The sequence below is a fragment of the Ochotona curzoniae genome, unplaced genomic scaffold, assembly GCF_017591425.1.
Source record: "Ochotona curzoniae isolate NIBS_2020 unplaced genomic scaffold, NIBS_Ocur_1.0 scaffold_2476, whole genome shotgun sequence".
Classification (NCBI taxonomy): domain Eukaryota; kingdom Metazoa; phylum Chordata; class Mammalia; order Lagomorpha; family Ochotonidae; genus Ochotona; species Ochotona curzoniae.
Genome location: NW_024467095.1, coordinates 20,852,161 through 20,921,021, shown reverse-complemented (window position 1 = coordinate 20,921,021; position 68,861 = coordinate 20,852,161). Strand labels below are relative to the sequence as shown.

Here is a 68,861-nt window from a genome sequence, read left to right as displayed (position 1 = left end):
GTCTCCTGCCAGGAACTAACACACCCCACCCTGTAACAGCAGCAGAGGAAAATGGTTCCATGTGAAGATGTGTCAGTATCTTTCAGGTGTACGGATGTGATGTGTGACTCCTCTCAAGAGGGGTCTTGTAGCTTTTGGCTCAGCTTAACTTCTTACTAACAGTGTGTGTTGTGTGTGTGTCTAGCCACAGCCAGGCTGACTTCTGAGTGGAATGAAAAAGCAGGACAAGTTGCCCCTTACCTAGAGGTTACCCTCGGAGCTCCTCCTGGAGTGGCCCCCCTCCATTTTCACAGCATGGAGTTTTGGAGTTTTGTCCTCAGTATCTCCCTCCAGCCTCACCACACCTCATTTTGCTGTTTGTTTTCCCCTTTTTCTTGAGTGTCGGCCACTTCTCTGTCCTTGGGTCTTTCTGCTCCTCAGGGTCCCCCAAGGCTTCAACATGAGCCCAAGATGCCAGCCAGTCCTCTCCCCTGGCAAGTGCTGTCAGCCAGGCTGCCTCTGGATACAGGTGAGCACCCTGCAGGAAGAAGACATCACGTGATGTCACTCTCTGTCCCTAGGAGCAGAGCCCCTGGTGCCTGCACAGGATGTGTCCTCCCAGGTGAAGCGAGAGGAAGCCATGTGTGTCCGGGGCCAGCGGGGCCTGGAGGAGAGAGCCATCCCCACGGAATCCATCACCGGTGAGTGAGTGTCCCACCCAGGGGGGAGAAGCAGGGCCTGCCAGGCCCCAGGGGTAGCTGATGTGTGTGCCAGGCTAGAAACTGAGCTAGAGATGAGAGCTAGTCCAGGACTAAGCTGAGACAGGGTGTCTCCAGGGTGCGAACATGACACATGGCATTGACAATCTGCCAATATGGCTGGGCTGAGCTTGTTCTCTTTCCTCTCTTTATTGATCTTGTTTTAACTCCCGCTCCCTCCCCCGTTAAAGCCAGCATCATGGCAGCACTAAGTGCTTCCTGGGAAAATGCTTCACAGGACTGTACAGGTGGGGGAATGTGGATAGAAGGCATCCGCTACCTGGCCGGCCAGGGCTGTCGCTGTTGCTGTTGGGAATAAGGGCATACGAGCTGCTGTCTCTGTGCCAGACGCCCTGGTGCCTGCAGGCCTGTGGGGAGCTCCTCTTGAATGGTATTCCCAGCTGTGCAATTGTAGGGGAGAGCTCTGGGGGAGTCCCTGGACAAGCTCTCCAGAGAAACAGAGCCTTGCAAGTGTGCGTGTACACAGGCATGTGCCGGGAAGTTGAAAGAACTGGCTCTTGCAGTCCTGCAGGCTTGCAGGCAGCAGATCTGAGATCTAACACCGTGTGCTGGCAGAGCCCCCTCTTCCCGTGGGGAGGCCTTCTGCATCCTGGAGAGTGGTCCGTGTTATTCAAAGTCTGTTGTTGGTTTAAGTGTTCATCTCAGTTTTAAAGCATAGCCTTCATAGAATCACCTAGCATAATATTTGACCACATATCAGGGTGCTGGACAACCAAGTTGACACATAAAATTAACCAGCCCAAAGTACATTAGCATACCACAGCTTCCATTCATAGGTTAGAGCCCTGTACACCTCATGCCTCACCCCTCATAGTCAAAGCCTCAAATCCAAAGGTAAGTGTCTGGATAGAGGCACTTTCACTTGTCTATCCTCGGGCGTGTTCCTTGCAAACAGCCCAGCAATACAGTCTTGGCAGAGAGGTCTTTAAGAAGTAAGGCAGTAAGAGTAAATTAAGTTCACTGTAGAAAAAGGAAAATACTGGATCTTTTTTGCATGTTACCAAATTCTTGTTTAAATAACCAAGATAAAAGGCTTCCTGGCAGGGCTTGTTTCCCCAGAAAGCCCCGCTCCTAAGGAATCTTGTATCCCATGTTGGTCTCAGCAAGAGAAGGAGAAGCTCGCTGTGGGAGATGGAGGTCCCTAGAGGCACGGAAACTGTCTTAAAGCCACTCTCATGTCACCATGGTGTCCCCAGGAGCATCCACGTATCGGCAGCAAATGATCTGCTAATTGGAGACAAACCAACTTCACCTTTGGCTAATGAGATTTATTAGACCTATGCCTGATTTTTAGGAGAAAGATAATTATGTCAATCAAAAATGCAAACTTGTGGGCAGTTTCACTCCATCTCACATCTTTCCTGCTTTGGTTCCCACGAGTAGACTCCCCGATATCTGCCCAGGAACTCTTATCCCGGATTAAGCAAGAGGAGCACCAGTGCGTATGGGATCAGCAAGATTTGGCCGAGAGAGACATCCCTACAGACCCCAATTCAGGTGAGCAAGACAATGGAAGGAGCGCAGAGGGCTACCTGCAGTTTCCAAAGTGGAACTATTAGATTGCTATCTTACTGTCTCTTTTCATTGATATTAAAATTATCTCTGTGCTGCTTTTTATAACAGTCAAAACAATGGAAAAGCTTCTAAAAGCTGTGTCTTTTGGGTCAGAAAGGAAGCTATGTTTTCTGGGGTTTCTCTTGAGTGAAAACTAGTTCTTTGTCTCTCAATAAGTTCTTAGGCAAGGTTCCAGGCTTTCAGGGAAACATGTAAGATTGGGGAGGGTAGGAGTTCCACTTGCTGGGGCCACGTAGGGCTGTGGGGTTTGCAAAGCTGGGCGAATCCAGCATCCTTCTCCCTGGCAGCTGGGGTGCCAACGTTCCCTGCCAGGAAGAGAAGATGAGAAGTGGTGTGAGTCTAAGCCTGTAGCTTGTGACTTTTACACAGAGGCATCATGGGAGTGCACTGTCAGGAGTTCTCCGTGATGGCTGCTGCCATGGCTGAACTTTTGGGTCAGCAGCGCTAAGCTGTCCTGGGTCGCACGTGGGCTCAGCTGATAGAGTCAGAAGGCCTGCTTCAATCTAACTGCTGCTACAGTCCAGACGTGGGGTAGAACCTTCTCGTCTCTGGCCTACATGGGACACACCAAGCTGCTCATTAGGAAGGGCCTGCTAAGGGTGGGAGGACACCCGTAAATGCAACAGAGGGACCAAAGCCAGCACTGAAGCGTGTGGAACCTTTGCATGCCGTGGTCTTCAAATCTTTGAACAAGGTCTCATACTGACTTCTTTCCATCACGCCAGAGTCTCTCATCTCAGCACATGACATTTTATCCTGGATCAAGCAGGAAGAGCAGCCGTACCCTTGGGGCCCCCGCGACTCCGTGGAAGGCGAGCTTGGATTGGACTCTGGCCCCAGTGAGTAACACACCTGCCAGAACCCTTGGGAGTCTCCTCCCGAGTCGGATAATGGAGTCCCGACACCGGGGCTGGTGGCTGGCTTCAGGCAGGTGTCTTCTCCGCAGTGCAGCTCTCTGTAGCAGTGCCCTCAGGCAGCCCTCTGCTTCATGGGGCTCTCCTAGGGCATCTTTTGAAGCCCTCAGGCAGCTCTCTTTCTGCATTGGTGCTCTCCCAGGGGCACCCTTTGATGCTCTGCTGCAAAGCACTGTCCCTCTGCTTTAGAAGTTATCCCTAGGGTTGTCAGAAGCTCGCCTCACAGACTGGGTTGGGTGGCTTACACAACTATAATGTGTTGCTTTGGGCTTCTGCTAGTGAAAAGTTGTAAGTCAAGGAGGTGGTAGGCTCCCTGCTCTGTGACCTGTGTGTCCCCTCCCTGCCCTCCCCTGACTTGCCATCCATGGCATTTCCTTGGCTTTAGATGCGTCTCTCTGGTTCTCATTTTTATATGGTGGTCTGTTTGCCAGTATGTCTGTTTCCCTTCTTGTTTTTTTTTTTAATATATTTATTTTTTGATGATATTTACATAGTTGAAAAAGATATATACTCATATGGACCACTGATTAGGGAGAGGAGGTTCAAGGAATAGTGGAAAGTGAATGAGACCATTATTTATTTATTTATTCATTTTGTCTTCCTGTAACCGGGGGTAAGGGAGAGGGCCACTTCCAGCAGCCATTTGATGTCGTCCCATGGTCCCGAATGTGGCTGGCTCCCTTCTTGTAACAATACCAGATGTCTTGGTCAGAGGCCTCATCTTAACTGACTGCCTCTGCAGTGACTCTAGCTTCAAATCGGGCCACGTTAGGCAACACGGGGAGCATGGTTCAGCCTGTTACCAGCAGACTCTGTAAAGGTGCTGATCCAGGTTGTCCAAGGCACAGCTGAAAGTGGCAGGCAGCTCACAGCTTGCAGAACAGCAGCCACAGGGCCCGGGCCCCGAGCTGAAACCCTGGCGTAATGGAGAAATGCGCAAAGACTGTCTGAGGGAGAGGGATTTTTTTTCTCCCCCCAAATGAAACTGAGTGTCTTACCAAACCTGAGTGTCTTGGGTGTTTTCAAGAGCCACATAATGACCTAGGCATAGGTTTGTGGATTATTTAACACTCTCAGCATCAGACCCTGTCCCATCACCTGGCCTTCCAGACATTTGGCCTGGTGTCTCTGCTCAATCAGAGTATTTACTACAGGGCTAACCCTTCCATGCCCATGCTTCTGATGTCTTGGAGAAATGTAATATCCGCCTCAGAGCCAAAGACATGCTTGTGCCTAAGTCTGCAGGGCTGTTCCCAAAGCAGCCGAAAAGGTCACACTCTCCCAGGTCAGCTCTGCCAGACCGGGACAGGAGAAGACCAACATATGTGCTTGCTTTATATATGCTGGCAAAGAGTCCTCTTGGGAACCTGTAGGCCTGGCAGGAGACTGGGCCCTGAAGGTAACGACTGCAGCCCCCACGCCTCCAGTTTTAGCTACAGGCTTGAAGGCAGAGGCCACTGTGCCAGGAAATTCTCCCCCAGTCCTTGTCTCTCAGTGTTACCTGGTAATTCTTTAAAGATTTATTTATTTGTATTGGAAAGGCAGATATACAGAGAAGAGGAGATAAACAGAGAAAGATCTTCTGTCTGCTGGTTCACTCCCCACGTGGTCACAATGGCTGGAACTGCACCTTTCCCAAGCCAGGAGGCAGAAACTTCCTCCAGGTCTCCCATGCAGGTGCAGGATCCCAAGGCTTTGGGCTACTTTGACTGCTTTCCCAGGCCACAAGCAGGGAGGTAGATGGGAAGTGGAGCAGCCAGGATTAGAAATGGTGCCCATATGGGATCCCGGTGTATGCCATGCAAGGACTTTAGCCACTAGGCTACCATGTGAGGCCCTACCTGGTAAGTTTTCCCAGCCAATTGGGAGTGCCCAGGCCTGAAGAAACCTCTTGCTGGGACCTGTGTCATCGTGGAAGTAGATCTGGGAAGGCCTCTGGGGGATTTGCTAGCCTTTGCACAGAACCAAACCATTCTGCTACTGCAGTGTGGATGTAGGAACTAGTAGCGTGAGTTGCCTGGAATTGGGGAGACAGGATTAGATGGAAGTATCTTTTCCACTTGCCCAGCCATGGCAGCTTCTAACCGGGGCCTCTGTCTTCCTCCCAGGGTGAGCCCACCTCCCATTTACTGATAGAATTGGAGATCAGTATCTCATATACTTCTCTGATTTAAAACTAACCTAGTGTTCTGGTTGCTGGGGACAAATGGACAGACTTTTGGTAAGACATGGGATCATTTAGAAGAACTTTCAAGAGAGTGGTTGGAGGCAAGAGGGCAGTGACATAGAGGATAACATTCAGAAATATATGATACCCGCGCTTGCCAGCCTCCTCCCTCACCCCTGGGATAGGCAGACCAAGTGGACACTGCATTTTAGTAAGAGATTCCTGGATGTAGATATTAATGTCTGAATTCCTGCCGCCCTCAGATGGGTAGTGTAAAGTGAGGAAAAACCCAGCTCACATGACGGTCTGTGGAAGCAAGAAGCATAGATAAGGCTTTGCAGTCCAGTGGTTACCCCTTGCTTCCAGAGTGAGTGGTGGGGTCAGGAGCCTGGCGCCAGGTCACCCTACCTGGATGGCAACACCTGCGGAGTGTGATTTAGTCTCTATTTAGCTAACAGATATTGGCTTTGTGCCTGTTAGAATTCAAGAGTGGAAAATTCGAGAAGGGGACCAGGGCACTCGGTTGTGTGTAGAGGTCCTTCTGAGACTGTGCCATTCTCTGCGTCCGTGTCCAGTTGCCGCCATGCAGCTGCAGGCCAGGGAGTCCTTAGGGCAGGTGCAGCCCAGCAGAGAGAAGCAGAAGGGGTGAGGGCACTCACCAACCAGTGCTGGGGGAGCCAAGCTGCATCAGGCAGCAAGGACAGAGGCTGGAGCAGGAGACTGGCGGCCTGGCCACCTGGCCGCCTGGCAGGGAAGTGGACAGATGCTCACGAGGCGTTGGAAGAGTTGCCAGAGGAGGACCTCCTCGGGATGGGCTTCCTGGGAAGTATGCCAGGATGTGGATGCGCCTGTGGTCTCTTGGTGCCCAGTCCTCATGGGAATAGCAACAAGCCAGGAGTGAGAGCAGCAACCCTGCACAGAGGGAGACCCACAGGGTAGCTGCCCCAGGGGCTTCAGCCAACCCGACAGAGGCTCTAGAGCTGACCCCTGACATGAGAGGATCGTGTTGGCCTGTGTTCTGTCAAGCTGGTTCTCCACCTGGTTGGTTTTGATGGGGAAAGGGAAAGGAAGGGGCGCCCAGTCCGTTGAAGCTGTTGATTAAGAACAGACCTTGGTCAGGGGGGAGGATGAAGGGTTGAGCAGACGCAAGGGAAGCCGGAGGAGCGGCTTCCCGGGACAGCCGGCCCTGAGCTGAGGGGGCAGGAGGAGGGAACATGAGGTCAGGGAAGGTTGTCAAGAGGTGAAGGCGGAAGCACACAGCAGCTGAGCCTGGGCCTTGGCCCCGGCGCACTCCCACGCAGGGTCGGCCGGCTGGTGGGGGAACGGCAGAGTGTTGAAGGCAGCAGCAGCGTTTCCGGGGGGGCAACAGCAGCATGTAGAGATGCCCTCGGGACCGCATGGCCAACGCCCTGCCACGGCCTACTGCTTCAGGCCTGGGGACACATTTTCTATCAGATGAGAGATTTTTCCCCACGGTAAACTAACACTGTCCGCCAGGCTACAATTCAACCTGTTTATGTCTGGGAAACCATGACTTCCAGGGTAACTTCCTGATAACCGGAGCCCCCGCCCCTTGGCTTCAGCATTCCGGAAGAGTGACCTGTCCCTCTTGTGCTGTCCCCTGCTTTTAGTGCTCCCCTGCCAGACTCTGGCAAGTCCGAGATCGTCTTGTTCAGTCTCCTTAGTTAGAATTGGGGGCCCAACCAGCAAGCGACCTTGGCGCCCAACCCAGGAATGTGTGGGGTCCCAGGTGTGAGCACACTGCCCACACGGTCACCTTGTCTCTGCATCTTCCCTCCAGCTGACAGCCTACTGCTGGTGAAGAACCCGCCCCAGGCCCCGCAGCAGCCACAGCCGCAGCCCCAGGCCCAGGCCCAGGCCCAGCCACAGACCCAGCCGCAGCCCCATCAGCAGAGCCTGCCCCCACTCCCTGTGGCCGAGAACCCCGGGGGCCCTCCGAACCGCGGACTGTTGGACGAAGACTTCCCTGGGCTCCCTGGAGAGCGAGGTGCCAACGAGGCACAGCCTGGTGGGGAGAGTGGCGTGGGTGGCGGTGGCGGTGGTGGCACTGGTGGTGTTGGTGGCGGCGGCGGCAGCAGCGGCGCAGGCACAGGTGCGGGTGGTGGCTGTGGCAGCTGTTGCCCTGGCGGGCTGCGACGAAGCCTCCTGCTGCATGGTGCACGCAGCAAGCCCTACTCGTGCCCGGAGTGCGGCAAGAGCTTTGGTGTGCGGAAGAGCCTCATCATCCACCACCGCAGCCATACCAAGGAGCGGCCCTACGAGTGCGCGGAATGCGAGAAGAGCTTCAACTGCCATTCGGGCCTCATCCGCCACCAAATGACGCACCGCGGCGAGCGGCCCTACAAGTGCTCCGAGTGCGAGAAGACCTACAGCCGCAAGGAGCACCTGCAGAACCACCAGCGGCTGCACACGGGCGAGCGGCCCTTCCAGTGCGCGCTGTGCGGCAAGAGCTTCATCCGCAAGCAGAACCTGCTGAAGCACCAGCGCATCCACACTGGCGAGCGGCCCTACACTTGCGGCGAGTGCGGCAAGAGCTTCCGCTACAAAGAGTCGCTCAAGGACCACCTGCGTGTGCACAGCGGCGGCCCAGGCCTCGGGGCCCCTCGGCCTCAGCAGGCGCCTCCCGAGCGAGACTAGGGCTGGGCTGGGGGGAGAGGGGCGGACTGGAGCCAGGGCATGACCGGCCCTTGGGTATCCTGGGGACCCACCAACCTGCCCCGTGGCTCCTGGTGCACCTTCCTGCCCTCTACCCTCCACCTGCCCGAAATTGGACACAGAAATTACACTCCAGACAGGGTCCCCAAAGGATTGGATGGGGTCACCCCCCGATCTGTCCAGCCTGAGTGGACAGCCCAGCTCATCTCAGAGGGTGGACCAAGCTGCCCGGGGAAGGTGCCAGAAGAATACAGGGGCGGTGGTCCTCGTGCACCCTCCTCGTGCCACCCAGTATGCTCCGTGGCCGCTGGGGCTGCCCGTTGTGGGCAGGGAAATGGCCCAGAGCCTGAGGAAGTAAGCCCTTAGGCCTAGGAGGCACCCTGAGCGAAGGAGCTGTGAGCGAAGGGATGTGCTAAGGGTACCAGCTTAATGGTGACAACACTGCCTCGCGTTGGAGTAGCGCTTTATACTTTTTAAAAAGTGTTTTCTATCCGTTATCTATTTTTGCCCTTAGCCTATCCCCCCGAGATAGGTGGGGTAGGATTTTCCTGATCTCATAACCGAGGAAAGTGAGACATAAGTGAGACGATTTCCCCACAATCACACAGTGGCGGTGGCCAGGCGGGAGCCGCTCCAGGGCTGCTGGCCTGCGCAGTGTCCCCACCGCAAGCACTGCCTACCTCTGTGTCCAAGGGACTGCTCCTCCGGGTGGGTCTCTGTGCTCCCCCTTTCCCGACCCCTCCTCCGAATCAGAAGCCACAGTGAGGAGGGGCGGGGACTACACACAGGGTTACCAGCACTAGGGAACACACTGGCTACCAAATGCCCTGGGGTCGTGCTCCTGGAAAGCCCTTGGCAGGCAGCTCCAGGGTGGCACCCCTGCAGCCTCAGCCAGTCCTGTCCACCTCCCGTCCCTCAATCTGGTGCAGCAGCATCTTCTCACTGCACACTGGTGGCCGAGCCCTCCAAGAGGCTGCTGGCGCCCTGGGTCAGACCTCATGGGTGGCTGCTCCCAGTTTCCCCAGGGCAGAGGGAATCAGGGAGAGGCTTTGGCCTCCAGAGAGGCTGTCCAGGAAGTGAGCCTCTTCCAGGAGGGCCTGGCAAGTGGGTGCTAGAGCCTGAGCCTCAGTAGCCCTCCTGCTCTGGGCCTCCCAATTGGTGCTATCCCTTAACTGACCGTGATCACGGACATGGACGCAGACCCTGCAGGCGCCCAGGGAAGCGCCCAAAGGACTCCCTTTTACGTTGGTGCACCGCTCCGTGGCCCTGGACGCCACGCCACAGGGGCCACGGACCCCATTTCAGCGTCTTGCATGGCCAGGCACCAGGGTGGGGTGGCATGCCCCAGGACCCTTGTTTGTGTCAAAAACAGCTTTCTGCTCTTCCCACAAACCCTGCTTCTCTCGCAGCCAGGGAGCACGGTGGGCAGCCCGCACTTGGCACCACCCCGCTTCCACGAGTGCTCCGCTTTCCTGCCCTTCCCCCACCTGCGCTGCTCCGCTTTCCTCAGCCTCTCCCCCCCCCCTTTTTTTTTGCCGTGCAAAGGGAATTCTTGAAATTAAATAAAAGGTATCCAGATTGCAGACTGCATGTTCCCAAGGCTGGAAGGCTCTCCAGCGTGGCTTCCTACAGTAAAGTCTCAGTGAACTGGAATCCAACTAACTGAGCATTTTTATTTCTTTCTTACTCATTCTGCGATGTTTTAACAAGTTGGGATGTGGAGTCAAAGGTTTAATGATTTGGGAGCAGAAGCCACGGAGGCTGAGGGCAGTGGGAACTTCCCAGGTAGGATTTGTCAACAGTGTGTGACTTTTTGTAAGCATACATAGAAAACATTTATTTTAAAGATTTTATTTTTATTATTTTTTTTTATTGGAAAGGCGGATATACAGAGAGGAGAGACAGAGAGGAAGATCTTCCGTCCGATGATTCACTCCCCAGGTGAGCGCAACGGCCGATGCTATGCCGATCCGAAGCCAGGAGCCTCTTCTGGGTCTCCCACGCGGGTGCAGGGTCCCAAAGCTTTGGGCCGTCCTCGACTGCCTTACCGGGCCACAGGCAGGGAGCTGGAAGGGAAGCAGGGCTGCCGGAATAGAACCGGCGCCCATATGGGATCCCGGGCGTGCAAGGCGAGGACCTTAACCACTGCGCCACTGCGCCGGGCCCAGAAAACATTTATTTTAAAAGATTTTATTTTATTGGAAGTGCAGAATGACAGAGAGAAGGAGAGACAGAAAGAGCTTCTGTCTGCTGATTCCCTCTCCAAGTGGCTGCAACAGTCGGAGCTGGGCTGAGCCAAGAGCCAGGACCCTCCTCTGGGTCTCCCACGCGGGTGCAGGGTCCCAAAGCTTTGGGCCATCCCCCTGCTTTCCTACGCCACGAGCAGGGAGTTGGATGGGGAGTGGAGCTGCCGGAACATGAATTGGCACCCGTGTGAGATCCCAGCACAAAGCAAGGCAAGGATTAAGCCACTGAGCCATGGCACTGACGCCACAATTTTATAAGCCTAATTATGGGGAAGAAGATCCAACAATCTTTTTCTTTTTTTTCCTCCTGGGAGTATAAGGAAGAGGAAGAAATCACTGCTGAGATCCAGATTCAAATATTTGAACACTTGGCTCTCATCTGTCTGCTTTACCCTCAAGCAGCTAATTCTCAGAGGGTTAGTGACTGAGGAGGGAGCACCGATGACGTCTCCATTCTGTAGTCTGTGATACACTGCAGCACGTGCCTCTCCCCCAACCCCGGCCTGTACCCCGAATCTCCCTCATCCTTAGCACAGGCTCTGGAAGAGAGTCGTGTGGTGTTTCCAGAGTGGACCAACTGCCACGGCTCCAGGATGCTGGCCTTCGTGCTGTGCTGCTTACATGGCCTTGGTCGGGTTTAGCACATACCAGAAAGGCACTGCAGGGGCTACAATGTGATGGAAGCTGGAGAAAAACCCACCGGAAGTGGAAGCGCAACCATGGCAACAGCATTGGCTGGGGTGCGGGGCCGGGTTTCATGTAAGGCGTGAGAGCTCACGATCCTCCAAGGATCCAATGGAACTTCACAGAGGAGCCAGGGGCTGAGGAATAAGCTGGATGGAGCAGAGGAAGAGGGCTGTGTGGCCTGGGGATGAGCAAGGGAGGGAGATGACCTGCATATAACGCAGTAGACTCGGGTGGCCCAAGCTGGGTGGATGGGAAGAAGTTGTAGGTGATGCAGCCGGATGGTGAGGCTGAGCCAGGCTATGAGCAGGGAGGAGGGGGGATATTCAATGCAGTGTGGCCCCATGGGACCCCTTAAAAGCTGAGAGCATACACCTCGATTCTGGGGTGAGGAAGGAGGTGGATCAAACTCTAAGAAGGCAGATTGGAGCCAGGCAGCACTGAAAGCAAACCAACAGGTAAACAGTTATGGCCAAAGATCTAGGCACCGAAATAGGCTCTGTGAGATCTGGTTCCTGGGTACTGGGCGTTGGAGATGAATGAGAAAACGGGAGGACACTTAGGACCAGAACCAGTAGTTAAGATGCACTTGGTCCCTGCAGCGGGCATTGTGGCATAGCACGTGAAGCTGCTGCTTGTAGTGAAGTTCCTGTTGGAGTGCTGGCTACTCCTCTTCAAGTGCAGCTCCCTATTGGTGTGCCCAGGAAGGCGGTGAGTGCTGACCCACATGCTTGGCCCCTTGCCACCCACACGGGCGACCAGGATAGAGTTCCTGGCTCCTGTCTTTGACCTGGCCAGATCTCTCATTCTCTGTCATTCTTCCTTTCAGATAATAAATTTTAAGAAGAAAGATACGCATGGGATGCCTGTGTCCCATATGGGAGTGCTTGGCTGCTTGTCTCAGCTCTGTTTCCAATTCTAGCATCCTGGTATTACACGCTGCAGGAGGTGGCCCAAGTACTTAGGTCCATGCTACCCATGTGGGACATCTGGATTGAGTTTTAGGCTTCTGGGTTCGGCCTGGCCTAGCCCTGGATATTACCGGCAGTTGGGGAGAAAGCCCACAGATGGAATCTCTCTCTTTGCTTTTCAGATAATTAAAAAATAGTAAAAAAGTTCATAGAAGATGGGATTAAAACATGTTTACTAACAACAACACACTATTCCTAAGAGGACTTCTGTACTAGTTTTTCAATAATTAGTAAAACTTTGAATAGATTTTACACCAAAACAATCAAAATTCAAAATGTGAGAAAGGGTAATAAGTAAAAACAAACAATAAACCTTGTCACCCACTCATCCAGGGCACTTAGGTGGCGGTATCCAGGTTGTCAATCGCTCAGTATGAAGTCTCTTCAAAACATGAAGTATGTGTTTTACGAAAAAATATGTATGATGTCAAAGATACTTTGCACCACTTATTTTTTGTTATTTTTAAACATATTTATTTTTTGAAAGGTTTTACAGAGAGAGAGAGAGAGAAGGAGAAACAGTGAAAGAAGTATTCCATCCACTGGTTCACTCCCCAAATGAGTGAACAACCTGGAGCTGACCTGAGCTGATCCCAAGCCCAGAGCCAGGAACTTCTTCTGGGTCTCCCACGTGGGTGCAGGATCCCAAAACTTCCGTCATCCTCTGCTGCTTTTCCAGGCCCCAAGTAGAGAATTAGATCAGAAGTGGAATAGTACCCAAATGGGTTGTTAGGTAGAGGCCTAGCTTGCTATGTGATGGTGCTGATTCAAAACTGCTGATAGTGATATTCTCTGCAAGAAATGTCTGGCACGAGCAGTAGGGTTTTGTCGGGTGGAGGGAACTTTGCGCTGTAGACAAGCGGACAGGTAGTATCTCAGCGAAGCAGGGTCTGTGCGGCGACGTGCAGTGATTTTCTGTTGGTGTGAAGAGCTAAGTTCCCAGAAGCAGCACCTGATGTCTACCACTTGAAATGAAGTTCGTGGCCCGTGTTTATGTAGACAGTATGTTATAAATTTACAAGTGCAGGGCTCAGCGTGATGAGTCCTTGCCTTCTCAGTGCTGGGATCCCATATGCACTCCAGTTTGTGTCCCGGCTGTTGTTGCCACTTGGGGAGTGAATCAACAGATGGAAGATTTTTTCTCTCTGTATCTCCTTCTCTCTGTAAATCTGCCTTTCCAATAAAGACAAATACATCCTGAAAAAAAATAAGCAGGTATAGCTGTAGCAGTGTTCCTGGAACTGGATTTTTTTTTTCCAAAAATTTGTTTATTTAAAACACAGAGCCTGAGAGAGAGAGAGAATGAGAGAAAGAATCTTCCATCCACTGGTTTGCTTTCCATATGGCTGCAACAGCTAGGTCTGCTCCAGGCTGAAGCCAGGAGCTCCATCTGCGTTTCCCATACAGGTGTCAGGGCCAGCTTCTGCTGCCCTCCCAGGTGCATTAGAGGAAAGCTGCATTGAAATCTGAGTAGCAAGGACTCAAACTTGCATACTGTCCTGGTGTTGGGTTTAAAGTACATAGTGCTTAATGGTTATGCATTCATGCACGCCAAACCAAAACTCCAAGCACACAACCTAACATGTAGCATGAGGACTAAAGTAAATTTGAAGTAAATATTTGAAATGAGAGTTATCTTGTATTTTGAAAGATGCGTGTTTACAATGATTGACTACAGTGAACTGGTTTGGGTACTTGACCCTACACTGCTGGAAACTGTGTTTCTGGTTTATATAAAGTCACATAGCAGGTGAACTTTCGGGATAGAACCACTTGCCATCTAAGACCGCGTATTTTTTCTCCAAGAAAATTTTTATACTTTTTCAAAAATATACTGAATTTTTATACTTTTTCAAAAATCCACTAAAAATACTTATCAGGATTCTGAGCACACTCAAGCCACAATAAGGGCCCGGAGGTTTGTCCTAATTTCGGACCTTGTTTTTGACTTTGCTGGACTCCAGGCTGGTTTTCTTTTGTTGCACGCTGCTGTTCACCCTCCGGCCGCACGGGGGCGCGATGGTAATCCGGGGGAGGCGCGAACAAGCGGGGGAAACGCGTCTTGGCTCCCAGAATGCACCTTGTATCAACACCGTGGCTGAGGCGGCTTGCCGAAGCGTCCCTGGTTGTCTGCCTGAGCGGCGCGGCGTCTGAGGGCTTTCGGGCGGGACTCGGGGTTCGCGAGGCTGCTGGAGCCATGGCGGAGTCGGCCCCTGCTCGGGTAAGCGGCCCCTGGCCGTGGAGGACGCGTCCGGGATGGCGGAATGCTCTTCCAGGGCGGGCCTTCGTGGTGGGGACTCGGTGTGGGGCTGGGTGTGAGGAGCTTTGGGGGTCCTGCGCCGCGCGCCCTCGGGAGGAGTGTGTGTGTCGGGAGGAGTGTGTGTGTAGGAGTGTGTGTTGGGAGGATTGTGTGTGTGTCGGGAGGATTGTGTGTGTGTCGGGAGGAGTGTGTGTGTGTCGGGAGGAGTGTGTGTGTGTGTTGGGAGGAGTGTGTGTGTTGGGAGGAGTGTGTGTGTGTGTTGGGAGGAGTGTGTGTGCGTGTGTTGGGAGGAGTGTGTGTGTCGGGAGGACTGTGTGTGTGTTGGGAGGAGTGTGTGTGTGTGTCGGGAGGAGTGTGTGTGTGTGTTGGGAGGAGTGTGTGTGTAGGAGTGTGTGTGTCGGGAGGAGTGTGTGTGTGTTGGGAGGAGTGTGTGTGTGTGTTGGGAGGAGAGTGTGTGTCGGGAGGAGTGTGTGTGTGTGTGTTGGGAGGACTGTGTGTGTTGGGAGGAGTGTGTGTGTGCGTCGAGAGGAGTGTGTGTTGGGAGGAGTGTGTGTAAGAGTGTATGTGTCGGGTGGAGTGTGTGTAGGTGTGTCTGGCAGAGTGTGTGTGTTGGAAGGAATGTGTATGTGTAGGTGTGTGTGTAGGAGTGTGTGTGTCAGGAGGAGTGTGTGTGCGTGTGTCGGGAGGTGTGTGTGTGTAGGAGTGTGTGTGTAGGTGTGTCTGGCAGAGTGTGTGTGTTGGAAGGAGTGTGTATGTGTAGGTGTGTGTGTAGGTGTGTGTGTAGGAGTGTGTGTGTAGGTGTGTGTGTGTGGGGTGTGCCCAGGACTCCCTTCCTTCCCGCCTGTGGCTCTGCTGGGTTCACGGTCACAGGTGGCGGTCCCTTTGGGGCCAGGTGCGAAGTGCAGTGTGTGTGGAGCCAGCCGTCTGCGCTCCCCCTGGGCCGGCCTGGTCCCCCTGCTCAGCCGTGCCCCCTCGGGACAGCCCCGGACACTGGCAGCCAGCTCTCAGCCGGCCAGCGGGGGATGCAAGCCCCTGGCTGCGCGTCTGCCCTGCCCGGATGATGCCCCGGGCTTCTCCTGGCTTCTCCTGGCTTCTCCTCGCTTCTCCTCTCATCTGGGAGACTAACAGCGATGCTGGAGAATACAGGGAAGGGCAGATGGAATTGCCTTGTAGCCATGTAGCATTTCTTGCTACAGAGTACTTTGAAATGCATGTGAGGTCTTCGTGGAAATGCTGGGTAGTGAGAACTTGGCCGTGCAGGGCGGGAACTCCAGGGATTGTGCGGAGGGAGTGGGTAAGAAGGGGCACTGGGAAGGCCTAGAGGACACTGTGTTTGCTTCCCAGCAATTTACCAGTTCAGGTGGGAAGACAAGGCATGGAGGTTGGCAGCATCTCCCACACCTGGCTCCTTTAAACTCGGCCAACGAGTTGGGTTTTCCTCAAGACCAAATTAGAGGAGTTTGCGCAGGTACTTCCGCATGTATGTCAGTACTCCCTGCTAAGAGGGCGCCTTAAAGAGTCGCCCCAATCTGCTGTTGTATTCACAGCAAGGAGCGCTCCCCTCCCTCCCCCAGATGCAGGAGAGAAGGAAAAAAACAGAAATATTTTTCCCACGTACCTTCCTCCAGGCCTGCACGTCCCCACCCTAAGCGGAGGCGTACACGGGTGTGCATCCCTCTCAACTAGGAAAACAATGTTTAAAAAGAAAATAAAAAACACAGAACTAAGTGAGCACTGGCAAATTGCTCCCTCCTCCCCTGTCCCCCAAGTTCACCCAACTCTGTGGATAACCTATGCTTTTGTCATGGCAGATTTTTTAAAAAAAGATTTTATTTATTTTTATTGCAAAGTCGGATATAGAGAGAGAGGAGGAGAGCCAGAGAGGATCTTCCATCTGATGATTCACTCCCCAAGTGGCCACAATGGCCGATGTTGAGCTGATCGGAAGTCCGGAGTTTCCTCCGGGTCTCCCTCTCGGATACAGGGTCCCAAGGCTTTGGACCGTCCTCGACTGCTTTCCCAGGCCACGAGCAGGGAGCTGGATGGGAAGTGGAGCAGCCAGGACTCCAACCGCCACCCATATGGAACACTGGAGCCACAGCCAGAGGAATATATCGCTGTGTGACCCTACACTTTGGTCACCTGTGTTCGAACCCTCTCAATTAAATGAATTAACTGAGTGGAATGACTCAAGTGGGTTTGCGTCAAACTTTAAGTGTCATTTCTTTCCATCTTGTTTCATGTTGTCCATGTGTGTCTGAGACTGTCATGCTGTCCCAAACAATTTTTTCTGGGATACTTCCTCTCAGCATCTCCGTCTCAGGTCCTGCTGTAGAGACAGCCTTGAATACAGTGTGTGTCATGCGAAGGAATGTGGCGTGTTGGAGGCTTGGGGACTGAAATGAACATGCGGTGGGGCAATGAGAATTGGAGGATTAGAAGGAAAATGCTTTTAGGTTTAACAAAATCATTGTAGTAAGTGTTTATTAAGGATTGGCTATGGGGGCCCGGCACCATGGCGCAGTGGTTAAGGTCCTCGCCTTGCACGCCCGGGATCCCATATGGGCGCTGGTTCTAGTCCCGGCGGCCCTGCTTCCCATCCAGCTCCCTGCCTGTGGCCTGGGAAAGCAGTCAAGGACAACCCAAAGCTTTGGGACCCTGCACCTGCGCGGGAGACCCGGAAGAGGCTCCTGGCTTCGGATCGGCGTAGTATCGGCCCGTTGTGCTCACTTGGGGCGTGAATCATCGGACGGAAGATCTTCCTCTCTGTCTCTCCTCTCTGTATATCCGCCTTCCCAATAAAAAAAATAAATAAATCTTTAAAAAAAAAAAAAAAGGATTGGCTATGTGCTGTTGCCTGTACTGGTTGCTAGGATGCACAGGAGAATCAGTTAGGTCTTGTGGGTAGGTGTGGTAAGGAAGTTTGTCTTTTTTGTCTGGAGCCTTGGAAAGGTGTTTATTTATTTAAGATTTTATTTAGTTTTATTAGAAAGTCAGATATACAGAGATGAGAGGAGACAGAGAGGAAGATCTTCCATCCGCTGCTTCACTCCCCAAGTGGCCACAATGGCCAGAGCTGAGCCAATCCGAAGCCAGGAGCCAGGAACTTTCTCTACGTCTTCTACGTTGGTGCAGGGTCCCAAGGTTTTGGGCTGTCCTCGACTGCTTTCCCAGACCACAAGCAGGGAGCTGGATGGGAAGTGGTGCCACTGGGACACGAACTGGTGCCTGTATGGGATCCCAGCCATGTGCAAGGCGAGGACTTTAGGCGCTAGGCTATGGTGCCGGGCCTAGAGGAAAGATTTTTAACAGTGGTGACATGATTATCAGTGAAGCCTGACTGCAAAGTACATCATCCTGTTTATCCTGTAGCCCAAAATATCAGACAAACTGGCTTAAAGAAATGAACACTGACACGGGAAAATCTCATAGAATATGCCAAGAGTGAAACACAGGTCATGAAATACGTAAACGTTTCATTACAAAGATATCAATGTCTCAGATGATGAATAATCTGAATGTTCTGAGTTGATCCATTAATCACACCATCCCTTGTAGCTAGACAGTTATTATCTGTGAATTAAATTAGACCTGTGTTAAAATGAGCAATATGAGGGCCTGGTGCAGCTTGATGGCTAAATCTTTGCCTTGCAACCACAGAGATTCCATATGGGCGCTGATTCGTGTCCTGGCTTCTCTACTTCCCATCCAGCTCCCTGTTGTGGCCTGGGAAAGCAGTAGAGGACGGTGCAAAGCCTTGGGACCCTGCACCTGCGCAGGAGACCCCACAGAGGCTCCTGTCTTCAGGGTTTGAACCGGCTCAACTCCAGCTGTTGCAGCCATGTGGGGAGTGAACCAGCAGATGAAAGGTCTTTCTGTATCTCCTTCTCTCTGTAGATCTGACCTTGCAGTAAAAATAATAAAATAGATATTTTTTTCATAAAGATAATAAAATATTTTTATACGTATTTATTTATTTTTATTGGAAAGTCAGATCTGCAGAAGGAAGGAGATAGAGACGATTTTTTCCAGACGCAGTTCTCTCACGTGCTGGTCAGTGCCATGGCCCAGCCTAACATTAGCCATCCCCTGTTCTGAGTAACTGGTAGATAGGGACACTGCTTTGTTTACTGGATGTTTGGAATGACCTTTTCTGACGCCCGTGTCTGATCTTTCAGCACAGGAGAAAACGACGCTCCACTCCTTTAAGTTCTTCCACACCTCCTGCACAAGCCACGGAGAAAAGTTCCTATTTCCAGACCACAGAGGTCTCCCTCTGGACAGTAGTGGCTGCTCTCCAGGCTGTTGAGAAGCAGCTGGAGTCCCAGGCAGCCAGGCTGCAGAGCCTGGAGGGACGTGCGGGGACGGCCGAGAAGAAGCTGGCCGACTGCGAGAAGACGGCCGTGGAGTTCGGCAACCAGCTGGAGAGCAAGTGGGCCGTGCTGGGCACGCTGCTGCAGGAGTACGGGCTGCTGCAGCGGCGCCTGGAGAACGTGGAGAACCTGCTGCGCAACAGGAACTTCTGGGTGCTGCGGCTGCCCCCGGGCAGCAAGGGGGAAGCCCCCAAGGTAGCCTCATTAACTCTGTTTTTTTTTTCAAGATTTGTTTTTGTTGGAAAGTCAGATACACAGAGAGGAGTAGAGACAGTGAGGAAGATCTTCCTTCCAATGATTCACTGCCCAAGTGACCACAACACCTGTAGCTGAGCCAATCCAAAACGAGGAGCCAGGAGCTCCTCCAGGTCTCCCACTCGGGTGCAGGGTCCCAAGGCTTTTGGCCGTCCTTGACTGCTTTCCCAGGCCACAAGCAGGGAGCTGGATGGGAGGTGGGGCTGCTGGGATTAGAACCGGTAGAACCGGCGAGGCGAGGACCTTAACCACTTCACTATCACACCAGGCCCCTTGTTAACTCTTAAAGTCAGGCAAGAATGGGGATGGGACCCCTCTCAGGTTCTTCCCTCCTGGCAGTGAGTCATCATGCTTTTGTGTGCCAATTGTGATTTCAGGTGTCCAGATCGCTTGAGAATGATGGTGTCTGTTTCACTGAGCAGGAGTGGGAGAATCTGGAGGACTGGCAGAAGGAGCTCTACCGAAATGTGATGCAGAGCAACTATGAGACACTGGTGTCCCTGAGTGAGTAACAGCCTTCCCCCAGAGCCCCGTCTTAGATACTCTGGTGGCCTGTGCCTGCTGGGGCCGTGGGCAGCTGCACGTCTGCACTCCTCCCACTTACAGAGAAGTCTGGAAAGTTCTCCGCTTCGCTCTTTTGTGCTTTTCCCTCCGTGTCACAGTCAGTCCTGGAAAGTGTTTACTATGAGATACGACGTCATTGTACATGGTGGTGTCATATTGCTAGGGCTCTTTCTGCTTTTAAGATTGACTTATTTATTGTCGAAGGGCAGATTACAGAAAGGAGAGACAGAGAAATCTTCCATACACTGGTTCATTCCCCATATGTCTGCAACGGCTGGACATCCAAAGCTGGGAGCCAGGAGCCAGGAGCTTCTTCCAGGTCTCCCAGGCAGGTACAGGGGCCCAAGGCCTTGGCTGGATCAGAGTGAGGGGGCAGGCAGTAGCAAATGGGCCAGAGAGGTGAGTGTGACCTTGGTTATTTCTTTGTTAGTCCCAGTAGCTGTTACCTTGTTGTAGTGCCCTTGCAAGCATGAACTTAGATTACTTAAGGAAAGCATTGGCCTCAGCCAATGTGGTGGTGATGTTGAGGGTGACAAGAAGGGCTCTGTAGTCGGGCTAACTTAACCATCAGTGTCCTTAATGATAGAGCAGTGGTGACTTCTTCATTAGGATTCATCAAAATTAACTTTTTTTTTTTTTTTTAAGATTTACTTATTTTTATTGGCAAGCCAGATATACAGAAAGTAGGAGAGATTGAGAGGAAGATCTTTCATCCACTGATCTACTGCATAAGTGGCCACAACAGGCTTTGGGCCATCCTCTGCCCTCCCAGGCCACAAGCAGGGAGCTGAATGGGAAGTGGAGCAGCCAGGATACGAACTGGCACTCATCGGGTGAGGATTTAGCTGCTGTGTTACTGTGCCTGACCCAGGATTTCTTTTCTTTTTTTTTTTTAATAGAATAGTGGCCTTTATTACACGAGAGAAGACTTAACTTGCCTGTTTGGGCCTTGATTTTTCTGTCCTTCCCTCCTAGTTCACAGACATCTGTTGGGCTGTACTGGCCCAGCCTCAATGCAAGGCACACTGGAAGACAGTACACAGTCCTTAGGAGAGTGACCATTTTTTTTTTCAAGATTTATTTTATTTTTATTGGAAAGTCAAATATACAGAGAGGAGGAGAGACAGAGAGGAAGATCTTCCAACCAATGATTCACTCCCTAAGTGGCCGCAACAGCCGGTGCTGTGCCGATCCGAAGCCAGGAGCCAGGAACTTCCTCCAGGTCTCCCATGCGGGTGCAGGGTCCCAAGGCTTTGGGCCATCCTCCACTGCTTTCCCAGGCCACAAGCGGGGAGCTGGATAGGAAGTGGAGCTGCAGGATTAGAAGCAGCGCCCATATGGGATCCTGACGCGTTCAGGGCAAGGAGTTTAGCCACAAGGCCACAGCGCCAGGCCTGAGAGTGGCAAAGTTTACCACAATTTCTTGTTTGTGTGTCTGGGGCGGGGGGAGGGGAGGAAAGTTGTTTGTTTTTTATTTTTTGATGATGTTTACATAATTGACCAGAGTGAGACCATTGTTTATAAATCTTCCCCACCCCCATTCCTCCTGTACCTGGGCAAAGAGGGGAATTTAGGAAAAGTTGTACCCTGCCTCCCCAGTACCCGGGGATAGGGCACAGCTGCCCGATGCCATCCCTGGGTTTTCAATGTAGAGCCTTTTCTAAGGATTCTGCCCAAGTAGTTTCGATAGTTCTAAAATGCTATTGATCTAGCTGATCCAAGGATCAGGAAATTCTTCCAAGGTCCATCTGTTGACATAGTCCATCCCAGAGTCCCCTTTAATCCAGATATTTGCTATCAAATATAAAAAAACTTGGCTGGTGTGGTTGACCAATTTATTCTGCTCTCCTTCCTCTGCTATGGTACCCGATGTCCTTTGTATGCCCCCAGTGGGCTGCCATATCTTCCTTGTGCGTCTGGGTGTGCTGTCAACTGCTCTGTCTTAGCGCGGAGGTCCAGTTATGACACATGCACTGCATGGTCAGACCACAGGTCCTGCGATTCTCTGCATGGTTGCAGTTCTGAGTCCAGCAGTTCAACTGGACCAGCCTGACTCAGTCCACCTCCTGTCCTCACAGAAGCAATGACCTTGCCCAACTGGCCCACATCCATTCTGATTCTTTTTTTTTTTTTTTAAGGATTCATTTTATTTTTTTATTGGAACGTCAGATATACAGAGGAAGATCCTTCATCCAGTGATCACTCCCCAAGCGGCTGCAATAGCTAGAGCTGTGCTGATCTGAAGCCAGGAGCCAGGAGCCTCTTCCGGGTCTCCCACATGGATGCAGGGTCCCAAGGCTTTGGGACACCCTTGACTGTTTCCCAGGCCACAAGTAGGGAGCTGGATGGGAAGTGGTGCCACCGGGATTAGAACTGGCACTCATATGGGATCCTGGCGCGTTCAAGGCGAGGACTTTAGCCGCTAGCCTACTGCGCTACCCCCCCATTCTGGTTCTTACTGCTGCGTGTTACAGCCAGGCACCCCTGGTTCATACTCAGATATAGCTCTTATGTGATTCAGTGGGAGCTGAGACCTAGCCCAGCACATTTCACACCTACTCTGGCTCTCATGAGCACCAGAGTGTGCTAGAGTCTAGCCCCAGTCTGACTTACCCCAGACCCACTCCAAATCCATTCTGAGAAATACTGCAGTCATGTGCAGCCCAGAATGCCACCCCCTATTCTGGCTCTTGCACTCGTCAGGGGGAACCCAGTTGAGGTGTTCGCTTAGGTCCCCAGCCCCAGATCTTGTGTGTGCCAGTGGTTGCTCTGACCCAGTTCAGCATAGCCGATCCCCTGTCTTGGCCTTTGCCAGTGCATGCTGCAGCCTGATCTGTCCCAGCCAGCCCCCCAGTCCCAACTCTTGTTGGTCCTGCCCAGTCTGTTCCCATCCCTGACTCCTGCAAACCAGTAGGTGTGATAGCCTACTCCCGCATGCCCTGCACTTTAGTGTGGCTCCTGCATATGCCAGAGAGCTAAGGTTGGTCTGGCCCTGCTCGGCCCACCCCCTTCCAAAACCAACCCATACACTTGCCAATAGGTAGAGCTACCCTGCCCAGCCTAACACCCAGGCTTGAATCAGATGTTCACCAGTGGGAGCTGTGGCCTACCAGGGAAGTTTCCCAGGTTTCCACCAGGCCCACTCCCAGACTTAGAGCTCACATGTGGCAGCAGGTACTAGGCCCTCACCCAGCATAGTCTGCCCTGTCTGTCCTGGCCTTTGTATGAGCTAGTGAAGTGTTGTGGCCTGGCTCACACTATAGCCCGTTCTTGGGTGCACCTACTTGTGCTGCAGCTTGGACCAACTCAGCCTGTTCCCAACCCCAGTACCCATGAGTGTTGGAGAGTTCTATGATAATGCCTTGTTCAGCTAGTCACTACCCCCAGCTCTTAAGCAAGCCACTGGAGTGAGGCTACACATTGCCCACAGAATCTGCCCCTAGACCTGGTTCTCTTGCATGCTAGTTAGTGCCATGACTTAGCCTCACATTACCCATCCCCTGTTCAACTCTCACTGGCTAGTACTGTGATCTAGTCCTGCCTGGCGGGCCCCCAGCCCTGTCTTTAGTGTTTTCTTGTGGGTGGTGGTTGACTGTAATCCATAAAAGTCCTTCAGCTTCTGCCCTACCCCCATACCGCTTGGTCTCAGCCCTCTCTCTTACCTGCAAGTACACTGGCTTTGACAGAAGTCCCTCAGAAGTCATTCCTCACCTGCAACGTTTTCCCTCCGACATGTCCCTTTACTCACCTCTCTGATCAATCCATGGACCATGCACATGGGGAGATCCCCAGGCTCTCTCCACCTGCCCAGACGTGAAGCCCTAGGTCGCCACACACCCCTGCCGGCATCATCACCCAGGCCCTCAAGGCCGTGGACCCACATGGTGGCTGCTCACTGTGGAGCGTGGGCTCAGAGCCAGGCCTTTTGTGCCCCACAAGCAGCCAGCCCCCCACGGCAGCTCTACCAGGATTTTCTCATTGTGGAAGGGGCAAGAATGATAGCCTTTGGACCTCTGGGAAGTTTTAGTTATCTACTGCTTACCATTGATCGTCTTGTTCATTGGCAGTTGACCAGTGTGGATGAGCTTTTGTTCTCTCCTGGCCTCACCGTGTCTATTTCCAATGCAGAGGTCCTTGGCCAGCCAGAGGAAGAAGCAGAGTTGAGTGGTGAGATGTTGGGTGACTTGGAGAAAGAAGACCCTGGTGGTGCCCATCCAGGTGAGTAGCTGCAGCTCATTCTGTCTTCCTTTCCCGCCCCCACAGCTCCCTGTAGCCTTAGTCAGCTTTCCCACGGCTGACCTGCCAAACACCTACTGTAGACAGGTGCTGGCATCTGCTGGTGTTGCCACTGTTTCTATGTCTGTCTTAACCCTGCCACTCTGGGGTCCTTGAGACTAGTGTTCCCTCGACCCTGCACGTGCTGAAGAGGAGACTGCGTGGTAGACTGTGGTCCAAACTGCTGGAGGAAAGGCAGTTGAGGAAGTGTTTGTAAGCAGTTCCATTGGGGAGCATTACAGGAAAAACAGAGCTCAGTAGGTGAAATTTTAAGCTACAATTTAGCTTGTTTTCTTTTAGTCATTCATGTTTGTTATTTTAGCACTATTTTTTCTTACTCATAAGTTTAACGCATTAGCACTATTTTTAAATGAATGTACTTGTTATGGTATGTTTTGCTATTTTTCTCACAGATTAAATACAAATTTGTAGACAAGTCTGGAGAGAATGATCTACTTAGGCATCCAGTCAACTTGTCTGCTTACACATCATGTAGGTTATTAGTCCTATGCTCTTGCAGATTGTCCTAGTTTGCTTACCCCAGGGTTGCTTCGGTTTGCACTTTTCTGAAATCCACAGATGTTTGCTTGGTAATAAAGGTACTAGCCTATAATCTTTTCGTTGCTCTTGTTTTGCTTTGCAGATGGGGTCATGGTCAGACAGGAGCTGCAGTACCAACCGGAACACTCTGCAGGCCTTCCGGGAGAGTTCTCGGGCATCACTGAAGACCAGGCTTTCCTGAACCCACCCCAGGCTGAATTCTGGGACAGTCAGAGTGCGTCTGTCTTCTTGGAATCAGGCCCTGGAGACTCTAATCTAGAGGAGCCTGTGTGTAGTAGAGACCCCAGCAGTGGCCAAATTCTGGGCTGCCCCCCAAAGCAGAAATCCCATAGGCAGGTGCATCCAGGTCAGGAGTGTGGGCAAGGCCTGAAGCTAAAAAGGGACACTTCTAGCTCCTACCAGTGTTCAGAGTGTGAGATCAGCTTCCGCTACAAGCAGCAGCTGGCTACCCATCTGCGGAGCCACTCGGGGTGGGAGTCTTACACAGCAGCAGAGCCAACCGAGAGTCTTCGGCCCAAGCCACGGCTGAAACCCCCAAGCAAGAAGGCAAAGCTGCATCAATGTGATGTATGTCTGAGGAGCTTCAGCTGTAAGGTGAGCCTGGTGACCCATCAGCGCTACCACCTGCAGGAGGGGCCCAGTGCTGGCCAGTGCATCCAGGAACGGTTCTCGCCCAACAGCCTGGTTGCCCTTCCTGGCCACATTCCTTGGAGGAAAAGCCGGAGTTCCCTCATCTGCGGTTACTGTGGCAAGAGCTTCAGCCATCCCTCTGACCTGGTGCGGCACCAGCGCATCCACACAGGGGAGCGGCCCTACCGCTGCACCGAGTGTGAGAAGAGCTTTGTCCAGAAGCAGCACCTCCTGCAACACCAGAAGATCCACCAGCGGGAGCGCGGCGGGCTGGCCTTGGAGCCTGGAAAGCCCAATGGCCTGCTTTAAGGATGCCAGCCCCTCACCCGTCTCGGGGGCGGAGGGGGGGTGGCATTAAACCCCCGAAAAGACATGCAGAATCAAAGACTGACTGCTTCCCAAGGGGAGTTGTTTCTGATTTGCCTTCCCTAACCAAGTACCAGGCTAAGCTCACATGTATTGGTGAGAACCAAGTGGAAGAGGAGTCCAGTGCCAGGCCTCTCCCTGCTCTCTTGACCCTGCTGCTGGGCTCACTGGTTCTTTGGGCTCCTCCGATTGATGGTTTTCTGTTCCAGGCCATTACTCGTGGGCTGGTGTTGGTGTTTTGGCCCCACAGGTAGCTAGTTCTAGGGCCTGTCCCAGCATTTCTTGTCTCCTGCAAGGTTGAGCCAGCGTGTAAGAATGGGCAGATGTGGGGACGTGTCCTGGGAAGCATTACTCTCCATTTCCTCCTTTTTTATAGCCTTTTTGTTAATAACAAGTAGAAGAAATAATTTAAATGAATGGCCTACCTTATTCTGAAGGTCCTTTTTTGGAATTAGATTTTAGTTGACTTAAATATATATATGTAACCCAACACTTGTTAAATTTCAAGAGTTGTAGAAGTTGTTCCTAACATGGGGACTGAGCCTGCCCTCTGGGAGGGAATAGTTTATGGGGCTCTTTGAGCCCACTCTCACTTAGGTCAGAGAATAGGGGACACAGTGCTGGGCTTCCTCTTCGCAGGGTGCTTGGTGCTCTTCAAAGGGGTACATTTCCTTAAAGGACTGAGAGGAGGAGAGTAACATGGGCCAACCCAGAGCGCTTGCTGAGAGTAAGAATTTCTGTGAAGTAGCTGAAGGTCCCAGTCTTGTTCTGGTAAGTTTCCAAGTCTTGTGGTTCTCTCCTGTTCTTCCTGTCCCAACCCAGTTCTCCTGTGGTTCTGCAGCCTCCTGCAGTAGAAGACTACTTTGTTGCTTAAGTTTGTTCAGCTTGTATCGGTGTTTTGTTTTGTTTTTTTAATGTATTTGTGCTTATTACTTAAATTTACTCAGATGACATTTGCCACATCCGGCCAGGGATTGCCTGTGTCGGGTGATGGAGTGAGATCGCACAGATGCTTGTCTGAGGAGCGTCTCCTGCCCCACTGTTGGGGAGGGGTGAGGATGGCCTGTAGATCATTTCTGAGTGTCCCCCTTGGGTGATTTGCAGTTGCCTAGAATAAAAGTTACTACTAACAGAAAAAAAAAAAAAAGGCTCTGTTTCTGTCTTCTGGGAAGTGGGGGTGGGGGAGGCGTGCGGTGCTAGGTGCCTTACCTGGAGCAGGGTTAGAGGAATGAGCCTGATTTGCACTGTTAGCATTGAGAAGGAGGGGAGAAGGCTTAGAATTTCCAGAGGATTCTTTCTATGGTGGTGTATAGGAGGTAAAGAAGGCAGATAAAATACGGCTGAGAGAGGTGACAAGCATTTAGGCTGGTAACTGCAACACCCCTGTCTTCATCAGAACCCTGGATTTGATAGCCTGCCTCTGACTCTTGATTGTGACTTTCTGCTGTGTGCACATTAGAAGCAGCTGCGTTGGGCCAGGTTGTAGGCAAGTTCCTGAGACCCATGTCAGCGGGGAGACCCGGATTGAGTCCATGGCTCCCTGCTCCGACCCCAGCTCAGTCCCGGTCATCACAGGCATTTGGGGAAGAGCCAGTGGCTGGCTACACAAGGGAGTCCTGGGCAGCTGCTATTGTGAGTTGGAGACATTGGAAGCCAAAGGTCGGCCTTAATCTGAGTAGAAAGTTCAGCACAGAAGTCTGTGACCGTACCATTCATGTAAATTAAAGAGCGAATCCACCAGACACATCCAAAACATCACTGTTGCCTGTGGCGACTGAGAAGGGTATGGTGATAAAAAAAAAAAAAAAAGAACAAAATAGATTAAAGGGAGTTGTTGTAAGGTATGGAAAATGGAACGTGGGGGGGCAAGTTTTGCAGGGAGACACTGACGTGTGTAACTTCATGCTAAGTAGGAAACCCCTGCAGCGGCTTCCCTAAGTTCTGTCTGCAGTCTCTTCCTACTTCTCTGCTTTTATATGACAGGTATCCTTGCCCATCCTTGGTTATATTCATATCTGCCAGTTGTGGAGCACTGTGATGCAGCTAACCTCATGCCTTGCTTTGCGGGGATGGAAAGTGCAAGACAAGCTCCTGACTGCAGCCCACTGTCTGCCTTCGGGCAGGGGAGTCCTTGTACTTACCGGAGCACTGCTAACGTTTCTTTAACACATGTGTTGATCTCACATGCAACTGGTCCTCATACAACTCTGTGGTGTGTTTGATTTCACCTCGTTTTATATAAAGAGAACGGTGAAAGTCCTGACCAGAGAGGTAACACGGCAGAGAGGATGTGAACCCAAACCATCTTGTGGCAGAGTATAGACACTTCACCCTGGGCTGTTCTTGCTTCTGCGAGGTCAAGTGCCATCTCTGGCCTGGCAGCATTGGCATCCCCCAGAGCCCAGGGACGGGCAGACTCAGACGGGTTCTCAGTCCTGCCTCTAAATCTGCATTGCGGCAGGATGCTGAGGCGTGCCTTCCCTCTGTCCCGAGCAACGCACAGGTTATTCTCCTTTCTGCTTGCTAGTCCACATGTCTCCTGATTGCTGAGAAGAAAGCAGGAAATGGATTATTTGAAAGAGATGGTGAATTTAGATTTCAGAGAAAAATTGAACAGGACACAGTACCTCTAGTGTGTCCTGCCTTCTCCTTCATGTTCCCACAACTGACATCCCATCGGCACTCGCCTCAACTATGTGGTACTCTTACCTGGCCGCTAGACTGACCTAGAGTACAGCTGAAGATTGGCTTTCCCCGCAACCTTGCAGCAACATTTGCAGCTCCTGATAGCACACCTGTTAAGCAGGACTCATCCTCCACTCTGCATTCTGCCACCTAGGCCTTCTTCTCATTTAGTGAATAAACCATACTTTTCTCCCAGGAATCTTCTCTGTGAAGAGAAATGAAAAGAGTATTTATCGGTTTACCAGCCTCTTGTGAAGCTTTCCTTGATACGTTTCTTTCATTGAGCACCTGTTTGCTAGGCAGGACTTTTGAATTCTGGTGATATACCAGTGAATGAAGCAAGGATCTTGTTCTAGTTGAGTTGTTGAGCCAAAGTCAGTTCTCTGCTGCATTTTTGCACAGCCCTTTCCTAGTCTGGCACAGTGTTCCATTCTGTGCTGGGGCGCATGTATTCTGTGTGTGCAAAACCCTACAGAGGGCTAGGACGGTAGATTGGATCACTTGCTTTAGTTTACAGGCTATTAAAGCGAGCCAGTGCAAGACAGCAAAGTATCTGTCTTCAGTGAGGTTATTGGCTATGAGACTTCAAAGGATTTTGAGAGGTAACTACTGTTCAGCTAGCTGTTAAAGGTGGAAGAAGGACTTTATAAATGGGGGAACATCCATTCCAATAAGGCTTACAAAATCTTTTGCTTTGGCTCTGCCAAACAACTGCAAATAGGATATGAGATTCAATAAATCTGTAGCAGGCTATTTAAAAAAATTATTTTAAAGGTAAAGTTGCACAAAACTCTGTGAGTCAAATCACTGTGCAAATGATTGCAATGGTTGGAGCTGGACTCCAGCAGGTCTCCCCCAGAAGTGTAGGGGTTCAGACTCAGGATAGCTTTTGCTTTCCCAGACAAGTAGCAGACAGCGGAGTGCCAGCCCATCAGGCTAGTGTTTAATAATTGTGTGTGGCCCGTAAATGACGTTACAAATAGCTAAATCACTCTCGGCAGAACAAAAGGCAACATGATGAGGGTAAGAAACAATATAGGACACATACAGAGAACCAGCAATTCATCCAGTTCGGTCAGAGGGAAAGGCATGAACAGGTTGGGACTGGTTAAGGAGTTGGGATTTTATTCAGTACGTTCAGGTGTCTTACTTTCAGTGCAATTCTGATTCACATTGACAGTATTGTGCCCGTAAGCATCCACTACCGTCACTGCACAAGAGGTGTCCAGGCCCCAGAGACCAGATGAGGAAAAGTTCCCACCTCACAGGAGGGAGATGCATAATCAAGGATGAAAGTCATTCTCATTTTTGTCAGAGCTACACCTGCCATGACACCCGGGAAACCACAGTCCGATACAAAGTGTGTTATTTTTAAATACAATTTGACAATCAGAGTGTGGAAGTGGGACGTAGGGCCAGTGGAGTGACCATGTCCTGGGAACAACTGACAGATGCCAATCCCCAACCTTCCCCCCGAGAGAAGGTGATATACACAAGGATTTGAGTACTGTTCACTTCAACTTTTTTCAACAAACGAAGCCAGCTGTCAGCATCCTGGAGCAGGTGTTTGGCAGATTTCCTGTGAGAGTTGCTTGAGTTTTTGTTCTGCTGCTGTTTCCCATCCAGTTTTCTATTGATGCACAGCCCCCTGAAAGACAGCAGGGGTTGCCTCAAGTACTGGGGTACCTGCCACCAACATTGGAGACTCACATTGAATTCTGGAATCCAAGTTTCGGCCTAGCCCAGCCCTGGCTATTGCAAGCATTTGGCAAGTAAACCACAAATGAAAGATATATTTGTCTTTCAAATAAAACGAGAACATTTTAAAAAATGATCACACTCAGGGGGCAGTACCAGGGCCCAGCAGGTTAATCCTTCAGCTTGAAGCGCCAAATCCCATGTGGGCACCAGTTTGTGTCCTGACTGCTCCACTTCCCACCCAGCTCCCTGCTCATGGCCTAGGAAAGCAGCAGAGGACGGCCCAAAGCCTTGGGACCCTGTATGCATGTGGGAGACTCCTGGCTTCAGATGGGCTCATCTCGGGCTGTTGTGGCCATTTGGGGAGTGAACCAGCGGATGGAAGATAACTCTGTCCTCTGTAAATCTGCTTTTCGAATAAAAGTAAATAAACCTTTTTTTAAAAAAAAAAAATTAAGACACTCTTCCCTGAGCAGAGTTTGTTGAATGCTATCATTTTCTATTTTCCAGGCTCTTTACATTGGACATAAACCCTTTTCAGGACACATTTGCAACTTTTTTCTCTTAGGTTAGGCTACTTCAACAAGGATTCCAAAATGAATAATGTTAAGTGTTGACTTGATTTTTTTGTGTGTCCTCAAGTTATCTTGGCCCTAGTTCTAGGGGTGCACTTTTCTTAAGGTCCTGGTTTCTTTGTGTTCTGGTACTGTTAGTTGAGCACACTTTTGTGTTGTTTTGGGGAATACTCTGCAGAAGAACCCCAACCAAGACAGAATTGCAGACCAGCTTCTAATGGGAAAAGTTTGCTGGCTTGTTGGGCAGAGGGATTGGAAACACAGAATGGAAAGCCTGAGCGGCACACAGCATATTTTATTTCATATCCAGCGCACAAGACTGTCGGATAACGGAGAAGACAAATGGGTCTCCGCTAAGTGCTGGCACGAAGTGATGGCTTAACCAGCTGTGATCCCAGCCTGCAGCCAACGTCACCTGAGTATGGTGGGTGAGCTGTGACCTGCATAGCAAGACTGGTGTGGCCAAGGGGACTTCAGGGGGTTCTATTCTCGAGGGCTCGGCCCTGGGGGAGAGGGACAAGGCCTAGCACCTTACAAAGGTTTAGATCCTGGGATTTGGGGAAGAGGAAGCTTTTTTCTCTTTTTAATTAAGTACATTTTTCCTGAAGAAAGGAACAACAAAAAATCTCTTCCTGGCTCCCCAGGATGCACAATATATACTTTTTCCTCTTTACTCAGATTAATAAGCGGGCTATCTGGGCGTATTTGAGGACTCAGGCACCGGGCGAGGACCGCCCTCTATGCGACACACAGGTGTTCACGCCCCAAGTCTCCATCGCTCCGTCTTCACCGGGTCTGCACGGGACGCCGGGCCTCCCCGAGTCCCAGCCCCGCGTGGAGGGTCGCTGGCGGCCCCGGGCTCCCCTCAGCCCCGCGGATCCCGGCTGGAGGCCGCGGCGCGCCCCCAGCTGCCCGGCCCCGGGGCGTCGGCTCGGTCGGGGCCCGCGGGCGGCTGGGCGGGCCGGGAAGGCCGCGCGGGCTGGTGCGGGGCGGCGGCCGCGGGCGTGCGGTCCTACGGGCTGCAGGGGGCGCTGTGCACACCCTCGGGCGCGGCCGGCCGGCGCAGCTCTGTGTGTGGTTTTTTTTTTTTTTTTTTTTAAAGGGCCAGCGGGGCACGTGTCTCGGGACGCAGTTGGCGGCCGCCGGGCTGGAGCTCCGAGGCTGGGCGGCTCCCGCTCCCGCTTCCGCCGTTGCCACCGCGCCTGGCTAGGCCCGACAGGCCGTTCCGAGGACCGCGACCAAGAGAGAGGGACGCCGACAGCCAGCCATGGCCGAAACGGCGCCCGCCCTGGTAAGCGCCCCTGGGCCCGCTGATGCCCGGACGGGGAGAGGCCACCCCCGGCTTTGCTGCTGCTGGGGCCCCCGGCGAGGGAGCCTGGCTGCGGCCGGGCCGGCGGGAGGGCCCCGCGGGCGGCCTCGGAGCTCGCAGCCCGCGTCTCATCGCTCGGCCCCCGCGGGCCCCTCGGCCGAGCGCCGCGGCCCTCCTCCCTCCACCTGTGGCAAGTCCGGGCCCGGTGCAGGCCAGCGAGCAGGCGGCCCAAAGCACCAGGCCCCGACGTCGGGCAGGCACGTCTGCGCCCTGCGTGGTCTCGGTGGAGGCCCGGAGGCCCCGCGGCGGGCAGGGCGGGCAGGGCGGGCGGGCAGGGCCGGGCGGCCCGCGGCAGCGGTGGGAAAGGGACTGGCCTAAGGTCACTCATCGGGGGGCCGCCGTGGCCCAGGCCGGGACTTGGGAATTAGACCACTTGAATGGAACAACTTCGAGAGACCGAACGGAACGTAGGTTGGAATTTTTTTTTTTTTTTTTTTGCTTAAAAAAAAATTAGTTTGGCAGATTTTATGCAGCGTGTCCAATGTGGAAAAAATCCTTTGGCCATTTTTGACAAACTGAGAAAAAAAAATGTACGGGGCTTGATAAACCCTTGTCTGAATTATTAGACATGGCTTTTTTTCTTTTAGCAATTAATATTTTTTTCTATGCCTCTCCTCGTTCTCTTTTTTTAAAAGATTTATTTATTTGAAGTTTCAAAAGCTAGTTTTTTTTTTTGGATGCTCCCTCAGCTGATGAGTTTGTGAGTCCGTTTCGTTCCCTGAGGGTAAGGGGAGGGAAGCGATGGGAATCCTGTTAGGGCCTGGGAGGCCTAGGAGTTACCATAGACTATCAGTGCTCGGAAGGAAGGGACTGACAGGGTTCAGCTGTGTGTCAGCCAGCCAGCCAGCCAGCCAGTGAGAGCCTCTGGGAGGCACTGGTTAAGCCTGAGCCTTCAGGATGGGAGGCAGGCAGGGAGGAGGCAGTGCAAGATGGAGGAGGCTGTGGCCGAGGGAGGGTGCGAGGTCGGAGAGGTTAGTCGGGATGTGAAGATCAGATTTGGGGAACTGCTCGGTCTCTTCAGTTCTCACAGTCGTGTTAGGTGTCTGCTATGGTTAATCGCCATTGTCCAGAAGTGGAAGTGAAGGTGTGAGGTATTTGATGACTTTCCCGGAAGTGACCATCTTGTGAGCTGCAGGGCTGTGTCGCGGGTCCAGAGGAAACAGATTCGGGAAAGGACGGCTGTCTGAGGCTAGATGCGGGGTTCTTTGGCCCTGTGTGCCCTCCTTGTGCTTACTTGCCAGCACCTTGGTCCAGCCAGTATCTCCTGGGACTGAGATGGGGACTCCCGAATCTTGTCCCAGCATCTCCGCCCCCCACATTTTGCTGCTGATTGGCCTCCAGGACCTCAAAAGGGGGTTTGTGAAGCCTGATTCCAATCCGAGGTTTCTTCCTGAGGCAAAGACGGACTGGTGATTCTGAAGTCTCTCTGTTGTCTTCCTGTGAGCAGGCTCCCGAGAGGGACAAATGCCCCGGGGCCCAGCAGCCTTCGACACCTTCCATGCCCCAAGCGGCTGCTGAGAACAACTCCTATCTCTACTCCACTGAGATCACACTGTGGACAGTAGTGGCCGCCATTCAGGCCTTGGAAAAGAAGGTCGATTTCTGCCTGAACCGAATGCAGAGCCTGGAGGGACGTGCGGGGACAGCCGAGAAGAAGCTGGCCGACTGCGAGAAGACGGCCGTGGAGTTCGGCAACCAGCTGGAGGGCAAGTGGGCCGTGCTGGGCACGCTGCTGCAGGAGTACGGGCTGCTGCAGCGGCGCCTGGAGAACGTGGAGAACCTGCTGCGCAACAGGAACTTCTGGATCCTGCGGCTGCCCCCGGGCAGCAAGGGGGAAGTCCCCAAGGTAGCCCTTGAGTGTCCCTGGGGTGGGGGAGCCCGAGGAGCCGCACCTGTAAGGGTGTGGGCGAGTGTGACACTTGTGGTTCCAGGTGCCCGTGACCTTTGATGATGTGGCCGTGTATTTCTCGGAGCTGGAGTGGGGCAAGCTGGAAGACTGGCAGAAGGAGCTCTACAAGCATGTGATGAGGGGCAACTACGAGACGCTGGTCTCGCTGGGTAAGGCTGCCTCGGGAGCTTTGGGGCCTCTGTCCACAGCGCGGCCGCCTGCAGTCACTGTCTTTGCTTCTGTTCCTTTGGGCAGGTTAGCCTACCTATGGGCAGTTAGGACCCAGTCCTTTCCCCATTCCTTCCCTGTTCTGTATACAGATTACGCTGTCTCAAAGCCAGACCTCCTCACCCGCATAGAGCGGGGAGAGAATCCTTGTCCTGAAGAGCAGTGGGGCCAGGAGGAGAGTGAGAAGACTGCACGGCCATCGGAACCAGGTGCGGGTGAGTACGGGGTCGGCTGGAGAGCCTCTGGATCGCTCTCCCAGGTTTCCCAGGGCATCTGGCCAGCCAGGAACGGAGCCTAGACCCTCAGGCTGAATTGGGGCATTCTGTGTCCCAGGCCACTTAGAGCAGGGGCAGGCGGAAGACTTTGTAAAGAGCCATCCAGTGGCTGTACTGGTCTGCGGGAGCAGGCTGTCTGCTCAGGTGGCTGTTGCGAGACTCCAGCTATCTCCCATCTGCTAATTACCTCTCCAGATGCCGCCTGCAGTGGGGGCTTGGATGGCTTGAAGCAAGGAGCTGATTCTCCCACTTAGATGGCAGGAAATCTGATTGCTTGACCCGTCACTCCTGCCTCTCAGGGTCCATATTAGCAGGAAGCCAGAGACGGAGCTGGCACTCCGGCCCTGGTACTCCAGTGTGGAACTCGGGTATTTTAACTGCCTTTGTCCCTTGTGTTTAAACAGTTTTACTGAGATGTAGCTTTCATACCATACACTTTAATCTATTGAAAGTGTACAGTTTAAAAAAAAACAGACATGTATTTTTTATTTTTGAAGGGTATAGTAACAGCAAGAGAAACAAGAGAGAATCTTCCATCTGCTGGTTCACTCCCCAAGTGGTCACAACAGCTGGAGCTAGACAAGTCAGGAAGCAGGAGCTTCTTTGGGCCTCCCACTTGCGTGCAGGGTCCCAAACATTTGGGCCATCTTCTGCTGCTTTTCCATGCCATAAGCAGGAAGCCAGATGGGAAGTGGAGCAGCCAGGAGTGGAACTGGTGCCCGTAAGGGATGCCAGTACTGTAGGTGGAGGTTTAACCTATACCACAGTGCTGGCCCCACATTCACAGAGTGGTGTGACCAGTCTGATCTTAGAACCATTTTGTCCCATGAGAAAGATACCCCGTAACTATTAATGTGTTCTGTATTCCCCCTGTACTTGCCCAAGTGACCAGTCATCTGTTTTCTCTCGGTTTGCTTATCTGGACGTTTCTTACAGAGTCACACAGTGTGTGGCCTTTCGTGGTGGCCGCCTCTGACTGAGCTTGGTGCCAATGTTGTAATGTGGTACTGCACTTGTATTTTTAGCTGAATGATAGTCCGTTATAGAGATATACCAAATTTGGTTGATTGATATTCACCAGTGGTGAATCTGCCCTGCCCCCAATCCAATGTCTTATTCATTGACATTTGATGTGGGGTTTTTTTTTTTGAGCTTTATTTATTTTTATTGGAAAGTTAGATTTACAGAGAGAAAGGCATAGAAACAGATCTTCCATCTGCTTGTTCTCTCCCCAAGTGGCCACAAAGATGGAGCTGAGCCGATCCGAACCCAGGAGCCAAGAGCTGCTTCTGGGTCTCCCACATGGGTGCAGGGTCCCACGACTTCAGGGCCCGAGGACTTCATCCTCGACTGTTTTCCCATGCCACAAGAAGGGAGCTGCATGGGAGGTGGAACAGCTGGGACATGAAGTGGTGCCAGTATCAGATCCTGGCGTGTACAAGGCAAGAACTTGAGCCACTAAGCTAATGCACCAGGCCTGATTTTTATGTTTTTAATCCCATTTCATGTATTTTGGATTTGCTGTTCTTTAACATATTCCTTTACTTTCTGTATCTCCCAGTTAACTGATAATTCTATCTAGACGATTATATAGAAGCAAGTTCAGGTTTTCTGGCAAGATCACCGCAGAGGTGTTGCTGTGTACCCCCTGGTGTATAACATCGGGGGACACAAAGGGTCTCTCTCTTTTCTTGTTGCAATTCTTTGCATTATCCTATTATCAAGTTCTTGTTTTTAACTGTGCACATGGTGATTTTATTAACCATTGAAGATTATTGCTTGGATTTGGTACTTCAGGGGCTGCAAGTACAGCTTCCCCAACCAGCCATTAGTTACCTGAAATACAGGATACATACTTCTTTGCTTCACCTTAATAGCCTCAAAAAGCGGCCAACATTTTGGGCTTTTTCTGCTTTAAATTTTAAAAATTTGTTTATTTTTATTGCCAAGTGAGTTATAGAGAGAGGAGGAGAGACAGCGGAAGATCTTCCATCCAATGATTCACTCGCCAAATGACTGCAACAGCTGGAGCTGCACTGATCTGAAGCCAGGAGCCAGGAGCCTCTTCCGGGTCTCCCACGCAGGTGCAGGGTCCCAAGGCTTTGGCCCATCCTCGACTGCTTTCCCAGGCCTCAAGCAGGGAACTAGATGGGAAGTGAGGCTGCCAGGATTACAACTGGCACCTCTATGGGATCCCAGCACATTCAAGGTGAGGACTTTAGCTGATGGTCAGATACTGTCTACCGGTCCTTAACAGCATTTGTTTTTTGCACTTTTTCTTTCTTTTTGTTTTTTAAGATTTCATTGTTTATTTGAAGGCGAAGGAGACAGACATAAAGATGGTCCATCTGCTGGTTTGCTCCCCACATGGCTGTAGCAGCTGGGCTGGCCCAGGCCACAGCCAGGAGCCAGGAGCTTCTTCCAGGTCTCGGGAGTGGCTGATAATGACCCAGCCTCTGGGCGAGCTTCTGCTTTTCCCAGGCCACTGATAGGAGCATCTGGGACAGGAGCCAGTGCCCATATGGGATGCCAGTGTCACTGGTGGCAGTTTTACCTGATTTACCAGACTGCCCTTCTTGAGGTGGCCTTTGTGGCACTGCAGGTCAGGCTGCTGCTTGAGATGCCTGCATTCCGTATCGGAGTGCCTGGGATTGAGTACTGCCTCTGCTTCTGATCCCGCTTTGTGCTGCAGCGCTCGGGAAGCTGTATTTGACAACTCGAGTGCTTGGACACTACCACCTACATGAGAGACCCGGATAAAGTTCCTGACCTCTAGCTTTGGGGTGTTCCAGCCTCTCAGCTGGGGCAGGCGTTTGGGAGTGAACTAGCAGGCGGCAGATACTGCATGTATGCACACACACACAGTTGCTCTGCCTGATAATTAAGAAGCATTAAAAAAAAGAAAAACCCTGTGTCGTAATATTTTTTAAACTTGTTCCTCTTTTAGCTAGCAGGATCCTCCTCAAGTTGGCCCACAGGTCATTTGTATTTTCATTTATTTGAAAGGCAGAGAGAGACAGAGATCTTCTATCTGCTGGGTCACTCCGGAAATGTCGCAGCAGCCCTTGCTGGGCCAGGCCAGAGTCAGGAGCCTGAAATTTGATCTGGATTTCCCTCGTGAGTGGCAGAGACCCAGGTACTTGAGCACCTGCAGGATGTGTGCGAGTGGGGAGCTGGAATTGGCTGCGGAGCCAGAACCCGAGCCTAGGCATCCTGATGTGAGGTGCAGGTCTGAAACAGTATCTCCCTGCTGGGACAGATCGGTCGTCTTGATGTGACCCTGGTGGCTTTTCAAAACTGTAAAGTGTGCCACATTCATCTTGTATAGTTTCTGTTCCATGCCTTGAATCAGAATTTCTCCATGGGTTTTTATTATTATTTCCAGTGAGTAATGGGGTTTAGAGGTCACAGTTGAATACTTGTTTTTGGCATTACTTCTAGGCCTTTCCAGAAAGTGCTTATGTATTTATTTAGAAAAGCAAGGTGATACATGGAAGAAGTCTTCCGTCCCTGTGTTCACTCCCCAAATGGCCATGGTAGCTAGGGCTGGGCTGGGCTGAAGCCAGGAGCCTGAAGCTTCTTTCAGATCTCCAATGTAGATACAGGGGCCCAAGTGCTTGGACCATTCTCCGCTGCTTTCCCAGGCACGTTTGCAGAGTGCGAGATTGGAATTGGAGCTCCTGGGACATGGCAACTGTATGGGGTGCCAGCACTGCAAGTGGCAGCTTTACTTGTTACTCCACAACCCTAGCCCAGCCAGTATAGTTTTCATGGCACATCTTGGTGAGTGTGGTCTATTATCTTTCATATCTGTTTTTTTTTTTTCAAAGATTTATTTATTTATTGGAAAGTCAGATATACAGAGGAGGAGAGACAGAAAGGAAGATCTTCCGTCCGATGATTCACTCCCCAAGTGAGCGCAACGGGCCGATACTATGCCGATCCGAAGCCAGGAGCCTCCTCCGGGTCTCCCACGCGGGTGCAGGGTCCCAAAGCTTTGGGCCGTCCTCTACTGCTTTCCCAGGCCACAGGCAGGGAGCTGGAAGGGAAGCAGGGCTGCCGTGATTAGAACCGGCGCCCATATGGGATCCCGGGCGTGCAAGGCGAGGACCTTTAACCACTTGCGCCACCGCGCCGGGCCCTGAATATAACTTTTATTTGACTTAAACATTTATTTGAGAAGCAAGGAGAGAGACCAACAGATTTCTTATCTGAGCTTCACTCTCCAGCTGCAGTTGACAGCCTCGGCTGGATGAGGAGGAAGCCAGCAGGCAGGAATTGAATCTAGGTGAGCCACGTGGGTGGCAGGGACGCAGTCTGAGTCACTTCCTGCTGGCTCCAGAGTGCACTCGAGAAGGAACTGTGACATAGGAGGTAGCAGTCCCACCTGGCATCTCTACCAGCAGATCAAGTACTCACCCCTAAAAGAATTTTTAGGGCCTGTCATGGTAGCCCAGTTGCTAAAGTCCTTACTTTGAATGCGTGGCATTCATGTGGACATTTGAAGGGGCCGAGGGTAGTTGTGTAGGTAGTGTGTGCCTACCAGTGGAGCGCATAATCACAGCTACGCGTGTGAAATCGGCCACAGGACCTTTTTTCCCGTTCCTTGGCGCCAGCACTTCTCCCTCTGATAGCACGGGAGCTGGCTTTACCACTTGTAGCGAAGTGTCTATTGAACCGCCTCTAGGGCTGTTGTATCTAATGAGTCTCTGACATATCGCTTCTCTCTGGACTCTGCAGTTCCAGAAAATCTGACGCAGGCAATGCAAACTCAGGCTTGGACTTGGAGCTGTTCGGTTTTTTTCCTAGTAAATCTGGATTACTTGGGTTTAGATTTATTTATTTTTATTTGGAAAGGCGAATATACAGAGAGGAGGAGAGACAGAGAGGAAGATCTTCCATCTGATGGTTCACTCCCCAAGTGGCTGCAACGGCTGGAGCTGAGCCAATCCGAAGCCAGGTCTCCCATGTGGGTGCAGGGTCCCAAAGCTTTGGGCCGTCCTCAACTGCTTTCTCAGGTCACAGGCAGGGAGCTGGATGGGAAGCAGGTTGGCTGGAATTAGAACCAGCCCCCATATGGGATCCTGGTGCGTGCTAGACGAGGACTTCAACCGCTACGCTATTGCGCCGGGCCCAGTCTGGATTACTTGTGAGTCGCTGATAGCTGCCTGATTGCAGACTTCTCTGCTTGAGTGGAGCAGTGATGTGAACCTGCAGCTCGTGTCCCACACAGGCGGCCATCTACCCTTGACCATCACCCTTGTGCTAACCTGTTTTTTCTTTCATCCAAGGTGTTCTTCCTTAAAAAAGGGGGGTGTGTGTGTGATTCCTGTTTCTTGCAGGAGAGAACACACATGCTCATGTAGGTATCAGCCTTTGCGAGCCTCCGCAACGGGGCCTTTATGATCAGAGTGGATGGCAGGTCCTGCGGAAGCGTTGTAGCCAGCCCCAGCAATGAGGCAGTTGGTAGTGGTTGCACAGGGGTGCTTCCCTGAGGTGGAATGACCACTGCTGTGGTGCGTATTTGGTGCTGACACTCGAGGGAGTGGCTTGGAGGGGTGCCAGCAGGTCATGGCTTGTAGGGACAGTCCGGCCTTTCTCCTTCCTGCTCACCAGGCCAGATGCTTCCCTGCTCTGCTATGACCTCTCTGGGACTCTCGGGAGCAGGGGTGGGGATTTTCAAGATTTTGAGAATATTATGAACATGTTTTTAAAAATTGTGTCTTTTTTTTTTCCCCCAAAAAATCTGTTTTATTTAAAAGGCAGAGAGAGAGATGGAGAGAAATCTTCCTTCAACTCATTTACTGCTCAAATGCCCGCAACAGCCAGGATGGAGCCAAACCAAAGCCAGGAGCCAGTGCCTCCCTGCGGGTCTCCCGTGAGGGTGGCAGGCACCGGAGCACCTGTGTCGCCATGTGCTGCCTCTCGGGATACGCACGGGCAAGAAGCTGGATCGGAAACGGGGTCCCGTGGCCTACAGCAAGGACTCGGCAGTTACGTTGGTGTCCCGAGAGGTGATTAGCCCCTATGCCATATACCCACCCCTGTGCAGTTTCTTTTTCCTGCTTTAGGACCGAGTCCAGCTGCTTGGTGTCTGAGGAGGCCCAGCTTGTTATTCCACCCCGATGCCCTGGGTCTCAGGCCCACATTTCACTTTTCCCCAGATGTCCCTGGCCCTGGGAGACGGGCAGCGGGGCGGCGGCGGGGGGAAACCTCTGTGCTGTGCTCCGTGTCACTGACCTTTGTTCTGCAGGCCTCCCTCTGTGCCCGGAGCGCATTCTCGGCCCTGCCAGTCCTGCCCACAAGGAGTCCGCACATGGGCAGGCTCCTGAGCTGCAGCAGCATTCAGAGGCGAGAGTGACCCCATGCGAGCCAGGCACTGGTGAGGGGACACAGGGCATCACATGGTACCAACTGCATGGTACTGTGAGCAAGTGCTGGAGGTCCGGGGGGTGTGGGGAGATGGGGAGAAGTGTCTAGACTGTGATGGGCTGGCTTTCCTTGACACAGGCCTAAAAAGAAGCTGGGTTTTAGCACTTTAACCATAGGAAAAGTGATCCGAGTAGAGCTGTTGGGGACCTGGGTGCGCTGGGCTGGCTGGCATGTTTTGGTCGAGTCCACAGGGCTGTGTGACCTGTGCCTGGGGATGGCTTTCCTCTGTGGCTGACTCAACCTCTTGATTGCGTGTCTGTGTGCTTCCTGTGTGTCTCCCACTGAAGTGGCCTGCCTCGGTGGTGTGTACGTTCCAGCTCTGCACAAGGAGAGGTGGGCTGTCTGGCAGGAGGGCAGGGTGTCTGCCCACCGCTTCCCTGGACCAGCCCCCCAGGCCCTCTTGTGCTTAAGTCTGTCAGGGACAAGGTATAAAGAGACTAGGGGGCATGGCCTTTGTTGCTGTCACCTGGGAAGGCTGCTGGACCTGTTCTGGGTGGGTCCTGGAACGTGTGCCCTCCGGAATGCAGTGTCAGGAAGGCCTCACCGGTTCCTTCTCTCACAGGGCCTCCAGCCAGCACCAGTGTTTTGTCCTCGATTAAACAGGAAGGAGACTCTTCCGAGGGGGAGCCGCCTGTCTCCACTCCCACAGGTGTCCTGCCCAGCCTGGGGCCAGGTAAATAAGGGAAGGAGACACCAGGAGGTCAAGGTGGAGCCTCACAGGAGGCAGGGTGTGCTGGGGTCCAGCGGGGGTGTGGGGGGCCCTGGGGAGTAGCTCCCTGCCTCATCCCCTTTCCCTGCTGGGGCCTGGCCTAGCTGAAGACAGACGGCACACCATCAGCTTGTGTTCTGTTGGCGACAGAGGCTGTCCAGGAGGCCTCGCTGCTGCCCCAGGTGGCCCAGGCTCGGCCTGTGACTTAGCGTCTTCAGTTGGTGAGCTCAGGAGGGCTCCCAGAGCCTGCCTGCTGTGGCCTCAGATTGCAGCTTGTCTCTGCGCCCACAGCCCTCCGCAGTCCACTGTGCCAGCAGCCCCTCCGTGCCAGCCCTGTGCAAGCAGGCAGGCAGGCAGGACTCGCTGGGCTAGTGCCTCCTGGTGCAGAGGTGTTAAGCCCGGGAGGGACATTCACCCTTGTCGTGCTGCAGAGACCCCACCCACACTTGGAAGCAGCCAGGGCGATCTGGGCAGGTGTGTTCTCCTTGGAAACCGAGATTCCTCTCTCCAGGTGTCGTGACCATCAAGACAGAAGTGCTATCAGAGGATGAGCTGTCGCCAGAGCAGATCTCCCTGGGGACTCCGAGCCAGCCCACCTATCAAATCCCCGAAGGGCCCAGGAGCAAGCCCCGGGGCCCCAGCCAACATCCTGCTGATAGGGTGCCGAGGGTGCGGGTGGCCGAGCTGCGGTCACCGGGGGCTGTGGGCCAAGTGCCCCGCGTCCTGCCCCGTCGGCGAGAACGGACCTTCCCCTGCCCTGACTGCGGCCAGAGCTTCCGCTTGAAGATCAACCTGACAATTCACCAGCGGACACATGTGGAGAAGGAACCCAGGGAGACTCCGGGCAGCTCGGCCACTGAGTGGGGTGAAGCTGAAGCTCCCTCTGCCCTGGAGCCAGGGGAGGTGGTGGTGCCCGGGCCGGTCATCCGCTGGCTCCCTGAGGAACCCCAGGGCCACGCCTTCACGGGCCACAAGCCGGCCACCTCCAAGGTGTACCACTGCAGCGAGTGCTTGCGCTTCTTCCAGCAGAAGAAGAGCTTGCTGCTGCACCAGCGGCTGCACACAGGCAACAGCCAGGGCTGGCCTGCCTGCCCCTACTGCGGCAAGGCCTTCCGCCGGCGCTCGGACCTCTTCCGTCACCAGCGCATCCACACTGGTGAGCGGCCGTACCAGTGCCTGCAGTGTGGCCGGGCCTTCAACCGAAGCCACCACCTGGCGGTGCACATGCAAACTCATGCCCGAAGCCACACAGGCCTGCACTTCTCCACGTCCTCTGCCCACCACGGGAGTCCACCCCTGCCCAGTCCCAGCCACATGGAGGAGGGCTGACCAGGCCGAACCCTGCCGGGACCCCTCTGGCACCGCCTGCCTTGCCTGGAGAGCCTCCCTCCCACCCCCCAGCCCTGCTGTTCTCAGATGGCTTGGCAGAGGCGTGATTGTTTTTTTTTTTTTTTTTTTTTTTTTCATTCATATGGGAAGCTGCAGCCCCTTTGGTGTCAGCTGCCTCCATTTCCTGTCTCCTAAGTTTGTCCTTGCTGCCTTTTCTACATTCCTGACTTATAAAGGATTCCTTCAGGCTCATGGAACGGCAGTTTTTTTGAGGGTCTTTGGCAGGTGCCACAGACACTAGCAGACCAGGGATCAGGGCCTTTCCACCATGACACTGACCGCTGCGATCCGCTGGCCCTCAGTCTGCCAGGTTAGTAGACGAGACGGCCTGAAGAGAAGCCTCTAGCCACAAGGGAAGTTTTCCACTTTGTTTCTTTGCCGAGTTCCTGTTTTCCTGAGTGTCATGCAAAGGAGACCAAGCGCTCCTGGCCAGAGGGGCAGGACTTCCTCTCTGGGGTTGGCAGGGTAGACAGGGAGAGGGGCCGGTGTAGAACAGCCTATGGCCACAGAGAGCACTGCTTGGTCCTCCCGTGGAGGGGCTCCTTGGCCCAGAGTGGCTTCCCAGCCTTCCTAGCACTGACCTGCTGGGCCATCACATCCGTCATACACCATGAGAGAAAGCTGAAGAAGCCAGGGGCAGAGTACACTTCCCCTGCAGGTGTCGGGGTCATGGACATTCGTGGTGCCTGGACTGGACCCCGGACAGTGTCGGGAAGACGGGATGCAGAGAAAGACCTTGTCTGGGAGGCTGCTCTGTCCACCTGCGTGCTGGGGCATCCTTTGGCACAGAAAGGGGTGGCCGGGGTATGTCCTATCACGTGGGGTTCTTGGAGAAATCGGGCGCGGGCAGAAATGTCTTGGAGTTCTGGATCTTTAGTGTCACGTTCCTTCTCTGTCAAAACAGGCGGTGATGTCAGTCACCTAGGAATTGTCATCCTCAAATCAGAGCGGCTGGGACAAAAGGGAAGCTGGCTTTGTCCTTTTCCAGCTCGGGACCCTCTTTCTCTTCCATGTTGACCCCCAGTTAGAATCCCCCTGCCACACATACCCCAAGAAGGACTTACTTGTGGGAGCAGTTTCCGGCAGGGAAGACTTTCCTGCTGGGATGTGTTCCCTGTGGAAGTTCAGGTAACAGTACTAGGCCTTCCGGGAAGGGCTTGGTGGAAGTGTTCTTCAAAACGCCATGTGGGGTGCTGCCTGCATGTCAGCCGGGGGATGGGTGTGACCAAACTGGAGCATTGGTGATTGGCAGCTGAGGCCGCCAGTGGCCAGGCCTGCCCGCTCCCTGGTTTCCGGCAGTACTCCTTCCTCTCCTGGAGTACTGAAAACAGCGGGGCAAGGGTAGGTAGGGAAACTCGGTCAGAAGAGACCCCACCCTTCTGTGCTGTGGCACCCCAACCCTTGCTGGGGTTCCCCAACTCAGAGATGGGCTTCTCAGGATGTAGCTGTGTGGAACTTAGTCCTCAGCTGCAGGAGCTCCCTGTGGGTGGAAGAGGAGGCCTTGGGCTCACACTTTCAGAGTTCCTGGGCCTATTTTTCTGATGCTGAATGTCTTGTGTTTGTACAGTTGCTTTTTTTTTAAAAAAAAAAGATTTATTTGTTAGTGGAAGGGCGGAGAAGAAAGCTATCCCATCCACTGGTTTGCTCCCTGAGTGGCCACAACAGCCGAAGCAGACCTGATCTGAGGCCAGGCGCCTGGAGTTTTGAGTTCTCCAACATGTCTGCAGGGATCCGAGGACTTGGATCAGCTTTTGCAGCTTTCCCAGGCCATAAGCAGGTAGCTGGACAGCTGAGCCATGAACTGGTGCCCATGTGGTATGTTGGCATTTGCAAGTGGAGAATTAGCTGGTTGAACCACTACTCCAACCCTCCTGTGCAGGCATTCCAATAGAAACAAACCACGATCAAAGGCACCAGCTCACTCCCCCAACCCCAAGTGCTGTGTGCTCAACTCTGGATTAGGCCTTGGGCGTCTGCCTAGTATGCAACAGGCTGTGCTTCATGCTGTTTGCACTGAGATACGTGAGCCCCACCCTGCGTGACAGCCTACTGTCAAGTCCTCGCCTTGCACACGCAAAGATCCCATGTGGGCACCCGTTCATGCTCCAGCTGCCCTGCTTCCCATCCAGCTCCCTGCTTGTGGCCTGAGAAAGCAGTCGAGGACGGCCCAAAGCCTTGGGACCCTGCACCTGTGTTTGAGGCTTGAAAGAAGCTCCTGGCTCCTGGCTTTAGAATGGCTCAGCTCTGGTTGTTGCAGCCACTTGGGGAGTGAGCCAGCAGATGGAAGATCTTTCTGTCTCTCCTGTCTGTAGATCTGTATTTCCAACAAAAAAGATTTTTTTAAAATTAAATAAATGAGGGGAGGTTGAGTTGGGTGCAGCAGCTAGTGGGGTTCTAGAATGCTGGGCGTAGACTCCTGCTTTGTGAAACAATGAAATGTGTGGGTCACAGTGTTCAGTGGCCCTGAGGACTGTGGAAGTTAACATACTGGCATCCCTGGTGGTGGTCAGCATTTCAGCATAAATGAGCGCATGCACACTGCTGTTTCCTGCTCTGGTGGGTGAACTGAGGGTCAGGGCAGTCAGCTGCAGACCCCAGCTGGTGGCTTTGCATGTGCTGTGGGCCTGGCGACAGGCAAGAAACTCCTGGCCTCTGTGCCTGTCAGGTGCACACAGGGCCTGAGCTCAGGCTGTGGTTCCAGATGGCCAATAGGGACCTGAGTCCAGCTGGCGGGCCCAGGCTTCCCACCGTGGTGCACTCTGTTGTGGCTGTCCACTATGAGCATCCCCGAGTCCCCGACGGCTGCACCGTTCGGCTTGGTGTGGGAAGGCTGAGCCAGGGACTCCTGCAGAGAGGACCCATCAGTGGGGCTGTGTGCAAGGGCGGCAGCGCCTGCAGACAGCACAAGCCCATGGCCCAGGAGACTCTGGCTCTGGTAAGGGAGGATGTCTTTATTTTCACCCAGAGTGGGTGGAGGCAGGCAGAGTCCTGACAATGGATCAGATAAGGCCATGGGGACTGGCCACAGCATAGAAAATGTCCGAGTTTCCCTTCTGCCCCATGGATGCCCCATTGGTCCTGGGTGCACGGGACACGTTGCACAGACTTCCCACGGCTGCTCTTGCTGGACCCATCAAAGGCCCCCTGGAAGCTCTTTCTACTGTGGCCACGGGAAGGAGAACTGCATCTTAGAGGACTGGGACCTGGCCCGGCCTCCCACCCAGACCTCAAGGACTGTTGAGGTCCAATTCTGGATGCCAGATCTAAGGGAAATGCAGAGGGGTTGGGGGAAGGAAGTTTGTCCCTTACTGGTGAAACCTGCTTCCGTCTCCTTCAGGCTACATTTGCTGCGGGGTCAGAGGTCAGTCTTGCACATGGTGAGACCTTGCAGTAACAGAAGGCAGGGCAGGTGTCTGTGAGTCTGTGAGTCATGTTATGGAGGACTTCTGGTGGGAAATTGTCTTAGGAAACTCCACTGTGCCAGTCTTTGCTTGTTAATCAGATATGGCTTTTATACGCACTACATCATACACCCCCAGTGCTTTGCTGTACTTCAAGCACATTTCATGCACACACCCCGGCACCTCAGAGCTGGGGAAGCAGTGCAGTCCTCAGAAGTGAGGAGCTACAATCAGAGGTGTGTGGCTAACTCGCACACGTGGTGGGTCAAGTAGTTGCAAAGGGCATACATGTCGGAAGGGCGTGGATTCAACTTCAGGGAGACTTTGATTTTCAGGAGTGTCCTGCCAGGCACCCTTGAGTTTTTTTTTCCATTTCATGCTTTCTAGGAATACATGCTGTGATCAGCGTCTTATCTGAAATCGTTCCTTGTTCTGCCTCCTCGAAGGTACTCATTGACATCTTTGACCTGTTTCTGGCACCAAGGATGTGGTTCCCAAGTGGAGGCTATGCTGGAGCTGACTGACAGCTTGGGGCTTGGGCGGGCAGGGGGAGGACCCAGGGTCTCAGGCAGGACCACGGGGGACCTTACACAGCAGTGGACGTCAGAGCAGAAACACCTTAGAGGTGGCAGGCTGGAATAGATGGGCCTAGCTCAGCTCTGAGCTCAGAAACCCAGGGGTTGGGCCTGGTGCAATGGCGTATTGGTTAAGGTCCTCGCCTTGCACGCCCGGGATCCCATATGGGCTCTGGTTCTAATCCCGGCAGCTCCGCTTCCCATCCAGCTCCCTGCCTGTGGCCTGGGAAAGCAGTCGAGGGCGGCCCAAAGCTTTGGGACCCTGCACCCGCGTGGGAGACCCAGAAGAGGCTCTGGCTTCGGATTGGCATAGTATCAGCCGTTGCAGCCTCGGACAGAAGATCTTCCTCTCTGTCTCTCCTCTCTGTATAGATGCTTTTCCAATAAAAAATCTTAAAAAAAAAAAAAAAAAAGAAAGAAAGAAACCCAGGGGTTTGCTGTAGAAGATGGCCCAAAGCCTTGGGACCCTGTACCCACGTGGGAGACCCAGAAGAGCTGGCTCCTGGCTTCAGATCAGTGCAGCTCCGGCCATTTTAGTCACTTGGGGAGTGAATCGTTGGACGGAAGATATCTGTCTCTCCTCCTCCATATATATCTGACTTTGCAATAAAAATAAATCTTAAAAAAAAAAAAAGGCTTCTTCCCCCAGGACTTCTGTGTCTGCTGCCTTTCTGTGTCCAGTGGTCTATTGGGAATGGCCTGACATTGCAGCTGGGGTGACTCTGGGAACCTCTCTGTGGTGGCTGACTCATTCCCTAAGGCCTCCTAGGGTCTGTGGCAGGACTGGCATTTGCCAACTGACTGCCAACGAAATGCCCAGGTCCAGATACAGAGGCCTCCCTTCTGGTCTCCCTGGCTGCTCTCCAGGCTGTTGAGAAGCAGCTGGAGTCCCAGGCGCCCCAGCTGCAGAGCCTGGAGGGACACGTGGGGACAGCTGAGAAGAAGCTGGCCGACTGCGAGAAGACGGCCGTGGAGTTCGGCAACCAGCTGGAGGGCAAGTGGGCCGTGCTGGGCACGCTGCTGCAGGAGTACGGGCTGCTGCAGCGGCGCCTGGAGAACGTGGAGAACCTGCTGCGCAACAGGAACTTCTGGGTTCTGCGGCTGCCCCCGGGCAGCAAGGGGGAGGCTGCAAGGTCCAGGAACTGCATGTGGGTGGGCAAAGAGGGAGGCCCTTGGCCCACTTGGCACTTAACACTCATTACCAGTTGACCTTGAAAGGTTTGTAAAATGGCCCAGGAAAAGGGTGGCCCAGGACAGATACCTGGGCAGAGTGGAGTCTGTTGGGAGAGGGCTTTTGTTGCACCTCTTATTCCAGAATGATCCTTGAGAGTAAGGCCGGGCTCATGTTAGGGAAATCTAGCAGAAAGTCTCTCCATAAAGCCCATACTGGGGGACAGGTCCATGTGTGCCTGGCAGGAGGGGAGCCAGGAACCCTGAGGCTCAGCTTCTGGGCCTCGAGCCACTTTAACTGAAATGGAAGTGGCTGAGTTTATCTGCCCTGTGGTTGCTGAGGTTCTCTGAGGCCCGCTCACTCCCAGTGGGGCACCAGCAACTTGTATTTCCAGGCGCCCACGGCTTTGGAGCAGCAGGGGGCCAGTGTGGCAGTGGCTGGAGGAGCTCCTCGGGTAAGAGGGCCGACCCCGGTGGGCTTCTGTGCCTGGGCCCTATTCCCCCACTCTATCAAGTCAGCCCCTTGAGGTTTTTGATCCGCCCTGTGCCTGTATGCAGGGGGAGGTAGCCGGAGTTACAGGACTCTCCCCAGTCATGTGGTGACTGATTAGCATTGATTTCTGCCTCTCCATTCCTCTCCATTTAGCTCACTTCTGGGATGCAGGGACCGTTCCTGCTTTATGCCTGCACCCCTGGAGCTTGAGGGCTGCACCCTGCACACTGCAAGGTCTCAAGAGACTCTGCCATTGAAGGAAGACCGACTGTGGCCCTGCTTTCACCTGGAAGGTTAGGTAACTTGGAATAGCATACATGTGAGTGCGAGACTTGATGAATGTTGGGGTTTTGTGGCCACCCCCACTCCCATGCTGGCCTGCTCACACAGCCCAGTCCTCTCTCTGCTTGGGAAGATGACTAGTTGGCCTTGTGTGCCCCCCACATCACTTCAAACACCCAGACACTTGCTGCAAAGCTTGGCCAGGAGAGTTCACCTACCTATTCTGCTTTCCATCCTCTGACAACACACTTGCCATCCTCTGCTGGCCTAGCTCAACTGGCCCCATGTGTGTCTGGGCATGCCAGCCACTGCACAGGCATCAGCAACTGAGGAAGCCCAGTCCTGATACATGCATTCCAAGGTCGGACCGCATGTCTTCCCTGAGGACAGGGTTCAAGTCCAGTGGTCTAGTTGAGAAGACCCCCAGGAAACATGGCTAAGATGATCTCAGACTTGGCTCCTATGTGTGACAGCTAATGTAGGATCAGATTTACCTGGCCCGCCCTAGTCCTGGCTCTCGTGCTTACCAATGGGAGCTGCAGCCTAGCAGGGTATTCTCCCAAGTCAAGTTCCCTTACTAGGTCCGTTCCCAGCCCCAGATCTTGTATGTGTTAGTAGGTGCTCTGACCCAGCCTGGCATGACCCACACTCAGTCTCAGCTTTCACCAGTAGGTGTTGCAGCTTAGCCCAGCCCAATGTGGCCAACACCACATCCTAGTTCTTGCACATAAAAGCGGTGTTGTAGCCTAGCTCAGCCTGCCCCAGACCCAGCCCATACACATGCAGAGTGCTGCAGCCTTGCCTTGCCTGGCCCACCCTCAGCTCTGGCTCTTGTGCTCCCAGTGGGAGCTGAAGCCTACCAGGGGAGTTCACCTACCAGGCTGCCTCCCAAACCTTGTGTTCATATGTGCTTGTGGGTTGCCACAGCCCTGCTTAGCATGGTCTGCACTGTTTTGGCCTTTGTATGTGCTGGCAGATTTGCTGAAAAAACTTAAAAAAAAAAAAAACAAAAGGCTGTGCTGGCATACTGATACGGTTAACCCAGATTTATCATTAATGAGGCTCAGAATGCCTGGGAAAGCAGTGGAGGATGGCCCAAAGCCTTGGGATCCTGCATCCATGTGAGAGACCTGGTAAAAGCTCCTGACTGCTGGCTTCAGATCAAATCAGCTCAGCTCTGGCCATTGCAGTCATTTGGGGAGTGAACCAACAAATGGAAAATCTTGCTCTTTGTTTATCCTTTTCTTTGTCAATCTGCCTTTCCAATACAGATTAATAAATTTTTAAAAAGCAGCTATTGCTTCATCCTTCTGGAGGGTGGAAGTTCCTAGTCAAAGACCGGCACCTGCTTCCCCTGAGCCTCTGCGGAGAACAGCTCCAGGACATGGTGGCCATCCTTGGCTTTCCTGGGCTGGTGCACAGTTCTCTTCCATCTCTATTTCGTCTCCCTGGCATGTTCTTCCTGCGACTGTGTCTCTTCCTCTAGCTTTATCTGTCCTTAATAATGATCACATACCCAGGAGCTCAAGGTCAGGGCTTCAGCAATGTAGGGGACCTTGCATTCTGGCAGCAGGTGCAGATAAGGCATCATTAAGGTATACCAGATAACATCCCTAAGTGAGCCACATCGTGAATAAAACAAGAGGATATTTACATGTGAAAGACAGGATGGGGAAAGGGGGTCAGGATAGAGAAAAGGCCTCAGGACCCCAGCTTCTGTCCCTGTAGTCCAATGCCTACACTCAAGCCCCGACGGATGGCAGCTCTGAAGGGTACTTCCCTCCGCTGGCATGCACTCAGAGCTCACGATGCTTACCAAGTCAGCCTGGGGGTCCTGCCGTGCCCTCAGACATCAACAGCTCTTCTCCAGTCTTCACTCCCTTCCTCTCACCCAATAAGAGGGGCAACAATCATCCTTGAGCCTTCTGGTCAAACAACCCTGATTCTGACCTTTCCATCTCCCTGCTTAGTAAGCAAGGTCCTTGGAATGCAAGGCTCATTTAAAACAAGCGGTGTTGTTGCCCCGGTCTCTGGTCAGACTCACGCTCAATGCTCTCTCTAGCATCCCCACAGTTCCTGGGTCACACCGTGTTACCGTCTGCTGACATTCCAGGCGTTGCCATAGGCTTTCTGTTGGTATCGAGCCAGGGTCAGGCACACAATAGGCACCCACTGAATACATGCTAGATGAGAAAATGAGAGGCATGAAGGAGTCGGCTGGATGCCTAGCTCTAGGCAGCAGAGCAGTGGATTGCTGATCTTCCTTCCGATGTAGATTCCGCTGAGAAGGCCTTGTTGCAGGGATGGCCCCTGCGCCCATCTCCGACTGTCCTCCCTCTTCACCGTGGGCACGTGTTCTCAGTGAAAGTGAAGCCGTTCTTACAAGGCCTCCCTCCTGGAATGGTTTTGCCTTTCTTGTACCCTGCTTCTGGTGGCAGTGTTTGATCATGGGCAGGCACAGAACCAAGCCAAAGTGACTTGCCCAGCAATGTTCAGACCCAACCTCTTTCCCTGTGACAACCCGCGCGCGGCAATGTGAGCCTGTAATGGACGCAGGGTCTCAGCTGCGCGGGTAGCCTGCTTTGAGACATGCAGACCGACCTAAGAGAGAATCGAAGAAGAAAATTAGAGCATCTCCTGCTAGCATCCGATGTCTAGGGAGCTAGATTTTCGCTGCTGTCTTCATTGTTGTGATTCCAGTGACTTTTCTCTTTTGTAGCAGCTGGATTTTCATCTCTGCTAGCAGTTTTTACATACAGTGTGGCTATAAAGCTGAAGTATTCCTAGTAAGAATCCTTAGCACAGCAGGGGGGTATAGCTCAGTGGTAGAGCATTTGACTGCAGATCAAGAGGTCCCCGGTTCAAATCCGGGTGCCCCCTCACTTTTTTCTTTGTTGTGGTCTTCTTCACTCACAGAACCCTCCTTAGCCAAGTTCATCTCTTAGGGGGGCAGCGTTTGGGGAAAAACAAAGCGGCGAAAGAGGGAAACAAAACTGTACACAGGAGAAATAGATGCGGGATAAGCAATCAACAGCTGTCCACCAGAGGGAGTGTGTGATTAGACTAACCAGAAACAAAACCAAAGCAGGCCTGGGCCAGCAGTGTGTGAGCTGCGGAAGGACAAGACAGGCGGAGACGCCAGGGCATGGTGATGAACTGAACTGGCTCAACAGGAAATTGTTTCTCCTTGTGGTGTGCTGGAGGCCAGGACAGCCGTCAGCCATGGGCTCAGGGCTCTCCGCTAGAGGCCTAGGACTGGGAGGAGGCAGGCAGGCGTCTCTGCAGCTGGACAGCGCCTTGCATGCCAAGATAAGGTCTTAGCCAGCTGGGGCTTCCCAGCACCTGGCACAGACTGGAACATGGGAGAAGCTGCCTGTTGGGGTGTCTGTGCTGGCCGCCGGCCCCCTACTTCCTCCCACCTCTTCCCCGTGTGACTTCTGTCACTTCCACGACCCTCCCAACTCTCCCATCCCCACTGCCCAGTGCTCCCTTGCCCTAGCCAGGTTCCACAAATGAGGCTGAAGCTGCTCAGGGGACGGAGCACGTGAGACATTTGTGTGGTCCTGTTTGCCAACACCAATCTCGGAGAAATTAAAACAAAGCATTGGACTTTGAAGAAGGTACTTGGAATTTTGCCCTTGTAGTTCAACTGCCTGACCCGAGTGCTGCCCCTTGTTGCACCTTGAACTCAGATGAGCTTTTCCCATTCCAGCTGTGAGGAGGCTGGGCGTACTTGGCACAGCTCTCCCTGAAGGATTTACCCCCTCATTCATTTATTCAGCGAACAGCTAGCACAGGTGAATCAGGTAGCAGGTGCAGGCTGGGCGGTGGGTGTTCTTAAGGAAAGCGAGGCAAGTGCTTGCCCTTGAGTAGCTTGCACGCTGCTGGAAGGCAGCGTGGCCCGATCAGCAGCAGGGACTGTAAGTGGCCGGAGCGCAGGCGCTTATGGACCTTGGGAACGCCATCCGAGTGCAGTCAACCCTCCCCTTCTATGCCCGGGCCTCTTCCCTCTGCCCTGGCCACTGCTGCCCCACCCATCTTTCCCATTGCATTTTCTGTCCCCTGCCCAGACAGCTTAGCACCTCTGGAACCTGCTGGGCCCTCTCTCCTTGTGCTACCCTCATTTGGCAAAATCACACAGCCCACCTGAGCAGGGAGATGCTGTGGAGGAAAGAACACTTGACGATGCCAATTAGATCCACCCAGGACCAAATGCCAGTCACCTTTAACCAGCCAGGCCAGCCTGTTAGCCTTGGATCATCCCCCTGGACTTCTGGCATGGCTGTTTCTTGCTTTCTAGGCTCTTCTCAACTCCTCAGTTCTTTCTCCCTGTCTTCCACTGTGGTTGAGCACTTTGAATATTCAGAAAATGGAGGCAGTGACAGTGTAGGGGTTAAAGTCCTCACCTTGAACCTGCTGGGATCACATATGGGCGCCGGTTCTAATCCCGGCAGCTACACTTCCCATCCAGCTCCTTGCTTGTGGCTTGGGAAAGCAGTCGACGATGGCCCAAAGCTTTGGGACCCTGCACCCATGTGGGAAGAATCACTTTTGCAAAGGCTTTGTCCCTTGATGTGCCTTGACCCACACTACGTCCCAGTCCATTATTTCCAATTTATTCTTTTTTAAAGATTTATTTATTTATTGGGAAGTCAGATATACAGAGAGGAGGAGAGACAGAAAGGAAGATCTTCCGTCCACTGATTCACTCCCCAAGTGAGTGCAACGGCCGATGCTATGCCGATCCGAAGCCAGGAGCCAGGAACTTTCTCCGGTATCTCACACAGGTGCAGGGTCCCAAGGCTTTGGGCTGTCCTCAACCGCCCTCCCAGGCCACAAGCAGGGAGCTGGATGGGAAGTGTAGCTGCCAGGACACAAACTGGTGCCCATATGGGATCCTGGCATGTTCAAGGTGAAGACTATAGCTGCTAGGCTGCTGTGCTGGGTCCACTGGTGTAGTTTTGTTTCTAAGCTGGATCCTGGGTGATACAGAATTGTCCACCAGTGAAGTATTGGGAAGCAGACCATCACAGAGTACTTGTGGGTTGCAGGTGTTGTTCCTGCTGGTGTTCAGGGCAGTGCCCCGTCCCCGACTAGACCCTGGGTCAAAGGGCATGGCTGCAAGTCTGCTGTGTGTTGGGTTTCAGTCAGTTTCCTCCTATGATGGGACTAGAGTAATCCAGTAAAACTTGACCTTTGTCAAGTTGGAGACAAAATGGTCCTACACAGGGGGCACCTGGATTTGAACCAGGGACCTCTTGATCTGCAGTCAAATGCTCTACCCCTGAGCTATACCCCCTGTTGCAAATAGAATCCTGTAATTTATATTTACAGACTCACAACTCCCAAGGGCCTGTGACTCAGCAGCTGCCGGGCTTGCCAACTGCACAGGGACCTCTTGAAGCCACAGCTATAGGTTTTTTTGTTTTTTGTTTTTTCTTTTCCAAAAATGAGACTGTCATTTCTTGACACCAACTTGCAGGGGCGGTGAGTCTCCTTTTGACACAACAAAGTCTGCATGTGGCTTAGTGTGCAGGCGGGTAGGACCAGGAGGGACAGGGCATCCAGGCTGAGTGTCAGCTGATGTCACCTGCCGATCACCCACAGCGTGAGACCGAGGTGACCTCTCTCAGACACCTTTCAAATTCCGTGTCTGCTTCAGGTACGTAAACTTTGAAAGTTGATTTTGATTTTTGTTTCACTCCGCACTGGCTACTTGTTCATCCTGGGTTGCAGTTTTACCGTTTGAGATCCAGTGAGACAGAACCCACACACACACACACACACACACACACACACACACACACCCCAAGGTATATGAAGCAAACTTTTTCTTTTATTATTGGAAAACCAGCTTTACAGAGAGAAAAAAACAACAGAATGATCTTCCATCTGCTGGCTCACTCCCCCAATGGCCGCAAAGGCCGCGGTTGAGCCTGTCTGAAGTCAGGAGCCACGGTCTCCTCAGGGTCTCCCACGTGAGGGCGGTGATGCTTGCAGGTGGAGCATCAGCTAATTAAGCCATTGCGCTGGTCCCCTCCTGAACAGGTGTATTATCCACGGAGCGAAAGCATAGGATGGCAGAAGCTTGGCCATTTCTGACAAGCTGGTTCCCCAAGGCTCAGGAAAGCTGCTCTGGTGGATGGAGTCTCACTGCCCACGACCCTGCTGTCCTGTGCCAAGGGACCCTGGAAAGCAGCCCGCCTTGGGTTGCACACCTGGACTAAGGCGCTGGGAGCCACCCTGCTGTAGGAGGGCCTGGAGCAGGTCCAGCTTTTCCAGCCCCTCCCACCTTAGCTCAGGGTGCCACACTCTGCGTTTTCTAGCAGTTCTTAAGAAGTGCAAAAATTGCCAGATTTGGGTTAGTGCAAGGCCACCCAGAGAACGGCGCATTCTGTTCCTGACTGTAACATCCCTCTAGTCCAGGCTGACCCAGATCTCCTAAAATTGCTGGATTCTTTAGATTTTTTTCTTTCTCTAAGTCATCATCTTTTTTGCATATCTTAACACGGTCCAGAGATGGCTGAGCCCTGGAGAGCCATGTCAGCGCGAATAGCAGAACCACTCCAGGGTGCTTGTGTATGGCTGCATACCAAATGAGCACCCCCCTCAAGTTACCAGCTTAAACCAATGAATATTTATTGTATCAGGTAAATTTAGAGATTCATAAATCTAGAAATGACACAGCTGGGTGGTTCTGAGTCTCTTGAGAAATTTCAGATTAAATGTTATCTAGGGGGCGAGGGTGCAGCGGCATAGTAGGTTAAGCTTCCGCTTGCAGGGCTTATTTCCCACATGTGTGTCGGTTCCTGTCCTGGCTGCTCCATTTCTGATATAGCTCTCTGCTGATGCACTATGAAAGCAGTGGTGGATGGATGGGTCAAATGCTTGGGCCACTGTCCCTACTTGAGAACCCTGAAGAATCCAGAATCCTGGCTTTAGCCAAATTCAGCTCCAATCATTGTGGCCATTTCTGTCTCTCCTCCCTCTCTCTGACTTTCAAGTAAGTCTGTAGGAACAGTCATCTAGGCCTATCATGGTGTGAGAGCTTGCCAGGGACTAGAAGAGGCCTTCTGGGCTGGTCCCCTCACGTGGACGTTGGGAAGGGGCCTGGGTCCCTCAGGGGAATGAGACTGCAGCTCCTCACCATTCGGGCCTCCCCCTGCGGCACGGACACTGGCGAGTGGCCCACCCGAGGGCAGGGCGGCTGCGCGCACAGTCTGACTCATCTCAGAAGCGGAACTCTCATGTCCACTATATCCCATTCACTAGAGGTGTGTGATTGGGCCCAGCGTGACAGCCCAGGACCCAAAGCCAGGAGCCAGGAGCTTTGTCTGGGTCTCCCACGCAGGCTTTGGGTCCCAAGGCTTTGGGCCGTCCTCTGCTGCTTTCCCAGGCCACAAGCAGGGAGCTGGATGGGAAGTGGAGCCACTGGGATTAGAACTGGCGCCCATATAAGATCCTGGCACATGCAAGGCGAGGGCTTTTCGCTGTTAAGCTACTGCACCAGGCCCGGCTGTTTCACTTCTGATCTGAGGCCAAGGTGAGCTTGTAAGCTCCTGGCTTTAGATTGGCTCAGCTAGGCCTTTGCGGCTGTTTGGATAGTGAACCAGTGGAAGGAAGTTCTCTTTCCCTCCTTCTCTCTGTCTCTCCTCTTTTTGTAAATCTGCCTTTCAAATAAATAAACACATATTTTTGGGCCTGGCAGCATGGCCTTGCAGCCAAAGTCCTCGCCTTGAAGCAGCGGGATCCCATATGGGCGCCGGTTCTAATCCCAGCAGCCCCGCTTCCTTTCCAGCTCCCTGCCTGTGGCCCAGGAAGGCAGTCGAGGACGGCCCAGAGCTTTGGGACCCTGCACCTGTGTGGGAGACCCGGAAGAGGCTCCTGGCTTCGGATCGGCATAGTATCGGCCCGTTGCGCTCACTTGGGGAGTGAATCATCGGATGGAAGATCTTCCCCTCTCTCCTCTCTGTATATCTGCCTTTCCAATAAAAAAATAATAATAATAAAAATAAAAAATCTTACAAAAAAAAGTTTATTATTAGAGTGAATACTTAGCACAGCAGTTAGGGTACCGCTTGAGGCACCCACATCCCATGTCCGTGCTTGCGTTGAAGTCCTAGTTCCCCTTCCAGTTCTAGCTTTCCGAGAGGCAGCAGCTGACGGCCCAGGTCCTTCAGGCCCTGCCACCTGCCTGGGATATCCGCATCCCTGGCTTCCGGCTTCAGCCTGGCCCAATCCCAGGTGTTGCCGTCACTGGGGAATCAACCAGACGATGCAAGATTTCTGTGTGTCCCTCTGCTTTTTAAACAAATAAACTGTTCTTGCAGCAATATGTACAAATGCAAATTTCTGAAGCATAACGCCACGGTAAAAACAAGGTTCTTAGCAAGAAGTGCACTAAATCCAGGGGAAATGTAGCAGAAAAGTCCCTGGAGCCCGTGTTGGCACATGCGCGATACACAAGTGCATCCGACAAGCTGTGACATTTTACTAATCAATATGAAAGCTGGATACGTAAAAAAGGAAACAAATGAAGGGACTTACATGCAGATAACAAAAATATTCTTGTGACAGGGCTGTTTAATACAAGATTATTTCATCATGGCAGTCACTTTCTGCCAATCTTCTGAAAATAGCTATCGAGTAGAACTCTTTTCCTTTTAAAAACTACATTTATGTTATGTATTTGAAAGAGTTACAAACTAAGACAGGGAGAGGGAGAGAGATCTTTCTTCCACTTTTCACACTCCAAATGGCTATGATGGCTGGGCGCCGGACCGGGTCAAAGGCAGGAGCCAGAATCTCTCTCCTGGTTTCCTGTAGAAGGACATTGTGACCCTAGAAGGTCAACGAGCGGGATTACTATTGACAGGATAATATTTGTATGAGAACGACCAAATGGATGCCTTTTGTATAACTGATTGGATGTCATTTATATGAGAACAACTGAGTGGCCGCATGTGAATGAGAACACTCGGTGGATATACAAGAGTTCCAAACAAGGGCACAGAAACAATTGATGGGTTCTGTAGATAAGCTCAATACCTCCTCCCTTCTCCTAGGTGACCCTTGGTCTGTAAAGTCTGATGCCGACACTAGCCCTGGCTATTCCCCATCAAGAGAGAGATCTTCTCATCCGCTCCCCAAAGGCCCTCAAAAGCCAGGGCCGGGCCGGGTCGCAGGCGGGAGGCTGGGACTCCATCTACACCTTCCACGTGGGTGCGTGAGCCACCTCCTGCCATCTCCCGTGTGCATCAGCAAGAGACGGGATCAAAAGCACAGCACCCAGAACGTGAACCAGGGACTCTGGCTTGGGACAAGGGAGTCCTGTTTACTTACTGACTAGCAAATTTCTGCCTTAGTGGACACAGAAAATAATTCTATGAGGCCAGTGGTACGATATAGCTGGGTAAGTCCTCACCTGCAGTACTGGCATCCCATATGGGCATGGGTTCAAGTCCCAGCAGCTCCACTTCCAATCCAGCTCCCTGCTAATGTGGTTAGGCAAGCTGCCATGCATGGCTCAAGCTGGGGCTCCCGCATCCACAATGGGCAACTGTTGCTGTCCTGCAGCAATGGACTTGGTGCAGCCTATAACACACTACTCCAAAGCCCTTTGCCACACACCAGACCGCTGGCCTGGTCCCTGCCCCAGAGAAGCAGTTTTCATTGATGAACATCCACGCTCAGCCACTGTCCCTTCAGGTCTGACTGTGACATGTCCTCTAAGTGGGAGCTGGTGAGAGCGGTTCTCCCAGTCTAAAGGGCTTCCAGAGACCACCTCTGATACACTGACTTTTCTGTAACACCTTGCAGGAGGAAAGAAAGATCAGTGGGAAGTTGGCTGTTCAATATCGCAGTGATCCTTACAGGGCAAGAGGACAGACTGGCAGGATGCCCAGTGACCAGCTCGGCAGACAGTGGCGTGTTGAGCTGCAAACCCAGGGCTGCAGGCAAAAGCAGGAGATAGTCTTGACCTTGCGCTTGTGGCCTCTAGCACTGTGAAAAAAAATACACCCCTGTTGCTTGAAGCCCCCCCCCCCACACCCCCAGCTTGTGGTACTTCGTGACACAGCCCTAGGAACTAACACATACTCCGCCGCAGGACTGGGGAGGCAGGCAAGCCCCAAATGCTCCTGATGAGAGTTTAGTATTACTCTAAGAGTAAGTGGATTAAGCTAGCTAAAACTAGCATCAACTCTGAATTCTCCACCCATCCACGTGGTGGCGCCAGTTAGAAATGCATTCACGGGCTCTCACCGCGGTTCCACTGGCTAATCCTCTGCCTGTGGTGCCAGGATCCCATATGGGTGCTGCTTTGTGCCCAAGTTGCTCCACTTCCCACCCAGCTCCCTGCTTGTGGCCTGGGAAGGCAGTGGAGGACCCTTGGCAGTGGAGAGCCTTGGGACCCTGCACCCGCGTGGGCGACCCGGAGGAGCTCTCCTGTCTCCTGGCCTCAGATCGGCACAGCTCTGGAAGCTGTGGTCACTTGGGGAGTGAATCAGCAGATGGAAGATCTTTTCCTCTTTGTCTCTTTCTCTCTGTAAATTTGCCTTTGAAATAAAAAATAAACATATTTTTAAAAAATGCATTCAAACCTGGATCCTCACAGCATAAGCTCACTGCATCCCTCCATCGCCACGCACCCTTAGGTTCCCTGTTCTTATCCCCCATTCCTCAGGTTCGCCATGTCCTTGTCAGCCTACCTACCCGCAGCCAGCTGGGAACTGGCCACACCGGGGACGCTCTGCTGGACAAGTTGGCAGCGTGCATCGGGAATCTGATGACGCCTGAATCCTCTGGGCAATTCCATGTCTCTGAAAATACGAGGCAACTGTTTGCAAAACATATCAAGAAGAAAAATAAAAGCCCAGCGCATCATCACCACGCTACAGCTGTCACCACGCTGGCTGACTGAAGCTTGCCTTCTCTGTAAAACTGCCCTGGCTCCCTTCTGATCCACACTTCAGAGGAGACACCAGCAGAGGCCAGCAGTGTTTGTTGAGACATGTTCCGAGACAGACCAGGTCAGTCAAGACAGGAGACGAGAGCCTTTCTTCCCGATCGGGGGTGTGCGTCCCCAAAGGAAAGGGGTACTGGCTGGTGATGCGGCCGGGACGCTCTGATAGGCAGCTGGGAGGTGCACATCTTTGGGCTCTCCGAGAACTTACTTACAAACGCGATTCTTCTAGGCTGAGCTCCCGTTTAGCAGGATACTCTGACAGACCCAGGTGCGTGTGTCGGGAAGGTGTGGGGGGAGCAGCGAGGTCCAGCACGGCCCCAGCAGAGAGCAGGTTCCTTGGTTTCACTCCTGGAGGAGGGTCTGTGGCCACCCCCAGACGCTCAGGTCTTAACATCTGCCTGAGAAAATGAGAAAACTGGGTGGAAACAATGAGAAGCTGTGTAGGACCGTGGCATATGAGTCTTAATGCTCCCTTCTGGGACCCTCGGATGTCTCAGCCCCAGCTTGCTGAGGCCTCATCTTCGCATTTGCATGGGGGATTTTGTATAACCAACGGACTCCCCCAGATCTCTTGGGGGACAGATCTCTTGCCCAGGGACAGGTGGGCAAGAACAAGAGAGCTGCTTCTGTTAAAAGGGGAGTGGTCGTGTGGGGAGCAGGGTCGCCGGAGGGGGAGGGCAGCTCGGCGGAGGGCGGCGACGGGCGCGCGCCTCGACCACCACCGAGAGGGCCTGCGCTGCTGCTAGAGCGGCCGCCCGGCCTCCCGGGCCTGGCCGGCAGGGGGCAGCCAGCACCGCCCCGCGCCGCCCGGAGCCGCCCCGACGCCAGCAGCCTGGACGCCAGCCGCCCCTCACCGCCCCCTCCACCACCAGCCCCACGCCGCCCGGAGCCGCCCCGACGCCAGCAGCCCCGACGCCAGCCGCCCCTCACCGCCCCGACCCGACCAGCCCCAACACCACCAGCCCCGACACCACCAGCCCCGACGCCACCGGCCCCGACGCCACCCGCCCGGAGCCGCCCCGACCCGACCAGCCCCAACACCACCAGCCCCGACGCCACCCGACCCGACGTGGGCCGCCGGCGGGCGCGAGGCCTCCGGGCTCCTCAGAGTGGGCCGCGGCCGCCCGGCGGGGGAGAATGGGACTCCCAGTCCTTAGAATGAACTCACACATATCGACGTCCTAAGGCATATAAAAATGCATTTTGAAGTTAAAAAGCAATCGTTTTCACTCAACCTCTGTGATGACTGCAGTCCTGTGAAGTACACACTTAGGCTCCCCACTTAGGGTTCCTGAAATTGGGGCTCAGGATTCCGAGGGGGGCAGGTGGAAGGGCTCCCGGGCAGTGGACACTGGCGATGTGGCCAGCGAGCGAGACGGAGGATGGCAGAATCCGCAAAGCGTGGGAAGCCTGGGCCTGGCACGAAGACCCAGGCCTCCGCGGGTGCCATTCCCGCAGACAACCGGAGGAGTGGGTGGACGCCAGCCGGGCAGGACGATGGACGGCACGAGCCTAGCATCAGAGCCTGGCACCGTGATTTCACTGACCGCCAAGGAAGGACAGGAGGCCTCCCTGGGCTGCCTGCCAGGGGGCCTGTGGAAGGTTCCATGTGGCTGAGATGCGGGGTTTCTTATCGGGCAGCTGGGCGGCCTTCCTTCCAAGGCCAGGGCTGCACACAGCGAGCGCCGTGGAACTACGGTAAAAAGGATTGGACAGTGACCCTGGGAGTCGCTGATGTGTGTGTGTGTGTGTGTGTGTGTGTGTGTGTGAGAGAGAGAGAGAGAGAGATTTCAGGAAATTGGCCGAGCAGAGATGCTGGACCACCCCCCGGGCTTCTTCCTGGACGCTGCTCCCGGAAACGCATTCATCGTCTGCCCAGCGCGCCTCTTAGGTGCCCAGCCTTGGTGCCAGACTTTGGAGCAAGGCACAAGATGGGTAAAGCCCACCCCACACCCACTTCCGTATTTTCACACAGTGAACTGGGGAGGGGGACAGAAGGGTTATTTGACTAAGGGATCCTGGGGGTTTCACGTAAGAGCCTGGAAGACATTGCCAGAAGAATCGCAGGAAATGTGGCTGGTCATCAGAAATTTGATGAAGATTTTGGTGTATGGAATCCGAAAGAGATTCTACAGTAGACTCACATTCACTTCCTCTAGACGAGGGAGGGATTCTCCCAGGTAACTCACTGGTTTTGAAGGATCCTCATCCCAGGTGTGTGGGAAAGGGGGGTTTTCCAAACTTCCACTTACGGATGATGCTGGAGACGGTCGCTTCGAGAAATAAGGGACAATTCAATTCTTTTTTTTTTTTAATTAAGATTTTTAAAAAATTTATTTATTTTTATTACAAAGTCATATATACAGAGAGGAGGAGGAAAGACAGAGAGGAAGATCTTCCATCCGATGATTCACTCCCCAAGTAAGCGTAATGGCCAATGAGATGCCGATCCGAAGCCAGGAGCCAGGAACCTCTTCCGGATCCCACACAGGTGCAGGGTCCCAAAGCTTTGGGCCGTCCTCAACTGCTTTCCCAGGCCACAAGCAGGGCGCTGGATGGGAAGTAGGGCTGCTGGGATTAGAACCAGTGCCCATATGGGATCCCGGCGCATTCAAAGCAAGGACTTTATCCACTAGGCCACGCCGCTGGGCCCAGATTTATTTATTTTTATTGGAAAGGCAGATATACAGAGAGGAAGAGAGACAGAGAGGAAGATCTTCCGACCGATGATTCACTCCCCAAGTGACTGCAATGGCTGGAGCTGAGCCAATCCGAAGCCAGGAGCCAGGAGCTTCTTCTAGGCCTCCCATACGAGTGCAGGGTCCCAAGGCTTTGGGCTGTCCTTGACTGCTTTCCCAGGCCACAAGCAGGGAGCTGGATGGGAAGCGGAGCCGCCGGGATTAGAACAGACGCCCATATGAGATCCCAGCATGAACAAGGTGAGAACCTGGACAATTCTCAGTGAAATTTGAACTGTTTGGAACTTGGAAATTCTTTTCCTAGTCAGAAAAACAACAACGTTACTTCTTTATTTGGGAGAACAAAGTTTCCAATGAATCCTCCCATTTGGTTATATGCTTTACATGCTGATGTGAGTTAAGCTGTTTGGTAACATGAACACCCAAGCATGTTTGTGTGCAGCGAAGGCTTGTTCCAAGACTCCGAGGAGCTGGCACAGATTTGGACAGGAAAAATGTGTCTGTTTCTCTCAATATGTCTACTCTTTGAATTAAATGTACTGGAGTTTAGCTGTTTTGTCTGGGTAGTGACTTGCTTTTTCAGCAGTGTTTTCAGATATTTTTCCCCAATTAATTTCAAAATGTAGCACAAATCTGCTTTAGGGAGGCACTGGTTAATTCAAGTCAGCTAAGCAACTACCAGATTCATGTAGAAAAGGGAATCATAATTTTAGTTGGATATTTCATTTATTATTATTAAATTGTTCCGAAGGTAACTATGGGAACTATGGGAACAAATTTAGTATCTTTTTTTTTTAAAGATTTATTTATTTTTATTGGAAAGTCAGATATACAGAGAGGAAGAGAGACAGAGAGAGGAAGATCTTCCGTCTGATGATTCACTCCCCAAGTGAGCGCAACGGCTGGAGCTGAGCCAATCCAAAGCCGGGAGCCTGGAGCTCTTCTGGGTCTCCCATGCAGCCAGGGCTGGTAGCCTCTTCTGGGTCTGTTGTGCCGGTGCAGGGTCCCAAGGCTTTGGGCCTTCCCCCACTGCTTTCCCAGGCCACAAGCAGGGAGCCGGATGGGAAACGGAACTTTCGGGATTAGAACAGGCACCCATATGGGATCCCAGTGAGTTCAAGGCGAGGACCATAACCACTATGCTATTATGCTGGGCCCCAAACTTAGTATCTTTACTTTTGTGCAAAATTAATGAGATTTTCAATGGTGATATCAATCCAAGTAGGAACATACTTAAAAATATCAATATTTACCTGCAGAAACTTGATCATGGAACCATGCGGTTCTTGAATGTGGGAAAAATGGCAAAATGTCACATTCCTTGGCACTGACTTTTCTGAACTAAGTTTAGCTTAACTCCAATCAATTTCAATCATTTGAGGGTATAATTTTGGGTTTGTATATTCTGTTAATAAACTGACTGAAATGGAATTCTTCGAAAGGTTTTTAAGGACTTTCATGAAGTGCAACAGGCTAATCCGCTGCCCTGTGGTGCCGGCATCTCATATGGGTGCTGGTTTGTGTCCCAATTGCTTCTCATCCAGTTCTTAGTTTATGGCCTGGTAAAGCAGAGGAGCATGTTATCTGTAAACCATGTGAGAGGCCCAGAAGAACCTCCTGGCTCCTGGGCTCAGAGCAGCTCAGCTCTGGCTGTTGTAACCATCTGGGGAGTAAGCCAATGGGTGGAAGATTTTCTCTTATCCCTCTGTAAAAGACACCTTTCCAATACAAATAAATAGTTTAAAAACACTTTTTAAACTCATTAAATTCTAAAACTCAAGTCTAATGTCCTAATACTCAGCCATTTAATAGCAATCAATAGCCAGTTCCTGGGCCCGGCGCGGTAAGTGGATAAGGTCCTCACCTTGCATGCGGCAGGATCCCATATGGGCGTCAGTTCTAATCCCGGCAGCCCCGCTTCCCATCCAGCTCCCTGCTTGTGGCCTGGGAAAGCAGTGGAGGAAGGCCCAAAGCCTTGGGACCCTGCACCGGCACGACAGACCCAGAAGAGGCTACCAGCCCTGGCTTTGGATTGACAGCTCAGCTCTGACCATGGTGGCCACTTGGGGAGTGAGTCAGCAGACAGATGATCTTCCTCTCTGTCTTTCCTCCTCCCTGTATATCTGCCTTTTCAATTAAAATAAATAGATGTATAATTTAAAAAGAGCCAGTTACTAATAGGGATGGAAATGTTCATTGGATACATTATGGCATTAAAATTCAACTTTTCATTACCTGAGTCAACAGACAGTAGTGACGCCTCTGGATTCTCTCAGGTTGCTACAGGAACCTGGATATTGTTTTACAGAGTGGCAGTGGAGGGAAGGGTATGGATCAGGAGGTGACAGCACGGAGCCTGGGCCATTCAGGATCAGGGCTACGCTTTTATCAGGGAGCACCGTGTTCCACTTGACCCAGCTACTCCGACCGGCTCGGGGCCAACATCACAGCAAGATGCACAAGAGGAGCTGTGTGTGATCACGAGTGGGGTTCCTCCTGCAGTCCCTAGGGAATCGAGGGGCTCAGGGTAACATGGGGTCTAGCTTGGTCCCCAGCCATCCATGCACCGAGCAGTGTCTAGTCTGTGCTGCTCAGGTGAACTGAGCTACTTGTTGAAATGCTGCCTGGGCTGGCCTGGCTGGCCAGTGAACTGCCCGCTTTCAGCCAAGTCCAGACTTAACACGCACCACAGCACAGAGCAACAAACTAGAGAAAGAGTGTGGGCTGCCTTTTATTACTGTTATCATTCAGAATCCATGCTGTACCTGGGAAGCGGTACGGTGGTGGGTAACAGCACACACCTTGGTTCACCACACTTAGGGTTAAATTCCAGCCACGTGATCTTTCCAAGTTCCCGTCAAAGGGAGCACACACCGATCTCACAGTTTGCAGCGAAATAAAACAAAATGAACTCTTTTACTTAGCTCAGAGTTGGAACAGGGCAAGGGTCGAGGAATCATAATTATCACCATCCTGAATATAGTCATTGCTCGTCTGGTTTCTATGGGATGTTCTCATGTGAGATTATCAGTAGTACATGCTAAGTTTAATTTTTTTCTTTGATATTTATTTATTTGAAAGAGCTATGAAGAGAGAGGAAGAGCAACTGGCACTGAGGCCCAGTGCTTCAAACTGCTGCCTGTTCTTGCTGCCATCCCATTTGGGCGCAGGTTCCAGTCCCGGCTGCTCCACTTCAGATCCAGTTCCCTGCCTGCGGCCTGGGAAAGCAGCAGAGGATGGCCCACATGCTTGGGCCCCTGCATCCATATGGGAAACCCAGAAGAAGTTCCTGGCTTCAGACGAGCCCAACTCATGCTATCGTGGCCATTTGGGGGAGTGAACTGGCAGATGGAAGATCTTTTTTCTGTTTTCCCTCTCTTCCTATGAATCTTCCTATCAAATAAATAAAATTAAATTAAAAAGAGAGAGAGAGGGAGGGACAGACAGAGAGCTTTCATTGGCTGGTTGCCTCTCTAGTGGCAGCAATGGCCAGAGCTGGGCCAGGTTGAAGCCAGGAGCCTGGGACTCCATCGGGTTTCCCATAAGTACTTCAGACATCTGCTGTTGATTTCTCAAGTACACGAACAGGAAGTGGGATTAGAAGTGGAATAGCCGGGACCCAAACCAGTGTCCGTGTGCGATGCTGGCGTCACAGGCAGGTTTAACCCACTGTGCCACAGAGCTGGCTTTTTCTTTCTCCATCCCTGTCCTTCCCCTGGGCCCTCCTCTCTCTCCCTTCCCCTCCTTTTCTTCTTTCCTTTCCTCCCTTCTCCCACTTTCTTCCCTTTTTCTCCTTGTTCTCTCTCCCCCTCCTTTGCTTTTGTCCTCTCTTAACTTCTTTCACTCTACTCTAAAGCTGTTCTTTGTAGAAAATAGAACTGTAAGTGTGAGGCCACGTTTTCATTAAAAAAACGAATGAACAAACAAACAAACAAACTCATTTCAAGGAACCCAACTCCCAACAAGGTAAATGCAAAACTGATTGAAATTTTTGTGAAATCTCTAAGTTCCCACTACACCGGGGAAACAGCAAGAGGCTTCCAGAAAGCTGAAGACTGACTGACTCAGCGTTGCCCTGGCAACAGGCAGGCCTGCCTTGGTCCCTGATCCCTTAATCTGAGGAGCTGCCACACAGTGCCTTGGGAAAGCTCTCCCACCAACACCTGGCTTGGTTAACGCTGTCCTGCCGACAGGTGGCTGGTTCTGGCAGAGACAGACCCCCCCCTCCCCAAGGGCTGCCCAGGCGGTTGCACCGCCCAGGGGTCAGCTTAGAGCCTGGGGCTGCTATGGCTCCTGCAGATGGTGTGATCCAGGCTGCCGGAACCTTTTGTGTTCCCATGAAACCCAATGTTTTGCACACATGTGTGCTCAATAAATACAGGAGACCGGTGGGCGGGCGGTGTGTGTGTGGGGGTGGGGTTACTCATGCCCTCTCTGCCGCACACAGCGCGGACTGGCCCCCTGGTGGCCCCTCTGCCCGCCCAGCCCCCCATCTAGCTGCCCCACTTGCGGGACAGGGCCTTCCTGTCTCTAGAATGCTTTCCTATTCTTGTGCTCATTCCACGCAGAGCGTGCGTGGCTGCCTTGATAGGATATATTCCGTTTCCCTTAACTACATGCGAGTCAGACATTCAGGGCTTGGGAATGGCTTTGTGGAGGGCAGAGCGAGACCCAGAGAGGGCTGCCTCTTCTCTCTTCAACAACCATTCCAGGCCCAGGGGAAGAACTGCAGGCCAAATCTGTGGGCTCTGCAGGGACAACATTAAGTTCAAGTCCCAATTTTGCCATCTGGTTGATGGGTGACTTTGGGCCCACTTATCCTCCTTGAGCCTCAAGTTCATTGCCAGAAGCCAGGCATCATTATGCACTCATCAGAGGCATGCAGGGGAATGAAAATTCTTCAAGAAGGGGCTGGTACCATGGTTCAACAGGATAGTCCTCTGATAGCAAGTGTCAGCATCCCATATGGGCATGGTCAGTGCTCTGTCCACTTCTGATCCAACTCCTTGGGAAAGCAGTGGAGGATGGCCCAAGTCCTTGGGACATTGCACCCTCATGGGAGACCTAGAAGAAACTCCTGGTTTTGGATCAGCTCAGTCTTGGCTGTTTTAGCCATTTGGGTAATGAACCAGTGGATGAAAGACCATTTCTTGCTGAAAAATTAGCCTTCCAAATAAAAATATATAAAAAAAAAATTCTTGGGCCCAGCGTGGTGGCCTAGCGGCTAAGGTCCTCGCCTTGAACATGCTGGGATCCCATATGGGCGCCGATTCTAATCCCGGCAGCTCCACTTCCCATCCAGCGCCCTGTCTGTGGCCTGGGAAAGCAGTGGAGGATGGTCCAAAGCCTTGGGACCCTGCACCCGTGTGGGAGACCCAAAAGAGCTCCAGGCTCCTGGCTTCGGATTGGCTCAGCTCCAGCCGTTGTGGGAGCTTGGGGAGTGAATCATTGGATGGAAGATCTTCCTCTTTGTCTCTCCTCCTCTCTGTATATGTGACTTTCCAATAAATAAATAAATAAATCTTTAAAAAAAAAATCATTGGCATAAAAAAATGTTCCAAAGAAGAAACATCCGATCAGCAGCAGTTTCTCTTTGGATACATGCCTCTGTGGACAAGGGCGAGTGAGGAGGCTTAGCCTGACTTACTCACGCGCTGGAGGGCAGCCAAGGAAACCACTGGGAGAGCACCGGACATCCCAGGGCAGTGGGCAGCGACCACTGGCCAGCCACAGGCTGAGTGGCTCGCATACCCCCAGTCCACTCCAGCATCAGGACCCCAGTGCAGCTGCCCTTGTGGCTAGATGTGCATTTCCTCACAACAAAACCACTTCCGCCTGTGGAGGAAGTGTCTGTTAGGGATTCATCCTTGGGATGCATGACCAGCCCACCACCCACCTGCCGCAAGCTGGTAGTGAAATAAGCCAATGTATGCCAATGTCTTTGCTACATATTTATTCAAGTCTCAGAACAATGGGACCTGTGGTATTCCCATTTAACAGATGAGGAAGCTGATGTTCTGGTAATGAACTTGATTAAGGATACACAAGCATCAGGTCTCAATCTGGCTGCTCGGCTCCAGTGTTTTTTAGTGGACTTGTGTTGTCTGCTGTTGGTCTTTGATTGCCAGTAGCTATCAGGGTGGACAGGAAGAGAGCAGCACAATCCTTCCGGGGAGTCAGGACAAGGGTGGGGATGGTTTTGGGTGGGGAGAGGGCGGAGGGCGGAGGAGGAACAGCGATACAGCGATCCAAGACATGAAGTGGGGTGTGGAACCCTGGAATGGCGAGGCAGAGGCACAGAGACCCTCAGAGCCCAGCCTACCTAAGTCCCGCTCTTCGACTATATTTGGTTTATTCCACTTAAAAAACCAGATGTCCAGGAAAGGAGACTCTTAAGCCCTGCCCTGTTTGCCCCCACAGTGCCCAGATAGGTTCACATCACAAATGTCCCCCATTTCAATGCCAGCCCAAACCGCCTGGCTGAGCCACAACAGTCCTCCCCAGAGGCCCTCCACAGCGCCTCTCTGCTAACCTCTCTCCGGCCTGCCAGTAACCCTGTCCACCTGCATGTGTGACCTGCCCACAGGACACGGATCGCCCGCACAGCCTTTGTCATGCTCACCTGAGCCCAGGGTTCCACTGACATCCTGTCTCTCTCTGACAGTCCTCACAGGTTCTCAGAAAACACCCAGTTCGAACTCCACAGCCTTGCAAATCCTAGCTCCAAGACACCTTCTGCACGCCCAGCCTGC

The 68,861-nt window shown here is 52.7% G+C and overlaps 3 protein-coding genes and 2 non-coding genes across 8 annotated transcripts in view; 4 read left to right on the top strand and 1 right to left on the bottom strand.

Annotated features, from left to right (window-relative positions):
- Positions 1-8,475, top strand: part of ZNF282 (zinc finger protein 282) — a 22,849-nt gene extending 14,374 nt beyond the window's left edge. The window contains exons 5-9 of one of the 3 annotated variants that reach the window (XM_041002094.1): positions 561-680; positions 2,142-2,255; positions 3,059-3,172; positions 7,216-7,400; positions 7,670-8,475. In XM_041002094.1, coding sequence (XP_040858028.1) covers positions 561-680; positions 2,142-2,255; positions 3,059-3,172; positions 7,216-7,400; positions 7,670-8,278 — 1,142 coding nt within the window. In that variant the 3' untranslated portion in view covers positions 8,279-8,475. Of the gene's footprint in view, positions 1-560; positions 681-2,141; positions 2,256-3,058; positions 3,173-7,215 lie in introns of all 3 variants that reach the window. The other 2 variants (XM_041002093.1, XM_041002095.1) reach the window with 2 other exon arrangements.
- Positions 8,476-14,108: 5,633 nt separating this feature from the next.
- On the top strand, positions 14,109-26,416 carry ZNF212 (zinc finger protein 212). Of its 2 annotated transcripts, none has more exons than XM_041002097.1 (5): positions 14,109-14,212; positions 18,430-18,819; positions 19,257-19,383; positions 23,572-23,658; positions 24,356-26,416. In XM_041002097.1, exons 1-5 carry the CDS (start codon positions 14,189-14,191, stop codon positions 25,216-25,218), a joined length of 1,491 nt encoding a protein of 496 aa, XP_040858031.1. In that variant the 5' UTR covers positions 14,109-14,188; the 3' UTR covers positions 25,219-26,416. The 2 variants fall into 2 exon arrangements, with proteins under 2 accessions (XP_040858031.1, XP_040858030.1); XM_041002096.1 differs by having other exon boundaries at positions 23,572-23,661; positions 24,362-26,416.
- Positions 26,417-31,399: 4,983 nt separating this feature from the next.
- ZNF783 (zinc finger family member 783) lies at positions 31,400-42,516 on the top strand. Its single transcript, XM_041002388.1, has 7 exons — positions 31,400-31,524; positions 33,050-33,448; positions 33,534-33,660; positions 33,811-33,933; positions 40,247-40,375; positions 41,123-41,125; positions 41,646-42,516. The coding sequence occupies exons 1-7, from the start codon at positions 31,501-31,503 to the stop codon at positions 42,461-42,463; spliced, it is 1,623 nt and encodes a 540-aa protein (XP_040858322.1). The 5' UTR covers positions 31,400-31,500; the 3' UTR covers positions 42,464-42,516.
- Positions 42,517-51,252: 8,736 nt separating this feature from the next.
- Positions 51,253-51,324, top strand: TRNAC-GCA. The gene has a single exon. It is a non-coding gene; the product is annotated as a tRNA-Cys (tRNA).
- A 2,347-nt stretch (positions 51,325-53,671) lies between these two features.
- On the bottom strand, positions 53,672-53,743 carry TRNAC-GCA. Its single transcript has one exon. It is a non-coding gene; the product is annotated as a tRNA-Cys (tRNA).
- Positions 53,744-68,861: the final 15,118 nt, after the last annotated feature.

Coding starts and splice junctions, on each gene's coding strand:
- ZNF783 (XM_041002388.1), top strand. CDS start 31,501: ATGGCCGAAACGGCGCCCGCCCTG. Junction 33,661..33,810: donor CGAGACGCTGGTCTCGCTGG/GTAAGGCTGCCT, acceptor TTCTGTATACAG/ATTACGCTGTCTCAAAGCCA. Junction 33,934..40,246: donor GCCATCGGAACCAGGTGCGG/GTGAGTACGGGG, acceptor TTTGTTCTGCAG/GCCTCCCTCTGTGCCCGGAG.
- ZNF212 (XM_041002097.1), top strand. CDS start 14,189: ATGGCGGAGTCGGCCCCTGCTCGG. Junction 14,213..18,429: donor CGGAGTCGGCCCCTGCTCGG/GTAAGCGGCCCC, acceptor CTGATCTTTCAG/CACAGGAGAAAACGACGCTC. Junction 19,384..23,571: donor TGAGACACTGGTGTCCCTGA/GTGAGTAACAGC, acceptor TTTCCAATGCAG/AGGTCCTTGGCCAGCCAGAG.